The sequence below is a fragment of the Mesoplodon mirus genome, assembly GCF_964341445.2.
Source record: "Mesoplodon mirus genome assembly, contig: HAP1_SCAFFOLD_374, whole genome shotgun sequence".
NCBI lineage: Eukaryota > Metazoa > Chordata > Mammalia > Artiodactyla > Ziphiidae > Mesoplodon > Mesoplodon mirus.
This window is the reverse complement of record NW_028295577.1, coordinates 103,666-164,613: the sequence shown is the minus strand read 5'-3', so window position 1 is coordinate 164,613 and position 60,948 is coordinate 103,666. Positions and strand designations below refer to the sequence as shown.

Genomic DNA, 60,948 nt, shown 5'->3' with positions numbered 1-60,948 from the left:
GAAAATCTAGCCTTATTTGTTTTTTCGCACGAAGAATGATTAATAATGGACTGGTGACTGCCTATGTTTAAGACATGAGAACGCTCCTCAGAGCTGTCCCAGGATAACGAAGAGATATTCGATCCGTATTTTACCACTTTCATAAAGAATACTAAAACCCTCAAGGATCAGCTGAATCTACCCCCAAATTCAAAGACTAGTGGTTGGAGGCGATTCCGATGGAGCAAGTATTGGTATTAGCAAATATGAGATATCGGGTGATGTAACATGTATAATAAAAAGTATAGTTCGATTAACATGTCTAAGCCTAAGAAAGAGTCGCTATAGTTACTAGTCTTTAGCAAATTTTATTTATCGAAAGCACAAATTTAAGTACTAATAATAAAACCACTACTTTATTCTTCTATTATAAATACACCTGTTCTTCGTCATATTTCACTTGCAGTGTTCAAATGTGTAGTTCGTTTGCGAATTTCTCTTATTTTGAATGAATTCTTTTCTCAACGATGTTATATTCTAAAATTTTACATTGTTCTTAAACGTGTTCCTTTCTTTTTGTTATGTAGATTTTTACAGGCTGTCTTCCATGGCGGTTCATAGTAGAATAATAATATAAAAAAGACAAACCACGTGCATCAAGAGGTTTTGAGCCCAAATAGAGCGATTATCTGTTGATAGCGAAATTGAGAGCCTCTCTGTCGATCGTTTCAATGATTTTGCTTGCGGCTCATCATCGACATTCTGCATTCTGCATAGACTTTTCGCTTTCGGTACATCGTAGAAGGACTTATCGTTCCGTGTTTTTAACATCGATGCATTCTCGTTGTTGCTAACTTCACTACGCCTTTGTGCTCTATCGGCACTGCGAGACTTTCGTTCTTGTTTCAGTTTTTTTCTTCTCTCTTTTTCAACCACGATTCCTCTACGTTCCTGAGATTTGTCAATGTCAACTGCTACTTCACCACATTCCTTTCTGTTTTCGCCCTAAAAATTGCTTCCATCATTATTCACACATGTGAGCAGCAATAAGCCTACAATTTTATTTGGACGGTTCATTTTCGGGCATTGGAAGGGTAGTGGTTGAAGATGTTGTAAAACACATGCATAATAAGTGTAGTTTTCCACGCCTAGGGCCAGCCAACCCTCACAACCATCCGAAATCGGCAGATTGGTGCCAGATTTATTGGGACAAGCCTCCTTCGATCTACAAAGAATAGCGACTCCATTTGAATGAATATGTGAGAGAACTCTAGCACAGCTATCAAAATTTTCCAGCAATATGTGTAGATCTGTAAATGGATACAAGGTAAAGCAGTGCACATGGCCAATTCAATTACCCATTTCTATTCCAGAAGAAAACAAACGCACACGTTCCATAAGCTTGAAACGTTTGTCGTTGAACAATCCTTAGAGATACGCCACGCATTCGAAATTCATTAATTTTTTACTTTTTTTTTCATTTACTAAAATTGACCCAATACATATTTGGTCCAGAAAATAATTCGTTATGACCTTTTAATATACGAGGTATAGTATTGATTGCCTAACAAATAAATCTTGTACGAATTCGCCTCCACTGAATGAATGGCGGCTTGGTCACGTCGAATTGCTGGGTCGACTCGTGACCACATGTATTGCATGGCACTTTTATCCACTGCGCTTTTCCGCGCACTCTAACTTACCTCAACTTTCCTTCCCACCGTTTCTCCACACGATTTGGTAAGTTTTTCCACTTTGTACGGTTTGTTATCTGAATTTTTGGCGTTGATATGCACACATCGCTGCTCAAGAAAACGAAAAATCTCACACTCTGCTAACCTTCATATTACGACGATCTGTTATTCCAACGTATTTAGTATATTTTAAGCTTTGTTAAAATTAAAAAAGAGCTAATGAAGAAGTTTGCGATTATTCGGCACACATAGAAGAAAAAACATAACTAGCCTCGAAGAACAATTCTACTACCCTCTCTTGAACTTTTTTTCGCTTTTTCTTTTTCGTAGTCTTCCTTAAAATATCATCGTTATTTGATTTATTTTTTCTAGTTATTCGTCGTAAAGTCGAAAAGAAAAGATGTGATTTACAAATATGATGAGATAAACTCCATAATCGTTGTTGTGTCACCGACACGAAGAATTAATGTGTGACAAAGCAGAGAAGCTGTTATACCACTAAGGTTAAGTATTGTTAACCATTTATTTTTTGCATAGGTAGGTTATATGTTATTGCCTTCGCATTCGTATTCTCGTCCGATCGATACCTATCGTTTGTGCGCGCATCCGCAATGCTGTTACGGCTCGCTCAACCTATCACAGGTGTATTTTTGCTCTGCCTACTTTCAGTCTATGTTAATTTTGTAGCCTTTTTTCTAACTCACAAAACTTTATGCACTTTTTGGCATAGCAAAATGTTTGAAGTACAGACTTGGTAAGTTAGAGAATAGTTCTACGTAGTGGTTTTCTATTGTGGTTGTTAAAAATTGTAATTATGCATCAGAAAGAGAGACTTGTAAATTATGTAGTTAGGTACATAGAAAAGTACACATGCGATGTACACATGCGCACACACATTACATTTATGCACAATTGAAAAAAGCTTCAAAAATTTTTACTCACTCACCGACATCATATGATTCTACCTTCTACACCGCAACACCGCAAATAAACTAAACCTCACTCAGTGCTGTTGTATTATCATCGTCGTACTGAACAAACACCAACCAATTCATTCAAAAGTATGACATTATCAGGGCATTATCAAAGAATGTTTTGTAACAATTTTTTCCTCATTGGTATTACCAGCCCTTAATCAAAAGTATTTCCTAAGCAGAAGTGCTCGCATCTTACCTCTGGTGGTACGTTCTTCAACGAAAATGCGAATGCTGACAGAACCTAAATCTTTAAACTGTGGTCCGATATATATACATATAAACGTTTGTTCATGTGTACGTATTAAGGTATACCTACGTATTTTCATGTGAATATTTGGGCGTGTATATTTGCTTGTGTGTGTTTGTATTCTTCGTTCGTGTAAAGATACTCTAAAAATTTGAATTCATTTTTTAAATTAGCGACTCTTCAAAACATTCTCATCGAGAATGGCGTGTCATTGGTTTACTTGATATGATTTCAGTATATCGTTAATAGCGAATTAAATAAAGATTCAACACCAGCTGTTGAGGAGACTGGTCCGGCAGCATCGGATGAGCCAACTGGATCAATCACCGAGGTTCGTTCATATTTTAATCGTATGGTTTCGTAATGCTAGCGGAATAGCTGTGTAATATAAAATGATTCTATATACTGTACATCTAACTAGGTAAGCATTTACAAGTATTATACTGTATACATGTGTACCACTGCTGCTAGTATAAGTCGCAGCTCGTTATTTCCGTGCGTCGAACACAGAATTCAGATTGCGTCTACTTCGAACGTCGACAATAAAGAAAATAAGACAAAAGAGTCGGATGATAAAAGGAGCGAAGCTGTCGAAGATGCTGACGGTGAAATTAATTCACAATCAAAATCCTAATATTTCATATGCTCTTATTTAGAGACTATTAGCAAGCTCCAATCACTCCAGGTTAATATTGATCACATCACGCATCATTTGTTCTGGTTTTACTCTTGTCTTCAGTACTTTGATGACAATTTTAATCTGTCGTTTTGTCTTGTCGAAGATCTTATTCTTGTCTAAGTTGGATTCTGTAGTCCGTGAATGCACTGGAAATGTTGAAGTAGGTACTTTTTCTGACACTACCAATTCAGGGCGACAGATTGCTGATGGTGAAGTGAGAATCATCTTAGAAGAAATCATTGAAGCTACGACTATAAATACTGTATTTTCTAAGCTCTGAAGCTCAACATTTGCAATAATATCTTGTTTAATTGTTTGTTAAAAAAAAAGAATAAATCATTGAGAAGACTTGTACGAATGAAATTGTAATGTAGTTGAACACTCGGCTTCGTCAAAACGATTGTCTGAAAAAATGCTAGGTGTTCACATAACTTGCACCCTTTAAACGATTTTTCTTCACAAAATATTCAATAAAATGTTTCTCTAAAATGTGACGTTTACATTTTACATCATTTAAACATGATTGAAATCCGTATCGTTTACAATATACACTATATATATATATATATATACATATTACAATTATTGCAGTGTACAACCTCTACATTGACTACATCTAGTATTGACCTGTTTGGTACACATTAAAGTAGATTTTTTCGAACCTGTTATAACAGGCAACACAGCGTCTGTGTCATTCCGTTGTCTCGAAATTCTATCAGCCTTTTCAAGTACATGGCTAAGTGATAGCGTTAGGACACTAATAATTTCATAAATATTCAAGTACACTCGTATCTTGTGATGTCTGAGAAGTCCCTGGTAAATTCTGTTGGGAAGTTCGAAATGTAATCTAATCCTATGAAACCTGTCTTCCATATCGTTGAATGAATTATAGGAAACATGGAGGTGAGCCATAACCTTGAACGTTTATTTGTTAACAAAACTTGACAGCAAACGACGATGGATTGTTTAGACCTGATGATAATTCTAGTCTATAGTAAGCACATAATGAGTTATGATGGTTTATCCAAAACTCCCAATAATTTTCCGACAACTAAAGTACTTGAGCACCGCGAAGAGCTTGGAGACTTAAGAAAGTGACTTAGCTTTGTCGCTTTGAGGTTATAGAACAAGATTCTTCTCGAATACTACTTTTGGTGTACATTTGCTTCAAAATCCACATTCAAGGAATATGCAAAGAATGCCCAAATTCCTAAATTTTTTGACATCATAAAGTATACGAATATATACATATATATTAGAAAAGAATGCCTTTTTTGAAGAAAACAGTGGAATTCTACGATTTTTACTTTGGTCATTAAATTTCAGAAAATATGCAAATGCAGTGTATGGCAATGCTGTGTTAGGACTTTTATAAATTCCAATTTTATGACATGTTATGCAGACAGAAATCATTGGAATTAAATCCATCAATTAAGTGTGTTTGTTCTTAATTCAATGTTATCCTCAGTGTTGGTGATATTAATGCCTCAGGGATGCGCTATGCATTCGAGCTAATACATATTAGAGATGATTGAATGAGTATGACATTTAAACAATGACTTTCGTTGGGCAACTCACCTATCAAGTCAATGTTTTTATCCTCCCAAACATATCCACTACCAATTTTTGGAATCCGGAATGATGGAGGCCTCGGTTGCCGAGAACACGAGATCGAGCCAAAGGCAACGTGGCCAAGCACTGAAATGCACCCCTTTGGTAAAATTGCGAGGTCAAAATTTTTGCGTATTATTGAGTACCATTATTTAGCTCTATTCTTTTATTATACAATTAGAAAGTTTGTTTCTCCGCAATTAAAGTACAACTAGACGTCGTAATGATCTTATCGACATACGGGATGAGAATAACAGTGCTTGCAAACAGTTATGTCGATTGCCTAATTGTCATTTTACTTTCCACCGCTTTTAATTTTCATTTTCAATGTTATTGTGGTTGTTAATAGCAAATAAACGAGTTGATTGACATTAACACCGAATTTCATTATGGTTCCGCCGCTTATTCTCCTCTTTTCTGAGGAATTGCTGTAGCTGCTTCGTATTATCATTCATACAATTTCGAGCGAATGGAAAACCCTACATTTTCTGTCAACAATATTTTATATGGATATCAACAGGTAAATTTGAAAATTCACATGTATTTTGTAAGGATATTTGCGTTCTAACAGTAACACTTTAAGATGAATGATAAAAAAAACCGGTGTGCTCGAAATGACGAAGCTGAATTCGTGGACCAAAATTGCCAAGAAAAGAAAGTTAGAACTTCATTCACGAAAAATCAGGTTTATTATTTATTCACATAATTAGTTAGTAATGTATTAGGTTGTTCGGAGAATAATGTTGCTTTCGTAATGTCATTTTTCTTCTACAAAAGGATAGAGGATAAAGTGGTTGGCGTTGATCAATCCCTAATAGATGCACCATGCATTCGACTTCATCGGACATCGTAGAAGTGATTGAATGATGTCTGGCCTATACTATAACTTGGAGGTGCTGCGCGATGTGTCTACTCAGTGTTTTTTATATCCTCCCATACAATTCTGGTACCAGTTTGTTGAACCGGATGGATGGAAGGTTTGGTGAGCCCAGGGCGTGGGGATCGAATGAAGTGTGTATTGAAGGACACCTCTAACCACTGCTCTACACGTGCCCCTATCTTATCTCTCTCTATATCTTTTTCTTGTATATGTTTTAATTAATTTCATAATTAATTAATGCTGCCAATTATGTTTTTGACATATCTAAAACGTTAGAATTTCAGGTGTCAAAAGAAAAATTTCGACAAGTCTATTTCTACGATTTCAGACTGGGACATAGAGTAGCACAATTAACGCATGGGGTCAAGGAGCTGTTAACAAACGCACAGTGCAACGTTGGTTTCAAACTTTCACCGTGGAGAATCCCACTTCGAAGATGAGGAAGGGCACGTTAGACTGATAAACGTAACGATAATAACGGACACGTGTAGCGCAGTGGTTAGAGGCGCCCTGCAATGCAAAATGCATTCGATACCGCGCGGCGGGCTCACCAAGATTACTATCACTTCGGAGTCGGTAAATTGGTACCAGAATTGTATGGGAGGATAAAAATACTGCCTTGACACATCGGCTGGCCCCCGCAAGGCATTGTATAGGCCACATATGCATTCAATCACCTCTATGATGTCTAATGAAGTCGAATGCATGGCGCATCCCAAGGATTGATCAACGTCAACCACTTCATCCTTTATCCTTTAACATTAATAACAGTATTATGCTTCTTGCTAAGCACATTTCTACCATATATCGTTCGATACTGTGGAGAGGAATTTGCTTTTTTTTCTTTTTATAGGATTCAGAATAATTAAATTTATTCAAAAGTAGATTGTTGATTGTTTGTTATGGTTTTGGTAAATTCATTTGTTGATGACTGTTTGTATGTGTGGGCGAAAACCATTAGTGACAAGGAAAACACAAGCTGTTTGAATTGCAATAAATTGTTGTTGGCGCTCGTGTACAAGAAACACGTGACGACTTCTAAACGGGTGTATTCTTTTAGCATTTATCTGCGGCATTCTTAAGTGATTTTCCCTCTTTATTGTGATTATTTTCGAAAGCTTTCCTTCTTTTTTGTTCTAGCAACATGTTGAAAAAGGTTATATTTGCGCGTTTTAACAATGTTAATTAACAATCTTCTTAGCCTCATCCTTGTTACGGTATTTTTGAGTGCCTCCCATTCCAATGTTGTTGTCCATGGCAGACAAGAAGTTGTATCATGTTAACCAATTCTCTGTTAGTCAGTCGTCCAAACTTCAACTGATTCAGTTTCATTTCTATTTTGACGTTTTAAATCATCTAACATTTTCTTTTCTATTGAATCTGCTGTGTGTTAGTTACGCACTTAGATATCTAAGTATACCGTCCTCCCTTATTCCTAGATCTGCTGAACACATGGCTTTAGAAACTGCTTTATTCTACCTTTATTAATACCGTTTGTCGTGTATCAAAGTATGCAACCTTACGTCTAGCATTTCCGCTTCACTTATGCTGTATAAAAGTCCGAAGAGCTATGCTCGTAGAAATATCAATTTCCTTGGCGGAGTCTTGCAAACGATCCAATGGTAGCTGTCGCCAAAAATAGCGAAAATAAATTGTCTTATTTTCATCACCTCAAAAGAACTTATAATAAGGCAACTTTGGGTGGGATGAGCCAAACAAGGTCACTAAATCTCAGCATCATTCTAGCCATCTAGGGTCTGGTGATAGTATAAAGGCGTATTGTACATACGTCGCTACAACGCATACACACTTGCGTCTGAATCTTTGACTAACGATGTGATATTAGCTAAGAAGGTTAAGAACGGTATCACTAGATAGGCCGAGATTGGAATACCTCAGTGATTTATGATGCCGAAGAAAAAAGGTTTCTCGAAACCTCAAGCAGTTGAAGAGACTCTTTAAATCAACGTCTCCATGTCAGTGCTAATAAAGCCGATAATTTAAAAGCACAAGTCCGTCGGCAGAAGCACTCCGGTAGATACCCAAACGCGGAGATGCGCGAGCAACATGCCGATCTTGCAAAGTTCTTCAGAGAAGGGATAAAAGGAAGGACGAGAGAAGAGCATCATTACTGCGTTAAGATGCAAAAGTCAGAGAAACATAACGAAATCCCGCCCAGTTATAACCGATGGAAATTGCGCTTAAGAAATTTACATATAAACATAGAACGTTAGTATAAATTGTCTTTTTCAAGTCTGTCATATTCGGAACTCTTCAGCTCTGATTATCGAAATCTTATCCGCAGCTATCGAACAGCCGTGACTTTGAGCATGTATGTGTTTGGACAGCATAGTATTTAAGCAGTTCAGCTTGCTATTTAGCAGTTCTCTTCCTTGATGGGAAGATAGATGTGAATATAGCCCGTTCCTTAGATTTATTACGTTCCGAATTCTTATAATTTTGTCGGCGAGTGTAGCGCAGCGATTAGATGTGTCCTGAAATTCACACTGGATCGATCGATGGTTCGATTCAGCGCATCGTGCTCACCAATCCTTCCGTACCTCCGAGATCGGAAAATTGATAATGAGAGGGTAAAGGCATCGACTTGATACATAGGAAGACACCGCAGATCAGTGTATGGAGCAAATATGCATTCAATTACCTCTACGATGCTTGATGAAGTCGATTGTATGGCGCATTCTTCAGGGATTGATCGAGGCATACCACTTTATCTTCGCTTTATTAACTTATTATTGCAAGAAATTTTTTTATCAGGAATTATCGCGAGTACTATTGATCAGGAACTGTTCAATAGAAAACAATTCATAGTGGTTTTACATGATTTTGAAATGAATTCATCTGATATTATGATGCTACCGCTTGTAAGTTGCCGTTTAACCCAGCGGCTAGACTGACTTGGTGTGTTACATTATCATAAATCTTCAGCCTCTTATAATTATCGTATTTTTGGCGTCGACATCACTAATAATTCTTCTTACAATTTCCACTAAATTTTGGATTAAAAAGTTTTTGTTAAACCTACCTAGTTAGAAAAATGTAGTGTAAAGTATTTCCTGTTTACAAGCATCACTTTCTTTATCTGGAATGTGCTTCAAGCTTTCCTTTAGTGTGACGAAAGTTCTATTCCTCACTAGCTATGCTTGGAATCGATTTCGTCGATTTTATCCCTCATCTGAATCATCGTGGATAAGATTTGATGATGGAGTTCGTTGATCCGTTTTCATGTGAGGTTATCAATCTCGTTCTATATGGGCGTCAGTTAGACACTCTTCGGCAAAACGACACCGTCCACTCTTTCTGGAGTCTCAGTAAGGGAGCTGCTTGAAAAAGACGTGCGGTTCTTATTTTTAGACGGAATTTCTCATTTCATGAATGGTTACATAATAAACAGACGAATGCACAAAAAACGTACATGGCTAAGTTTCATGATTAGATCTTCTCTGTAAAAATGAGGTAGAAACCACTTTTTATAACTCGGTCACTGAAGCCGTGCCCATGGTTTCTTAGATTGTCTGTATTCAAAATGGTAAACATTCTTGCACTTCTAGGATCTACACTTTATGCCCTTTTTCAAGAATAGGTTCAAGGTAAGTATTTGTGTTCTCTTACCTACAGCAGTTCTTCTGTTATGTTTTCAAAGCCAAAATCAATCTTTTTCTTGACTTGATGAATCTATGGTTTCTGTTCATAATCATTAATATCACTCTGGGGTTTCCACACGACACGCGTTTCATTCAAAAGTTTAATAATTACCACTAATTAACAACAAAATAAGAAAATACAACAATGTTTGAAGTGTAGCTTTTAAAACAAGTTTTTGAAATGGAGAACATATATACAATTGAAGTTATATGAGAGCTTGCAAAGTATTTTGAAGAAGGTTCAGGAAGCATTTAGTAAAATGAAAGAACAATATATAGAATTTAATGACTAACTATGGCAAGGCATACTGATTTTCATGCCACTTCAGGTGTTATCTTTTACTACTGCTTGAGAGGACGATTCCTATGGCAAAAAGCGTCTATCATGTGTAAGGAGTACTGGGAATGGGAGCAATGGTTGAAGCATAAAAATCCGACACTACCAAAACGATGGACGTTGTTTAGTGAAAAAGCATTTAAACTTATGAAAAGGTAAGTTTGACTAAAAATGTCGACTTCCGGACTTCTATTTTTCTTTACTTTTTATCCAACTCTTGCGAACGAGTAGCATGAGCTACATAGTAATCGTGAAATATTACTAAGATCTAATTTAAGCGGCTAAAATCTGAGATAGTTGTAATTGCTCGTGCATTTGGTTTCCTGAGGACAAGTTCGGCACTTCCATGCTGCAACACATTCAAGAGTAAGCCTATTGTCTCATATTGCCGTTACACATAAAGAGTATGTTGCTGGTTTAGTGAGATCTCTTTCTTTTCCCGTTATAACATTATTAGGAATTTCTCAAGGTTTACAAGGTTTACAACTTAACGACTATGCTTCACAGGAAAATAGCTATTATTCTCAATAATTTATAACAGCTTGGTTTTTGGATGGAAATCTCAAACTCCTTTTCAATTTGGGCGATCATCTGTCCGAAGAAACTCTGTTGTACATCACAGTTTGACAATCAGGAGCGCTTTCATCCCGGTCGACAAGTAAATCATTGAGGACAAAACAAAAATGTTACATTTCTAGTGCTTAAAACTTGTATAGGAGTCTATTTTTATTATTCAGTTATTGAGCAGAAAAATTACTTGTTTAAATAATTTTCGAAGTCTTAAGATAGTCGTGGAAGAAGAGCATATTTATTTTAGAACGTTGACGGCACGAGGAAAAGACCGTTGGTCGGCTAAAGATATGAGGAAATTCATTTCAAAGGAGAAGCTTTTGAAGCCAGTTAAGGTAGAAGAATCTGCATGAAGACATTATCATTTCAATGGTTTAATTTTCACATTTCATAAACAGTTCTTAAATGCAATTTTTGATCACCCAACATTCATCGTGTTCTTTGTTTACTTCCTTTTTTTTCGTTAAGATTTCTGTAGCATTTCGTGCTATCACTATCACTTTCCTCCAACATTTCTTGTCTTGTGATGCTTATATGTACATAATTTGATTTTTTTTCGTAGACTTCTGAAGTTTTGACGAGCATTTTTTTTAAATCTTCCATCATAGCCTTTTCTATGTGAATAGATGAATTTTATTCAAATAAATATCGTAATTACTCGTGTCAATGGTGGCAAATGATGTAACGACTTTCATACTCAATCACACCATTAATCTCTAACTCAAGACAGCTATGCTTCAGTTTAACATGCAAGTTTTATCAAATCACTCTGCTTTCAAATTATTCTAGTTCATTTTAGAATGAAGCGGACGATGTGTTCGCATATAGACCGAGTGAGATCGTTAAGGTGAGCTCTTAAATGCAGATGGCGACTTAATCTTAGAAAGTCAGCAAGCATTACGGTATACTATCGATTTTTTATCTCTACCGTTCTTGACTAAGCAACTACAATCACTTTAGCAAAAAAAATACACCCTTACCTCTTGAGGGGTTAAGGATATAAGTGCGATACATCCATTTTCTAGTTCTTTGATTCAGTTTTACTTCCCTTGTTCAATATTTATCAATTTACAGAATCAAGATCAAAGAAAAGATAATGGGAAAAAGAAGAGAACACTGAACATTGGATCAGCGCCACATTGTCAGCAATAGCGGAAATTAGCGAGCAAGTGGTGTCAGCTGTGACGACTAATTCCGTCATATTGCTTGTATGTTTTTGCATGAAACCAACCAGAAATGTAATTAATAAAGTAATTTGAAACTGTGAGAAGTTATTCACTACAATCTTTGGCTTCATTATACTACAATAATATAAAGTATTGAAAAACATCATATCGATAGAATGTTCCATCGATATAAAGTCTATTAATATTGAAACAAAACTCCTCAGGCTCTAAGTCTACGTGAATAGAAGCGTCTTCGACGGGGATAAATAGTAAATTATTAGTTTATGTTTGTTTGTCGCTTTTGCGCAGTTGTTTCAATCAAATAAATTGTTCAATTATAGACTAAACAGTAGATGTAAAGCTTGCTTCGTTGGGTATCGTGCTATGATTTCGAACTCGTTTGAGGTAAATTCATGATTTAAAAAGTATTCACTCCAAGTTTTTGGAAGAACGTTTTCTCTTTCAAATTTTAGCATTATTATACATCATTATCTATATGATTAAATTTTTAAAAATATTTTTGTTACATTTCTCCTCGTTATTTCACAGATGAGATTCCACAAAACTGCAAGCCAGAGCTGAGTTATAAGAGGCGATACTGATCTCTTGGTGCCTGTAAAAATCAGATTTCACCCATTCTGTAAAAAAGGTGATATATACAAAACACTATGAAAAGAGTATAACATATGTAGTGTTTTCTCAACTGAGTTTCTCAAATATTTGTTAGCAATAACATTACTCATCTGCCGAAAGTTCGAAGACCACATACTCGTTAGCGAGGAAAATCCATAAAAAGCTTATGCTCATTGCTTGTGAGCTTACTTCCGAAACACACCAAATGAACGTAATGCCTGCTTGGACGAATATCATGGTAGTATTCTTTATTAGAATTTTGTTCTATCATTCCTATAAGTTTCAGCCTGTGTCACACCTTACATCATTATCAATGAGGAAGACTGAGTCAACTAATATGCATTTCTAAGAGCATCATCCTTATTGTTACTAGCCAAAAATTTGTGCAAGAAGCTTGATATCACTTAAAGTTATAAAGCTTAGGTAAGAAAGTTATAATTCCACAATTTCCAAGACCGACTGTCTTTTAACCTCGGCATTGTTTAATACTTCTTGATTCTTCTTCTTTGAACGAGCGCGAGGTTGTTAAGTTTATTATGAGGCTGACGTTTCGGCCGTGTCGCCTTCTTCAGAGCCTGGAAAGGTCGACTGACAGCGATCTACCAAGCCAAACACGTCAATATCTCAAACAGAGAAACTCAAAAACCAAATCCTAACCGCGTGAATAACATCGAATACTCACCACTTCTCTGCCTTCGACCAACCGCTAGGTTGTGTCTGCGGAAGAGGAATGAGGTACACTTCCTTCTAGAGTGCCCCTTTATCAGACTAGAAGATCAATCTGATATATTGTGCGAAATCACGTGTGATTAGGAGGCACTCTTCCTTGCGGTTCATATTTGGGTTTTTGAAGTTAATGCAAAATGCCTCAAGAACCCTGCGCGTCGATATGCTAGTTTCTTGCGCAAGAATATTAACCTTAACATCAAAATCCTCTCCGTTGTGTCTTTGTGTCCTATGCGTGCCTAGTGGAGTACTCGTTTTGCTTTTAAATTTTCCATCTAGGTGTTCTTCTATGCGGACACAAAGAGGTCTTCCCGTTTCGCCAATATATTCGTCTCCGCAAGTTTTGCAAGAAATCAGGTACACTGTACCTGAGATCATGCAATCACCGTCTCTGCCCTGAGGGCAAATGCAAAATAATATAATAAATAAATATAAATAAATAAAATAATGTAATACAAATACAAAATATTATACATTACATGTTTTACACATACATTACATGGACGATGCAAAATTTTTAATAACACCAGTTATTTATCTGTAAAAAGTGATCTACCAAAGTAGGAAAGTACTAGTAAGTTTTCTAAGGTGTGTGTACTTTTCATTTTAAGCTTATTTCACTTTAAAACATTCATCATGCCATCTCATTGTGTCATTGGCCTTTTATGTCAAGAAAGTGATTTGGATGTCCGATGGCAAATCTCCATTTTGCTGACGTATGACAATGTGACAATTCATTGTGACAGCTTTCTACCAGTACATCTCACATAAGAGATCCAAGAACAAAACCAAGTTCTTCAGAATTCACAAGTTATTCAGGATTTACTGAATTTTAGTGCAGATGTAGTGCATTCCATAATGATGTACTTTATGTACGAATTTCTAAATAAGAGAAGGCATTTGTACACCGATAGTGTTGGTATACAAGTATTCCTTTGGCTGAGGACTTACTGCATAGAAGGACCTATCTTATGGGCTGTACTATAATATCGCATATATCTATGTTCTCGAACAGTAAGGGTCTAAACCAGCAATAAAAATTGGTGGTAATAAGAATTAATAATTGTTTCCAAACAGAAAATCTTCTCACCCCTAATGTCTGAACAGTCTGAAGAAGAATTCTCAAAGAACTGCAATGATGCTGTTATGTATCCAAATTATTTCCAATAATTTCACTGTCGTGAAAAGAAACACAGTAAGTTAGAACATTTATCATTACTGATTTATTATTACATCATAGTGAAAAGCTGTCCTAAGGTAATGAACCTCAATGTCTAAACAAGGGAATATCTGCGTTTTCTCATTGGCCATAATCTGTAGTGTATATTCTCTTAAAAAGCAATACACTCTTGTCCCAAATTGAGCTGCTCTAAATGGAGGTTTTTTATAAATTATTAGTTGAGAGAACAGTTTTCGAAGAGCTATTCCGGACATACGATTTACGTCGAATTTTCTTTTCTAGTGATTTCAAGAAGTGCGGTAAGAAAACCTCTGGGAATCTTTCAAGGGGTGTATACCGATTTTGGTACACATGGCGTTTTTGTGTTAAGGAAGCGAACCGAAAAGCTATATTCTAGGCAGCAGAATCCATTCAATTTATTCATTAAATTTCATAGAGTACTATTAAAATTAGGAATTGATAACACATTAGAAGTGATACTGTTCAGCAAAAGAAAGGTATTGGTTCGATCATACACGAGGACCATTAAGCCTATCATCCCTCCGGAGTCGGGTCGGAGAATTGGTACCAGACTTGTTCAGGACCAATTGGCTTCTTCAAATCCGCATAACTGGCGACTACTTAAGGGTTGAACAACAATTGTTTAATTTTCAATTATGAAGTAGTATAAGTATCAATATCCTTCATATTTTTACCCAGATGTCTCTTTAGTAAATTCCAGAAGATTACACTTTCCTAACCATTTAACAACATAATAACCTTACTGGTTCAATGCGGCACCAGACCAACGAAGCCCTTAAACCTTGAATTTGGTTTGTAACATTGTTGTCGAGCAGTTCGTCTGTTAACAAATCGGAAGATTCAAATCGCTGCTCTCATGAAAACAATCTCAGGTGATAAAATAACGATGGATTGTAGACGATTTATTTATAAAGGTCATAATTTACTTTTAAAATGATATAATCCTGATCAAACACAACATGGCTACTCTGAAAAAAGGAACAGTTGGAATCTACTAATTCTACCAACGAGACACTTTTCTTTTGTTCGCATAGCATTTTGACGTCTTGAAATCGACGATTTTCCTGAAAACGTTTTCAGCAGCGGTCTAGTTGTTAAAGACTTCTTAGTAGTAGTAGCTTTCGAGATTCCTGCGAAAAAATGGTAATCGGTTAGCCAGAGATCCGATGTGAAATGATTCGTATGTGAGGGTTACGTAAATCTATTAGTCGAGAATCTACAGCGTTACAGGTACCAGATTTTGTCGAGGATTTTTGTACAAAATAATTGACTGTTTCTGGTTGCCCTTTTTAAAATGTGTGGCAAATTTGATCTAATTGTCCAAAGCCATATAACATGGATCTAAAAAGCGACAATGTTGCTAATTTCAAAACAATTTCCACGTAAATTAGTTCTTTTATTAAGGCTAGCAAACGGATAAAAAGAATCGCGAAGAAATACCTTTCTAATATGTATCCACCCTACACACATAAATTAGTTGGGCATTTTAGATTCTTTCGAGTTTTTTCTTCGTTTCATTAAACCACAATATTATTTGACATCGGTCTCATCCTATGCACACTTTGGTTTTTTTATGTTTTTTTTTTCATCGATATTTCCGTTTTCTTGCCAAGTACGATATATTGTTGTGGTTTTTGTTATTATTTGAAAAATAAAGGACAATCAATCAGTGCTGATCAGTCTCGCGCTATGCATTCGACTTCATCAAGCATTGTAGAGATTAATAAATGCATATATTTGCCAATAAAATGACTTTCGGTGGCCTACCGATCTATCACGTCAGTGTGCTTATCCTCTCAACCAAGTCTGGTACCAATATACCGATTCCAGCGGAATGGAAGGTTTAGTGTGCCTGGGTACGGGATCGAACCAAGGATTGTTGGAAAGCGTATTGCAGGCCACCTCTAACTACTACGCTACACGCGCACCATTAGTATTTAAATCAGGTGTATTGCAAATGCCATTTGAACACTTTCAACTATAGCAACACTCCACGAAAGTAGTGTATTGTAACCATTCAGGATTCTTTTTGAGATCAATTGAGAATTGTAGAACTATTTTATAATTTTCTGCGTTATTCGTTTCCATCTACACATGAGACTCAACCTATCTTTATTCATTTATTCACAGATAGGTCAGTGACTCCGTCATTGATTGCCAAATAAAATCATTACAAAATTCTTTCTGTTGAAAGCCACAAGCCATATGACGTCTTACTTTCAAAGGAAAGGATCCTAGATAGTCGATCTCGCGCACGCTCCTCCTCCTTAGGTTGCAAAAGAATTCTTCATCAGTACTGTCCGATACGCTTGTTGAGTGTTCTCTACAATTTTTACACGAAGATTACCCTCTTCTGCATATCGTGAACTTTGAGTCACAACAACAGCAATCAGGATTCCGTCATGAAACCTGTTGTATGGACCACATCCAGGCCGTATTCAGGACCATAAGAGTATGTCGACAGCATCATTTGCCTCTTGAATTCACTTTTTTCAAATATGACATTACATTAAACGCATTTCCAGCGTTGGAACGAAATGTATCACAAAAACACAGCTTTTATATCACCCTCTAACCATACATCGTGAAAGAGATCCAGAGATCGAAATAAGAAATTAGAAAATCTCTAGTTAAATATAAGATTTGATCCCATCTATTGCAGCGTTTGGTCAGGAACAGCTACTTTGTAAGTATATTCCTCGCAAAAAGTGTCTTCTGGTTGAAGGCTCCTCTCAAACGATGTTGAATAGCTCGACGCCAATGATTGCCTTAGGCGAACTAGCTGGGAGCAAACCTACAAATAATACAGCTATGAAAACCAGACATTGCGAAAAATTACCGACTCACATATATAGTAGACATCCTCAGCTTCTGATCGAAAAGTCGCACGTCCTCTTTGGTAATGGGATGGTCTTCAGGAGGGCAGAATGATAACTCTTCACCAAGAAAAGCATCCGTAAAACGAATCCCTTCACACAGATGTGAAATGTCTTTCAATTTCTCGAAACTAAAACTTCGTGAGCTATAAAAAATACAAGTAAGAAATATGTACAAAACTATTCTGAAATGACAGAGATACCTTTAAGAAAGTAAAAAATAGTGAAACGTAAGGATATGAAAACACCATATTCATGTCTCAAAAAAGAAGAATGAGGAGAAAGTAAATCAACCATCTTAGTCGTTGACGAGTGCGTTCTTCTCCCCAATATACCATCACTTGAAGCTCACTAGCTGTTCGCTGTTGCTACAACAAAACTACTTTAAATGGATCTAATAAGTTTCGAAACCAAAAGGGAGTACAGAAATACAGGTATGCAAAAATGCTTACTGCTGTTGACGCAGTAGAGACAATTGAGTTCATTGAAGATATGGGAGAATGGAGACGTATGGAAACCAGCTTAAAAAGGCAAAATAACTGTAGGCGATATTAAGCGCGTCAAAATTTTTCGAAAAGTTAGATGAGCGTTACGATAAATTTTTCTTCAGGATAAAATCATAATTATAAGTTTTAAGTGAATTTTGTTTACGACCACATATCTAAATGTGTTACTACAGAGGACATTTAAATGAAAATAAAAACAAGACGTAAGCAAAATAAATAACAGTGAATATCCTTTCCTTAGAGTCACCACGATCTATCACAATTCCAGGAGCTGGACGAATATCAGCAGGAATGTGTTCCAGAGCGCCAGATTCTGTAGTGCATAAAACGACTACACGGGAAAACGCTCGTCTAAAAGTTCAAGTTTTATAATGAATCATATAAGATATAATCACATACAATGCTCTTCCAATAGCTTCTGAATCAACAACGGTTGTTAGTAACAAACCGGTTTCCTGAGTTTGTCAACGAAAATGAGAAAGTTGATTCATGACAAGACTGTAAGATATAAGTTCCATTTCGTAAAATACGTAGGTCATCTCTGGCCTTCACTCTAACAACTGCAGCTCCACCCAGTCCTCGAACCGGCATCTTAAAAGAAATAATGCTTTATGTAGAAGTGTATTAAAAAAGTAGAAAGAAAAATTAAGAGTTTATTTCAGCTGAAAGTAACCATAAAAATGAAATTAACGCCATTGAAGTTACACAACAAAGATTTAAGAAAAGAAAAGAAACAATGAAACATTATCTATAAATAAAAGCTTATAAGAAAAAAAAGAATACCCTATAGTTCACTTGAGGTCCATCTCCTCCCTCCACCGCAATCAGAACATTTGTATAGAATCGAGCAATCTGAGACGGGGAAAATTCAATTCGAAGCGGAACAGTACGACGTGGATCCAGAAGTAAGATTTGGCTGTCCAAGAGCTGCAACCAATATAGTCGTTCTTCATTAGAGCATTGAATAGTGATAGGAAAGATTTTAGAAAATAACTAGTGTACAGTAAAAGGTGGTCCAGAATGACTGAGCTTCGCCCTTATTCGAAGAGAGGTATCTGTACGATTGGTAACATCAACGTTCGAAACAGCTGTATCTCCAATAGCTACGAAACCGAACGCTACTTCGAGTTGAGGGATATAAAGCACAGACCTAAATCTCAATTTTCAGAAAATAAAGCTGTCATAAAATTCTTATTGGTAAGTGAAAAAAAAACCTCCGCGTCGGATTAGAAGTCAGTTGTGAAAAGCATGGAACCATAGCGTTTGTAGATAAAGAGCCAGATGATCTTGCAGAGGAATGCGGTCGAGAGCTCAACTAAAGATATATTCGTCAACTTCATTCACTCGCACGTCATTAGGTTGTATGGGGCATACGAAAGAAGTGAATAACGACCAAAAACAGCTACGAGCCGCTCTCTGGGGAACTTAGCAAACCTATTAGTTGCCTTACCGACCTTTGAAGAGTATACGTGGACTTACTTCTTCAAGCTCTGAAGTGTCTCACCACTTCTTCCCAATCATAGAATCAACCAGTATACACAGAATCAAGAATGATTATGACTAATGTATGTTGTGTGCAAACCATCCAGCACAACAGATATAGGAATTATATTTTTGATCATAAAAAATACATAGTTGGTTTTGGCTTACATTTACTCACAAACAGCAATAGGACGCAACATATAGTACTATGCAGCTAACGGAGTGAAGTTTCATCATAGAGATATGCGTACAATTACCAAAATATGTATGAAAAACAGCTTGAATAGCTAATAAACAAGCAAACAACAGCACGGAAGTTGATGAGAGCGAACACAAAAATTTATACACAAATACTAATTGTTTACTTATTATACATAGAGTGCTTGCTAATTAGATCGTACTTGCCTAGCTTTCCCTTTATTGCTTTCGTTGCCTTATAACCCTAATCCAAGGATGGAAAATGGATTGTATACGGGGTTTGAATGCAACTTTACAATCATTCTTCTATTCATTATAAATGGCCCAGAAAGATATCAGAGAGACAGAATAAGATGCAAGAGAGCTTTAAGGTGAACATTGGGATGGCTGACAATAATGATTGTGGCTTAAGCCACCCAGTTGTAGTTGCAACTTCAAAAGATTTGTACGTTTGTATTTTATAGAATAACACACGCAAACGTCGCGATGCTCGAAAAGGATCACCACCAGGAACGAATATTGTAAGAGAAAGAGGAACTATTAAAATCATAAAAGCAAAAAAACCGCCTCACAACGCACCTCTCCCTCGCATGTAACCTTCCCTTGATTACAAGCAGCACCATGATCCATTTTCTAAAATGTATACATTAGGAAATAAAAAAAAGAAAATCAAAAAGAAACCGAGAAGGAAATAATATTCAAATGAATGTTGGCGGTACCATTCGCTTCGGAGTAGAGTCTTCACCATGTAAAGCATTTTGAGAGGTGAATTTTTAGCCAGATATATTTCCAGTTCGTCTTGATCTAATCTCTTTTTTAACCCACCTAAGACAACGTGTACAACGTCTAAATTTTTGTGTCAAGCCCATGGAACAACGTATAATTTCTCATCTCTCACGCAACGAATAATATGTGACTCATGATTTTCACTGTAGTTTCGCAATAGCCCGCCCCTTATTTGTGTATTCGGCTCTACAATTCGGCTTATCTATTTAGTTTTCCATGTTTCTATTGAAATACGTTGCTGTCGCCTTTGGCGGTCGATTTTGCAACACATGTAGTATATTTCTCCAATTTTATACAACATTTACAACTATCCACTTTAAAGAAAAGTATTTATCGCCTAGGAACCCTATAATAAACGAGGCTTGGCTCGATCTCGCGCTCCAAACAAACCGAACTCTCCATCCTTTGAGATCAGGAAAGTGGTTCCAAAAAAAAGCATTACCTGGAAACATCGGTAGGCCACGCAAGATCGTATAGGGCAAATATTTTACCTGTTCGAGGCTCAGCTTAATAGGTTGTAAATCCCAAAGTTATTGACCAACGCCAAAAACTCTACCCTCTTATAAATTCAGTACTACAACTATGATTCTTAAAAGAGATTTCAAATGAAAAACAACCAATTGCTGGTAATAACTGGATGTTCCACGGATTTCCACTCACTGAGGTTTTTCCTCACTGATGGATCTCGAGCCGGTTAGTCGTGAGGCTACGTGGCGCGTCCCCAGGTGGCGGATAGGGGGTCAAACGCGAACCAAAAGCGACCTTGTGCTTCCCAGAGCAGCAGGTGGATCAAAGGGATGAACACTCTTTTTCTGCTGCGCAGATCTGGCAGTGCAAATTGTATTCTACAAGTCAATTCGGCCAAAAGCCTGCAAGCAAGTGACTAGGAAGTACATGGGAGGCGGTTAGGAGTCCTGTCCACTCAACTGCAATGAACTCTGGGAAAGACTGGCAAGCTACTCATTAGTATATTCAGCCCCCATGGTTAGAGCCCGGCAAGCTACCCCATGGGTACAAAAGATGCCAAACAGAGTAAAATAAATGAGAGTCATTCCCCTGACCACGAAAGAGCCCCCGATAAGGCAGCGTTGGGTAGGACGAGTACGGAGAGGCTGCTACAATCTCAGGGCTATCTGGGCTACCTAAATGTGATAGGACTAAGGTGACGATCTGTACCTACAACGCAAGATCGCTTGCATCTGAGTCCGCTGTTGAGGACTTGCTGATGCAGGCCAGAAAGATCAGATACGACGACATCGGACTGGCTGAGACGAGGAGACATCATTCCTTTAACGCCGTTTATGATTCTGGAAAAGAACTCTTCCTTGGAACATGCGACAATAGAGGAGTTGGAGGCGTTGGTGTCCTCGTCAACACGAGTTTGGCCATGAACATCGAATCGTTTAAACAACTAACAACCCGAATCGGACGGTTAAGGTTGAAGAGATGTGGGCCTATGCCGGCTCTAATTATCTACGTCGTCTACGCAGCTACCTCAAGCTACGACGAAGATGAGGTCGAAGCGTTTTATATGGACTTGGAGAAGTTCTACAGAGAAGATCATACCTCCTTCCAAGTCATAATTGGCGACTTCAACGCTAAGATTGGACCGAACAGGGAGAGAGGCTATCCGAGTTTATCATGACGACCAAGACAATCCATGGTAACTCACAGTTCCAAAAGCCCCTCTCTCAACGCTGGACGTGGGAATCCCCCAATGGAGAGTACCATAGTGAAATAGACCACATCATAGTAAACCGAAGATTTTGCATAACCGATTTGGGTGTGCAAATGCACTGGCTCGTCTCTTCACAGGCTACCTGTCAGAATGCAAGGTTCCAAACAATGGAAGACCAGCAAAACCGTGTTGTTGTACAAAAAGGGAGACCTCCACGACATTGGCAACTATCGCCCAATCTGCCTGCTGTCCGTCGTAAATAAACTCTTTACTAGAGTCATTCTCAACAGGATGGACAGAACATTGGACGAGGTACAGCCATGCGAGGAAGCAGGGTTCCGAAAAGGATTCAGTACGATAGACCACATACACACAATAACGAGGCTCATCGAACTATCACGAGAGTATAAAAGACCGCTCTGTCTCACTTTCATCGACTTGAGGAAAGCCTTTGACTCCGTTGAGACAGAAGCGGTTATAGAAGCTCTGGGAAACCAGGGCGTCGCTACCCAAACACCACTCCTTCGTGAGCTATAGAAGAATTTCACGAATAGAATACCGTATCGCCATTTTACAACGCAATTAAAATGAACGTAAAGAGGGGTGTTCGACAAGGCGACACAATGTCGCCAAAACTTTTCACATCGAGCCTCGAAGACGTTATGCGAAAATTGGAATGGGACAATGAAAGAGTGAAAAATGATGGTCGGCAACTACACCATCTTCGCTTTGCTGATGATATCGTCCTTATAACATCAAACATCAGTCAGGCGGAACGAATGCTTGCCGACATTGACCGAGTATGTGGAAGTATTGGTCTTCGACTATACATGACGAAAACGGTATTCATGAAAACGGATCGGTCTCAAAGGCCCCATTTAAGCTCAACGGAACAAATATCTCCGAATGCAACAGTTATGTGTACCTAGAAGAACTCGAGAACTCAAATGATGAATGACGTAGCTCCATAGCTGAGCAGGAGGAAGAGAGCAGCTTAGGGAGCTTTTAAGAGCATCGAGGATGTAGTGAAGAGGATGAAGAACACTCGACTCCGTGCCCACATTTTTGAATCAACGATGCTTCCTGCATTAACATACGCATCAGAGACCTGATCGCTACGTAGGCAGGATGAAAGAACACTCAGCGAAAGGGCGATGCTAGGAGTGTCGCGTGTCACGCAAGTGAGAGAGGGAATACGAAGCTCGGACCTACGTCAACGATCGAAAATTAGAGACGCCGTCCTTTACGCCAAAATGTCAAAAATAAGGTGGGCCGGGCACGTGATGCGACGAAATGGCAACCGATGGACAAGAGCCGCCACGGATTGGATTCCTCGGGATGTCAAGCGCACAACAGGAAGACCACCGACCCGATTCTTCAGAGTTCTTTACAAACACGCTGAACGAATGGTATGATGCTCAACGTGTCCCTAGAGCGAGCAGAACCCTTTGGACCACTCTTGCACGCGACAGGGACAGATGGAGGAATTACTGGCGCCCGCTTGATTCAATCGAAGATCAACGGGAATACAGGTGATACAGTTGAACTGGATGTTAAATTGTATGTTCAAATAAACGCTTGTGTTATGTCGGCCGAAGAGAACTGAACTTTTTCGAATTGTTCAACGAGTGTAAAAAATACAATTCATAAGCCACCGAAACATCCAGTGTTTCTCATATGCGAAGAAAGTAAAGAGAAGTACATAGAAGGACAAAGATGACTTCAGTGGTGGAGCAATATGATGCATCACGACACTTGGATTATCGAGAACAGATTTTGCAATGGACTGCAGCTTCTGGGAGAATGAACAGAACTTTAAGAATTTTTGGAGTACTTCTAATATCTCGTTGTGAAAGTAAAGTGGCTTGGGCAGGCGACGAATCAGAATCGAGGGTACCAACATCTTTTGAAGAGATGAACATATTTATTAGACTGTGCCTTCACATAACAACTGTTAACACTATTAAGAGGAATTCCAAACTTCGCTTATGTATTCCATCCTCTTGAATCCCAAATCCCATCAAGAGATAAATTTGAAAATCTGTCTTACTTAGCTTACAATGAAAGTAGAACTGGAGACTTTTAAAATGTCTTCTAAACAATATGCGAATTGCTAACTTTGCTTCAGTAGAGAAAATTTCCTGTTTGAAAACCTCTCTAGGACGCTGGAAAGATTGCACAAGCTCAAAGAGTTTTCAAATTGGTGAGTAGAAGCTCCTTAGGTAAAGGATTAACTATTCGGCTTTGATTAGACCATGAAGGAAGTGGCATGTGGTCGATTCCATCAACCATCATAGGAATGATTGAATGCGTATTTGGCCTATACACTAGCCAAAGGTGGCCCAATGATGTTTCAAGTTAGTGCTTTTATCCTTCCAAACAAGTTTTAACCAACTCGTCATCCACGGAGAGATGAAGGCATGGTGACCTTAGATGAAGGGATCGAACCTTTGTTCGATACAGTGCATATTGCAAATTCGCCTCTAATCACTGCTCTACACCAGCCCCTCCTGAGGTTATATATATGTATATATACTATAAATATATAAATGTTATATGTATATATGTTTGTATATATGTTTGTTTGTATGTATATATACATATATACAAACTCCACAAGTATATATATAAATGGTATACCAAAAGGTTCAAAAGTTGATGGCAAAACGTTTAGGTTATACGAGTTGTTACGATAGAGTCGAGTATCTCTAATGTCTTCAATGATAAAACATATGGAATCATAATAATAAGCTGGTACTCTTAGTTTCCTTCTTCTTAGAACAGTTCCGTCGCGAAAAGAACTAACCCGTTTGCAAAAAAATTTTGCAAACTTTAATTTGTACAAAATAAGCTTCTCAGGCGACGCGTGATATAACGTCTGCATCGGGAAGCTGTATAGATTAAATATATGGAGAAGAGCAATAAAAAAGTAGTGGGTGGGCGAGCAAAATAAAGAGCTGAAAGGAAAATGAATCATGCTAAATAGAACGATAGCAAAATAAAGTCAAAGAACAACCGTCAATGTGGCAGAAACCTTTGAAACCATTTCATTGTCAGGAACAATTGTCTTATTCATATCTGTAGTTTTATCCTGAACAGAATATGTTAGCCTTGAAAATAAATCAGGAAGACAGCCTTTACAGAAACACTTGAAACTTAACCTACCAAAGCATTTTCTGCCACAGCGAATCCAGCCTAAACTACAAATATATTGCGCAATGTTATTGCGGCAACTATAAAAGACAGCTCCTACCATGATTCCACCACTGCTACATGATTTAGTGGAAGAGAGATTACGCGAGGTACACGGCAATGATGGTTTACTTAAATAGAGCAGTGTGAATGCACCTTTTTTTACTAATTAAGATATATGCACTGACATATATGAAACCGGAGGCGCAAAAAGGTGATTATGAGCTTTTCGTGCCTTCACTCGACTTTTTCTATGCTCTTCCAACACCTTCATTAACGATTCTGTGGAAGCACCAGAGGGTTGTTTCTGAAAAATTTTTCGTTTTAATTCTGGAAAGGTGTCCGACTAATAAGAAACATTTTCATAAACGGGTTAAAAGATTCGACATTAGAGATAATTCCACCGTTCTTCCAAGAACTCAAACACCGCGATCTCTTTTTTAACGAATAAATAACTGAGAAAAACTATGCTGTTTTTCATGCCAGGGTTATCAATGTTTCGCAAGAATTTACTAACCGAACTTATGTGTAATAGTCACTTTTAAATATACTTCTTGCTTAAGTTAAGACAATAAATACTCGTTTCAGAATTTTTGATTATCGAAGATACACTCTTCGTTAGGATCAAAGGTTTAAAACCTCTTGAATTGTCCTTATACTTAAATGAAGCGATCCCGTGGTTTCCGCAACAGAGTGCTCATCAAGTGTAGATGAAGCTAAAAAGAAAAAACAACTCTATACACATAAAAGGAACCCGAACTAAAGCCAATTTTTCCATGTAAATTACCTTCAGGCAGGATCAGAGATATACCATGGAATTCTTTAGCAAGATCATGATGTCGAGATGTAGCTTTGGCTATTAAGGCTAAAAAACATATGTATATATACACATATATGTATATATATGCATATATATATATGTATATACACATGTATGTACGTGTGCATACGTATATATATATATATATATATATATATATGTAAAAGAGTGAATATGCAGTGGATGGCTATAGAATTAATATGAAAATGCAGTAACACACAAATAGGAGTGCTCGTTTGTACGACTCCTGAAGATGAAACAGAAGGGTTTGTCGGTTCGTTGGTAACATACGATGAATCCAGAATCCGCTTGGGAGTACTCCAACTATGACTCAAATTAAGCTGAAATTTGAACGCCTCAGGAAGCTTAAAACATACAGTAACAGTTCCAAGAAAGTTCTTAATCACTTTTTGCATGTCTAATAGCATGTGATCGTAGTCTTTATTGGTAACATCACTCGTTATGTTTTCCTTGTTTACGATGTTCTGACAAAACATTTTAGTACTAACGGAAACCTGGAACAAGATATTCAATCGTTTAATAATGATAGAACGAAATACTTGTGATTATACCAACCGCGCCGTTGTTGCTTTCTGAAGGTGCTTCATTAGCAGCATTCAAGCATGTTCCGTCAGATTTCAGGCAACAATCACCATTATCCTGCAGTAATATAGTTGATGAAACGAATAACTGAGAAAGTTTTAAAAGACATACCGGCACTGGAAGGCCTTGGGAAAATCTAGCCTTATTTGTTTTTTCGCACGAAGAATGATTAATAATGCTTGGCTCCCAACTATTCTCCTTCTCGAAATTGCTCTGATTGAACCTTCAATACAGAGAAATAAAATGGTAAATAGATATAGACTTGTTGGAACAGTTTGCAAACCTTGGATCGTTTAAAATGAAGCGGCCATGATCGCGAAGAAATGATTCCTGCTCTCTTTGAATGATGTCAATTGGTTTTTCTAAAGTGAGACTTATCAGTTCTTTATATTGGATGACTAATAACACAAAACTAACGGTCTGAAATAAATTCGCTGCTTTTGACAGAAACCGCCCGAAAGGATGAACAATCATCGTTATTGAAGGTATTGCTATTCGACGGATGTCGACTTATTGATGACAGAATGGTTAATTGTAAAAGTATAGGAACCTATTTCATCTGCGTAAAGACATGAGTGTGGTTGAAAATAAAAAGTGGAGCTTAAGATTAGAAGTCTCATATACCAAAACAACAAATACTGATTAAGATTAAGAACTAAAGCGCAAACCACTATTTGGCATGTCTCCAATCTTCGATTCCTCCGGAATTGTGGAAAGGAAAGAATGAATCCTGTTAAATAGGTTATACATTCGAAGTTGTTTTAGCTAAAAACAATCTGTTGCGCAAAACACATACCTTTCGTCAACGGATTGTTGAACATTGTCATATTCATGCAATTCCTTTTCATCAACTAAATTAAAAAAAAAGTATTACACAATGACATCACGACATGGTAGATTGCAGAGGAAATTCTACGAGTACCTCGTTAATTAGTATACAACAATTCTAGTGCAAACTCACAGTTTGATTCACGATCTGAAAGCGGGGCATCGTCGAAACTCTGATCATCGAATCTGTCTTCCACTATCTCTTCATCATCCGCAATGCTAGACATTTTGGAAGTGTCTGAAGGTATTAAAGAGAACAACAAATAAAAAAATATATTTGGAATGCATACTGACTCTAGCAACGGTCATCCAGATTAAACGTTAAAAATCCACTAACATTAACGGAACAGTAAAACTCAAACACAATAGAGAAAGCATTAAGAAAATCGATATATTATTTCTGAGTAATCGATATGGAAATTTCAAAATGATAAATATGAATTTTTGAATTCCAAAAAACCTACGAGGAGCACCAAGTTGAGCGCGAGTATATTTACGAGGTAGAGAACTCATTTGAGACCACTGAGATGACGGTTTACTTTTATATCAGCGAAATCAAGAAAACAACACGTACATATCTTTTACACATCTATTCGTGAAATGAAAAACATGATAACCAGCTAGAAATGGATAGAAATCAACACGTCACTATAAAATCCCTATGACCGCCAGCAGGCAGTTTCCACCGCTTCTTAATTGTTGATTTGTGCTTAGGAAAGCATTCATTATGATTATGAATGTCAATAATAGTGTCTCCTACAGTTTATTTATTCGATATTGCGCGACGATTTAAAAAAAATATTGTAGATCTCGTCGAACTGTGCGAGAGAACTATAAAATGTTAAGAGTTCCGGCTTATTGCAACTGTCAAGCACTATATTCTATTGGAAAATGAAAATAAATAAGTTGCGAACTTCAATGTTATTCCACTATTTGAAAAATTAAGTATATTATGCAATTTGTTCAGTAATCATTATTAACACTTCCGTAACGAAACTGTATTTTCGATAACAGACTATAATTTCTTCATTAATAGTAAGGGAATTGGGAAATCTACATACCAATAAAAACAACTTTACTCTACCATTCCAAGTGTAATGTAAATCTATTACAAATGAAGCAAAACATTCCAAAAAAATGAAACCAAATCTAAATTTTTTCAAACTTTTCAAATAAGCGCGGTAGCCGCAAATACAAACGGAGCTACGAAAAATACGTCTATGCATTCTAGGGCGAAATATTGTGTTGTTGAATTGAACAGCTTTTGTATTGGAGATAAAGGCTTTCTCTCTGAAATGTGAAAAGAATATCATTGCCTTTAGAAAATAAGAATTTTAATTTGATGGGATATCTGTAGGCAAAAATCTATAGATTTCAATGGTTTTATTCCAAGTATTAAGGTTCAATACGAACCGACAATATATTAATTTAAAGTTAAAAGCGTTCATTATTTTCTCATTGAATGCACTGGATCAAATAAATCTCGAATGTAATGTGTTGAAAGTTAAAAGCAACCATTCAATCATCGTATGACTCCACATGACGACAGTATGACGCAGTGGTTAGAGGCGCCCTAAAATTCACGATTGATCCTTGGTTCGATTCCGGGCTTACTAAGTCGTCCATATCACTCTGGGATCGGAAAATTATTTAGACTCTTACATTTGTCAGATATCGTAAGTTTGTATAAATTGAATATGTATTCAACCATCTCAATGATGTCTGCTGAAGTCGAATGCATGGCGCATCGCCTCACGGATTGATCAACGACGATCCCTTTGATCCGTTATTTTATGTTTTATGACGTCACATAAGGACTTAAGTCATTGCATATTAACGCATGCCGAAAATCTGTACAACCCTCATTCGAGTGGTTTATAGAGGTTTTTTTCTTTGCACTCCTTAAAACTACTGGGAACTGGGGTTCGCATATTATTTGAAGAAGAACGACTATAAAAATACCCAGGGAAACATGCGTTTAAAGTAAACATCAATAAAATGCTCATTTTCTGTTAATATCTTTAGTACTTTAGTGCTTCGTAAATAACACTACCGAATAGTTTTTGCGCTTGATTAATTAATCTGCAGCTGTTAATAAGTAGGCAGCTAGGCTTTGAAATGACAGCCACCTGAGTCTTCTCCATAAGCAGCACAATCACGCGTGTTGTTTTTTTCAAATAATTGTCCTCGAATGAAGATTAGATCTGTGCTTGGAAATACACCTGCAAACATCTTGTAGAAATTCACAATTGCTTAGAAGTTAGGTAAATCTTAAAGGTTTAGAACATTAGGATTATGTCGAGTATTAAGTTGACATCACTGCAGTTTACAAGTTTCCCTACAGCCTCAATTCACCGCCATCTTCGTGGAATGATTCAAATCATCTGCAATCTGTAAATGAGCTTCTTTCATCAAAAATAACATGACAATAAATAAAAATATATAAATATTATATGACGAGAGAACCGGCTGATCAAGGAGATTTAGAGTAAAGACTGTTAGTAGACTGAACCGGAAAGAGGCTATTTCGATTATATCTCAGTTCTTCATTAGTAATCTGTTGCCTTTCATCATCTTTAGTAATAAAGTTTTTGTATTATCTCTAGCAAAGCAAAGGTGTTACGAAATATTGCTAAGAAATGATGAAAACTGAAGCAAGATATTAGTTCACCTAACACGGTTGGTGATTATTAAATATTAGCTATACACTATTTTTGCAGGAAAATATAACAGGTTAAAAAAACACTGGAAGTAGTCCAAAACAGGAAACAATGCTTCTGTTCAATTGTGAACATAAAGATCTGAATCCAATTCTACTTGAGAAACACAGTGGTTCTACCACTTCTTTCTATTATATGAAGTTGATGTAGAGAAAGTTGTACTCTAATATTCTTAGTTCTACAATACCCATACCATGTCCTAAAATCTCCTCTAAAATTCTGCTTTTGCATCCCGACGTCAAAAATGTGGGCTATTTCTTAGAAAGCCACATCTTAGCTCAGAGTAAGCTTTCTTAACCGTAATAAAAACCTTTAAAATTTACATATTTTTGCGAACGAGGCACATATCGGTTGCATAAAATTCTGCATTTTTGGAAGCGATGAAGTCATTGAATGCAGTTTAAGCCTTCGTTTGTTTCTGAAATTTTTACCGAACAGGAAGCTGTCGAGATGCTTGAAAAAGTCGTAGACGATAGATAAGAGATGCGGCAACTATGGTGAGTGAGGCAGGGTTTCGTGGCCCAGCTCCTTCGACCGTAGCAGGGGAATGACAGCGACTTTTATATTTTCCAAGGTAGAACTCGCCGTTACGATTTTTTTGAAACAAATGTCGCCCTGTGCATTCCTTGGCCTAATCCTCATTGCTGTTTTAAATACTCTATTCTGCAACAACGCCCGAGTTTGATCTCGTTTTCTCCTATTTTTTTCAAGCCGAATCCACACACAAATCCGTGGACCTTCGTAGATGGTGAATACGAGGAAACCAATAAGAGATGTGCTGGGACCCGCAGAACATCTGACGTCGGATAATGGAAGAACAACTTTGCTCCTGTTTTTCGCCCTAATCTTCGTCCATAATTCAAAATACTCCACGGAGATATGTGAAAAAATTCAACTCAGTTAATCCCAGACACATAGTTAGTGGCTAACTTATTAGAACTATGCCAAAAACGACTACGTTAGTAGATAGTGAAACGCTGAAGAGATGGATTTTTGGCTTCTGAATTGTCGGAATGATTTATATTTTTCAAATACAGGTAACCATACTCATGAATAAATCTATGAGTTTTTCTCAATGTGCATGGATTGTATTTTGCATGTCAACTGACCAGAAGGCTGAAATGAAGTGAGGTGGTAGAAATGGGACACCGTGTGAGGTAGATTCCAATAAATAAACCCGACTTGTAATAGGAGGAACTTGACAAGCTACACCTTTGTTAGGTCCTGCATTGCAATGACAAAGCTTGGCAAGCCTGCCGTGGATATCTTTTATCACAGATATTGAAAACAGAAAGCCTCATACAAAAAAATCATTGTGCTCCTGGTGCTCATGGGGTGTGGAGAACAGATTAGTCGACTGTGTCAGAGATGAGCATAAACGGTTTCAATCAATTGATAAACCACAAAACTGATTGTAAAGGTAATGCAGCAAAAAATTATAAAAGATTGAGGAAATATTTGGATTATTTAGAGTAGATTGCCCAATTTCGTAACGCGAAAAGTTCACGTTTTTTTTCACCATTTTTCTTAGTGATCTTGTTCTAATACTAACTTGTACTGATTCTGGGTGGGTACCTGTAGCGTAGTAGTTAGAGGTGCAATGGAATAAGCACTATCTGAGTGTTTGATCTGAGAGCCGATCTAATCAAGTCCTTCCTTCCTCTGGTAACGAGAAATTGGTGCCAGACTAGTCTGGGAGGATAAGGCCAGTGATTTCATACATTGCCAGGTAACCGGAACTCATTGCGTTCAATCACTTTTACAATGCCTGAAGTCGAATCCATGATGCATTGCTCAGAAAATCAACGAAAGTGACCAATGCCGAATGGTTTGTCCATTGTCCTTCATTGATTTGGACTACTGAGATAATGTCGTTTCAAAATTTGACTTTTTTAACTTTCAATTGAACAGTGACGCAAAATCGTTGAAACTGGTTGCATTGAACTGCATTTGGTCAGAGAATTGCTAATGATCAATGGTTACAACGTTCGTTTCGGAATGTTTATTGATGGAGAAAAGCAGCTTGAGGATTACAAGGATCGCAGCTACCCTTATGATGACCAAGAGAAAAGACACATGAAGAAAACCCTGAAACACATTTGTGCGAAATTACGCTCGAAGAATTTTGCGGCCACTGGTCATGGATGTTATTGAGCACATGAAATCATAACGCATAAAATCCTGGGAAAATTACTACGGCAAGAATTAGTGTGCAGAAGTCGCTATAATGTACTAAAAATTGGAATATAGGATGTTGATGAAAGATCGGTAAAGACGGTTTCTACTATGTAATTATAAGCAGCGCGAATTGCAAGTGGTAGTGTAGAAGGACATGTTGGAGTTGGACATGTTTACTAATTTAAAGTGGGAATTACGGATTACTGCCACTTCAAAATCCTGGACAACTTCATTCGCACTAAACATCAATTCAGAAGCGACCAAACAGGCCTTTGACGACTTCAGACTAAAAAATCTTATCTTCTGCATGGATGGAATGTCTAAACTTGTACAGTTAAAAAAAAAATTCAGTACTTATTAAGGCTTTCACTTTGGCCGATAAAGTTATTTTTTTTAACGATGTTGTAGTGGTGTTCAATTTTCTGCTCAAAATCGGATATTTATTGCTAAAATACGAACATGATCGGCGAAGTATCCGTTATTGAGGATAGGTTGAAAGAAAGCTAACGTTAAAAGTGCGAATAGTTCAGACCTTTGTGAGTAGATTTATTCTATTGGCTATCATTCTTTGACGAAAAAGTATACAGCGGAAAGAAGTGCTGGTAAGCAATATTTGTGTTAAATCTAGCTTCACATATACGGAATGCTGCTTTGGAACAGTTATAGGTGTATAGTAAAATAAAGCACGCTGAGAGAAAGGCAAAGGGAGGGGCACGGATGGTGTAATGGATAACTGGTGACCCCCCGGAAAGGGCAATCATCTGGTTGGAAGTTCGCACCGCCCCGAAGTTTTGCAAATATCTCAGTGTCTTAGCCGTTATTTCGATTGATAATAACACTACCGATTAACAGAAATAGGTAGTTAAAAATGAAATTCAAAATTATAGGTGTGTTTAAATCTAGGCAAATTATCATCTTTAAATTTTGACCCCAAATTAAGTAAAACACTAATCCAGCACAGTATCAAAATGGTGTCTTAATGGCATCTCTTAATGGGGTATATTTAAGGAAATATCAGCTTGAAAACTAAACTATATTTGGCACTCGACATGATTACTACATTAAATCCGAAGGCACTCGAAAAAGTCTCTTGCACGCTTTCTCGACGCTTTTCACCCGCTCGATGCTGATTTGTTCAAGTGTTGGATGGTCCAATTGTAGGTGAGGAAATCGAATGCTGTTTTCGGATGTTGACTGGTCATAGTGAATAGACATGTGTAGATAAAATGGTAAACCCTGAAATTTTCGATTTTCACAGTTTGAATCCATTGATACCAATGAATATGAACTGTATACTCCGTGTCGTCACTTTACTCTTTATATTCGTTTATGTAAAAATCACTCTTTTATATTCGATCACTTATTTTTAATTTCAAAAAGGAATATTACATTTTGGACAAATAAGCAATACTTAGAAAACTAAGTATAAAAAATAAGGTATATCCATTTACCACGTCGCATTTTAAAAAAAAAAAGAAGAGCAAGAGTAGAAAACGTGAAATATGTTAGTTTTTGTGACACTCTCCCTAGCTAAGATAAGTGCACGTTAAATGTAAGATGGCTTTAAAAAACAACCTTTTGAAGGATGCGAGTAATCCTAAATGCTTTATGCCAAGGATTAAAAGTCCGAATGACGACTGCAGAAATTTTCATGTGACACAAAGATTTTGATTTAAAAAATTAGTACATAAAGGAGACAACCAGATGATATTTTATTGATTCTGGTATAATAAAAAGTAGTTTCGCCTTTTATGGTCATTGTTTTTCCATGAGATAGCGATTTTTTACTATGGAATTATAGCTTTCTTACCTAAGCTTTATAACTTTAAGTGATATCAAGCTTCTTGCACAAATTTTTGGCTAGTAACAATAAGGATGATGATCTTAGAAATGCATATTAGTTGACTCAGTCTTCCTCATTGATAATGATGTAAGGTGTGACACAGGCTGAAACTTATAGGAATGATAGAACAAAATTCTAATAAAGAATACTACCATGATATTCGTCCAAGCAGGCATTACGTTCATTTCGTGTGTTTCGGAAGTAAGCTCACAAGCAACGAGCATAAGCTTTTTACGGATTTTCCTCGCTAACGAGTATGTGGTCTTCGAACTTTCGGCAGATGAGTAATGTTATTGCTAACAAATATTTGAGAAACTCAGTTGAGAAAACACTACATATGTTATACTCTTTTCATAGTGTTTTGTATATATCACCTTTTTTACAGAATGGGTGAAATCTGATTTTTACAGGCACCAAGAGATCAGTATCGCCTCTTATAACTCAGCTCTGGCTTGCAGTTTTGTGGAAGCTCATCTGTGAAATAACGAGGAGAAATGTAACAAAAATATTTTTAAAAATTTAATCATATAGATAATGATGTATAATAATGCTAAAATTTGAAAGAGAAAACGTTCTTCCAAAAACTTGGAGTGAATACTTTTTAAATCATGAATTTACCTCAAACGAGTTCGAAATCATAGCACGATACCCAACGAAGCAAGCTTTACATCTACTGTTTAGTCTATAATTGAACAATTTATTTGATTGAAACAACTGCGCAAAAGCAACAAACAAACATAAACTAATAATTTACTATTTATCCCCGTCGAAAACGCTTCTATTCACGTAGAATACTTTTTAAATCATGAATTTACCTCAAACGAGTTCGAAATCATAGCACGATACCCAACGAAGCAAGCTTTACATCTACTGTTTAGTCTATAATTGAACAATTTATTTGATTGAAACAACTGCGCAAAAGCAACAAACAAACATAAACTAATAATTTACTATTTATCCCCGTCGAAGACGCTTCTATTCACGTAGACTTAGAGCCTGAGGAGTTTTGTTTCAATATTAATACACTTTATATCGATGGAACATTCTATCGATATGCTGTTTTTCAATACTTTATATTATTGTAGTATAATGAAGCCAAAGATTGTAGTGAATAACTTCTCACAGTTTCAAATTACTTTATTAATTACATTTCTGGTTGGTTTCATGCAAAAACATACAAGCGATATGACGGAATTAGTCGTCACAGCTGACACCACTTGCTCGCTAATTTCCGCTATTGCTGACAATGTGGCGCTGATCCAATGTTCAGTGTTCTCTTCTTTTTCCCATTATCTTTTCTTTGATCTTGATTCTGTAAATTGGTAAATATTGAACAAGGGAAGTAAAACTGAATCAAAGAACTAGAAAATGGATGTATTGCACTTATATCCTCAACCCCTCAAGAGGTAGGGGTGTATTTTTTTTTGCTAAAGTGATTGTAGTTGCTTAGTCAAGAACGGTAGAGATAAAAAATCGATAGTATACCGTAATGCTTGCTGACTTTCTAAGATTATGTCGCCATCTGCATTTAAGAGCTCACCTTAACGATCTCACTCGGTCTACATGCGAACACATCGTCCGCTTCATTGTAAAATGAACTAGAATAATTTGAAAGCAGAGTGATTTGATAAAACTTGCATGTTAAACTGAAGCATAGCTGTCCTGAGTTAGAGATTAATGGAATTAGCGACTATGTGCAAATTTTTGTTAGCTGCATAGATAAAAAGAAAGATTGTGACCTTGTGATTGAGTATGAAAGTCGTTACATCATTTGCCACCATTGACACGAGTAATTACGAGATTTATTTGAATAAAATTCATCTATTCACATAGAAAAGGCTATGATGGAAGATTTAAAAAAAATGCTCGTCAAAACTTCAGAAGTCTACGAAAAAAAATCAAATTATGTACATGTAAGCATCACAAGACAAGAAATGTTGGAGGAAAGTGATAGTGATAGCACGAAATGCTATAGAAATCTTAACGAAAAGAAAGGAAGTAAACAAAGAACACGATGAATGTTGGGTGATCAAAAATTGCATTTAAGAACTGTTTATGAAATGTGAAAATTAAACCATTGAAATGATAATGTCTTCATGCAGATTCTTCTACCTTGACTGGCTTCAAAAGCTTCTCCTTTGAAATGAATTTCCTCATATCTTTAGCCGACCAACGGTCTTTTCCTCGTGCCGTCAACGTTCTAAAAGAAATATGCTCTTCTTCCACGACTATCTTAAGACTTCGAAAATTATTTAAACAAGTAATTTTTCTGCTCAATTACTGAATAATAAAAATAGACTCCTATACAAGTTTTAAGCACTAGAAATGTAACATTTTTGTTTTGTCCTCAATGATTTACTTGTCGACCGGGATGAAAGCGCTCCTGATTGTCAAACTGTGATGTACAACAGAGTTTCTTCCGACAGATGATCGCCCAAATTGAAAACGAGTTTGAGATTTACATCCAAAAACCAAGCTGTTATAAATTATTGAGAATAATAGCTATTTTCCTGTGAAGCATAGTCGTTAAGTTGTAAACCTTGAGAAATTCCTAGTAATGTTATAACGGGAAAAGAAAGAGATCTCACTAAACCACTAACTAATTTTACCGTGCGGATTGGCAGTGATAACGTTGATAAAGGTATGGTCATCTCTGTAGAGCTTTTTCCATGTCTATATAGTACTCTTCGACGTCGTCATAGTCGTGACTATATGTGAGTGCGTAGACGATGAAGAATGTCAACGCCGGTATAGGCGCCTCTTCAACCGTATTCGCCCAATTCGAGTTGCTAGTTGATCGAAAGAATCAATGTTTATGGTCATATTTGTGTCGACGGGGGCACCGACGCTGCCGACTTTCCTGTTTTCGCATGTTCTCGAAAGCGTTTCTCCAGTACAATAGACGGTGTCAAGTGGGCGGTATCATCTCATTTGGACCAGTCCGAAAACAACGACCTTGATCTTCTTAGCCTGCATCAACAGTTTCTCAGTGGAGAACCTAGATGCAACAGATCTTGTGTTACAACTATAAATTAACTATAACTGCTAAAAAAATTGGTAGGTCGTCTGTCCTTGTTAATGTTAGGCAGTAGTAACACATAACAGACCACAGTTAATTTCACGGATGCCGCAACTTGCTGGTTTTTCAACAATACACGATGGTTTTAGGGTTCAGAAAATGATATTATTGTGGAAAATACTTTCCTCTATTGCTCTAAGAGTATGAATTGTATGCATGCTACTATTTACACTATGTTATCAAGTATACAGCACAAAAATAGCACCTTTACAATTTTGGAGTGTTTACCAGTTTATGTTGAGCGCATTTTTGTATTTTCTATATCCCTCATTCCATATGACAACTATGGTTCATTATAGCGACTATTATTAAAATCACAATAGATTACCAGTCGAATTAAAGGTCGATGCACTTGCCCAAATATTTTTGGAAATAGTTAAGTATACAGAAAACATTTCAAGATCCATGCAGGCCATAAACGATAGGCGAGATTGATTATCGAATGATTATAAAAATTCCCGTAAAAAACTTCTGTGAACTGCTGAAGAGGCCTGCATCCGATTGGATTCAGATGGTCGATTAAGTGTTAATAATAAGGTGTTGACACATAACCAACCACTGTACTGAAATTATAACACACCACATCCATCCAGCGCTTCGCAGAGATTTTTTACCGCACTTCTTGTTGGGAGTCGATAACAAATCTGACCGAACCGCTATGTCTGCACGGATTATGAGAAGATGTTCTCTATCCTTAATAATTTACAAACAAAATCCTGTTGGAGATGGTCATTTTATGACGAGACAGTGTTGCTTTTAAAGAGGACGCCATAGAGAATGTGGGTCATAAAGAGACGCACTCAAGTGAATTACGAGACTCTGAAACACCTTTGAGCTATGTGGTCCATACCTTATCGGAACCGAACAACTTTTCGTAGAAAACTTCAAGACTTTTCTGCTCTCCATAAAATCAACTGCGATCATTTATGTGTTAAATATGCAATTTTCTCTATATTTCCACATAACCGCATTTTTACCAGCATTTACAAGCATTTTTCAGCTGTGTTGAGTCCACTTCTATATTTTTTATAGCCGCCCTTTACATATGATAACCATGTTCTATCATAGCGATACGAATTAAAATGTCAGTCAATTACCATTCAAATTACTAGTGGATGAAATCTTTCCAAAAAAAAAAAAACGGTTTTAATAAATGTGCAGAGTTATTAGGCGTTGAAAATAGCTCTTTACAAGTAATGATCGCTACCACAAATGTTTTGGACAAGGTATCGATTGAGCCCAAAAAGTACGATAAAAAAACTCTATGTAGCAAAATAAACGGTGAGAACAAGATTCAATGGATACAATGCAATTCCTCCACTTCGCCCTCTACGAATGTGCAGCATACAAGTTATCTCGAGCATTACGTGTCACGTCATTTAATCTTATGAGAAATAACTAGCTTAAACTCTTCGCGATCCACCCCTCCTTAAGACCTCAAAGCTACAATTATTTGGGATAGCTAATTATATGAAAGCGTGGGGAATCATTCATGCTTTTTGAGCGTTCTTAATTTCTTATGTTATTTTAAAGCCTTAAATTTTTTTAAATTTCATATGACAGTCTTTCTTATTAGCTCTCCAGAAACCACGCTTAATGCTTTTCTTTTGCTTTTTTCTTGTTGCGTATGATTGGTGGTTTTTTTCTTCTAATCAAAGACAAACGGGTTTTTATATTAAAGAATTTGTTTATCGTATAATATGTGGTTTATTGCAGATTATTTCTCAAGTATTTCACCAACGAAATTGTGTTATTCAAGCATGCAGGTGGCTATTTTAGTGTTTTCAAAATGGCGGATTTATTCAGTGTATTCAAATCGTTGTAGATAACTAGCTGAGCCTATACGAGACCTTTATGACACCGTTTCAACTTAGAGGCGGTTATTCCTCAAGGAAAGTCTACGCAATATTAAGGAACATTGAAGATATTGTGATGGACATACACTTCGTTGACATAAATAGGTGCGCTATGTTTCATATGCATTTCATGTAGTTACAGTTTTTCCAGTTTTCGGAAACAGAGGATATTTTTCTTATAACTAGAGAATGGAGATCTATTTTTCTTATAACTGGAGAATAGGGGTTGAGAACATAAAAGAAGAGACTTTTACTGGCAACACTTGAAAGTGTTTTACTGGTATCCACTTCTATCTTTTCATACCCACTAATTCCATACTATAAACATGATTCGTGATTGCGATTGAAATTGGAATACCTCTCAATTACCAGTCAAGTAGTTGGTCAATTATCTCGTTAATTGAGTTTTTTTTTTAAAAAATGGTTTATTTATTGCGAACTGTGTATGTTTTTTTAGAAAATGATCGCTTGTTGTTCAAGAAATCAAAAAAAATTCTTCACATTACTTACTTAACCACTCTGATCTCATATTACTTCATAAAGCACAAAAACTCAGTTTCAAATGGCAACTCCAAGAAGCCTGATGGCATCTACATCTATTTTTATGCTGAATTCGTCACTCTGGATAGCTTTAGCGGCACCTCTCGAATGAAAATAGTTTTGATATCGATGTATCCCCTCATCAAGGAAACTCAAGCTATTCTTCAATACTACGTAAATGAAATAATTTTGCTCATGTTTATGACTACTGAAGAGTGAGGTTGATGGTTTCTCATTCTACAAGTTTCCTCAAACAACTGATATTGGGACCAAATTCATTGCCTCTGCTTGTCCATATCTTCACGCATTTGGTTAATATTTAGCACTTAAAGCTAATTTCACTTCCGCTATTTATTTATTCTGCTGCATAGCTTTTGCTATCGAAAAATCATTTTTCGATCGAAGTTAACCACCTTATGGTAACATAACCAAATATCTTAACTATATGTACGTTTGTTAATAATACTATTGTATAGCTGTAATATTTTAAAGTTAATTCTACATAGTTGTGGTTGAATAACAATGTTTCTTCTTTTTTCCAGTAACAGACAAGTACGTGCTTACCAAACATTTAGTTGATTATCAAATGAACAGAAACGTCGCGTATCTTCGTCCTGGGAATGCGAACAACTAAATAAGTAATACTTTTTTTATTTTACATGACTCACATTACACATAATGGAGATTCCAAAACTTCTTGCATTCGACTCTTGCATTCATTGTTTGTTACGAAAATTCTTATGAATAGCAAAATTTCATTTTCTCACGTTTTAATTGCATATATCTTGCCACCTAGAGACCAATGCCAAAATCCATGTAGCGGTAGCATCCTTTTGACGCCTGCAGTAATATCTAACTCAAATACTGAAATCATTAGGATGGGACCGAATTTTGTTGGTTTCAGTAATACACCACCTATCATTGTAGTGTGTGACCCAATCTCTATCCATTGCGGTTCATCAACCAATGTCAATTATTAGGGTGTTGGAATCATGTGATGCAGAACATTTGTTCTATGCTAAAGCTTTTCCCATAAAAGTAATCCTTTCTGTTCACATAAAAGACAAGGGACTTCTAGAAAAGTTTCCATGATGCTTTTCCCGCCCTCCTTCTATCCACAATGATTCTGTAAACCGTTATGAAACTCTCACAACTAATCTATCAGTGCAGATATATTTCATTACATTTTTTTTCAGCAATGAAGGTGTAACTTGTGCAAATAGTTCACACCAATGGAGTCTCGCTGGTAAGATAAATGAAGGCAGTGTTATTGATGCCGAAATTTATGATGACTGCCAGAGGCACAAGCTTTGGTTCAATGCCGCACTGAAAAGAAGCTTTTTCTTTCAAACTAAATGGAAAGTATACTGGTTCACCAAATTTTCAAAGAGTTGTTCGTGCAATTCGTAAATTTGAATTCTTATTTTTCTTTGTCTTCATCCTCTTAATGTTAAACGAAAATTCAATGATGTAGTAGTTAATGTAGGAAACATCCAACATACTAGTATTTGTCTATATGTGGTGGTAAAAATTCTTTATAAAATTCCAGGCATAGCTCGAATTTCCATTTTATGTATATATTTGTGAGTGAATGCGTGCACTTAACAAAGTTCTATGTTCTTGACAGCTGATTAACACATTCGTAAAGACCTCTGTAGGGGTCATACGGGAGTCAATGGGAACCACATCTTTACATTAGGTCATTTCAGACGATACAAATGACTCCATACATCGAATGCAATTTCTTTTATCAGTCTATGTGTATTTATATTTTATTGCTTTATATTCGCCGATATACTGCAAAGCGCTACTTAAAAGTGAACAGTTGACTTATTCCGTTTCTCTTAATTGCTTGTTTATGTCGTTGGAATGCCACAAACACATCTATCTATGAAATATTAGTTCTACTTTGTGCTGTAATGAAGCTTTTCGTTTATCTGAACGATTTTAAACTGGATAGGAGCTGAACTTTTATGGGGCGAACAGGGATTCTAATAACGATTTCCAGTAGGTTTTAAGTCAGCTCTTCAACGACAGTGATTCTAAAGTTTTTGAAGCTTATGAGCATTGAGTTCTCTGTGTAGGGGTCCACGATGAATTTACGTCAGAGAATGAGTATAGAGATGAGGAGTTTCTCGGCATCTTATTATGAGTTTTGAAGCTAGTTATCAAATGTACATAGACCCTGAGGACATTGCTCTTCGTATCTTATATTAGGGCTTTAACTGTTAATTCTTCTTTTATTGAAATATGAACCTTTCTTCTTTCTTTTTTTAAAGAAATCCTAACTGGAGCAATGTGGTATTGTTGCTGTTGTTTTTCTTTTTGACACAAGATACAGCCTATGATCCCCCCATTAACTGTAGTCTCCATAAAATGTTGTGCTTTAAAATCTGAATTTATTAGTGATACTGTGCCAACAATGAAGAAATGTAAGTCTCCCAGCGTTGCTTCTTTAAAGTAAATAAGGCACAAAGATAAATGTAACAGTCGCCAATTAAGTAAAATGTTATCTCCTTTCCCCTATAACTATAACCCTAGCATAACCTGTCCCTTTCCTGTTCCAGGATAATGAAAGTACATCAGGCTTGGTAACCAATTCTGATTCGCTCAGTGATTGAAATTCAACAGCCCATAGAGATCCCCCTGCAACGTTCGAACACTAACACATTATTTTTTAACCAGTTATTTTAGCGGATTAAATTTTTATGATTTATTAAAATAATTCCTTTTCTGCTAAAATTCCTCCATTTCAACGCGAAAATTTCAGTTGTTTTCTTTTTAATTGCTTCTATTCCTATTACTTCACATATCAATAATAACATTGGTAAAGCGCATAAAGGCGTTCAAGCTTTCTAGGTACATATCAATAGTATTTCTTTGTCGTTATGAAATTCTTAATTCCTGGTTAAGTTGGTTACAACCTCTTATTTCTAAAGTGAAAGTTAAATCTACAAGTCGACATCGGAAATCATTTTTACTTTTTACCCGAACCTTTTCATAACAATTTTTCTTGCACTCCTCTGTGCAATTTGTCAATGGAAATTGTTAAAAAATGTTGGCATGTCTATCCTGATTTATCTCTGATATTCCAAGTTGCACAGTCAGTCGTAGAAAAAACTTTCGTCGATGATTCTGATGAGTTAGATGTATTCGAAAAGCCTTCACAAGCAAAACTAAATGTTTTACCAAATTTTCCCAGCTGCTACTATGTTTTGTGTATTCTTTTCTCAAAAGTAGTTGAAATTATGGATTTTACTTTCTCTCCATTTTAGGCACTCTTCTATTACTCTAGTTAAAAATTTCTTCAAATTGATTTGAAGTAATGTTGAATTTTAAATTCAACATTATAAATTAACCGCAGCTTCAGCTTAGCTTGGGTTTAAGGCCGATTTGGGCACCCAAGATCATCCCGATAACGGGTGAGTGCTGATAGCGTTGATAAAAGTAAAATAAAAAAAAAAAAAAAGCACGCTGAGAGAAAGGCAAAGCGAGGGGCACGGATGGTGTAATGGATAACTTGGTGACCCCCCGGAAAGGGCAATCATCGGGTTGGAAGTTCGCACCGCCCCCAAGTTTTGCAAATATCTCAGTGTCTTCTTAGCGGTTATTTTGATTTGAAGTAGTTTTTGACTTCGCTTCCCATAACGATGAGGATAAGTGCTAATAATGGAAAAGCTGACCTACTATCTCGAACCTCAAATTGACATTGATTTTACATCTAGAGTGCTAGTTATGAGGGCTTTATCTTATAACGATTTAAAACTCTTATGAAAGTTGGAGGATGGAAAGAATCCAGATGGTATATAAGAAGTGCTAATTGTAGGAGTTTTGCAAAAAAAAAGTTTAGTTACTTACGTGTTTACGACATAAAACACTGGTGAACAGTTAGCCATTTTACAGACAAATAGTTTTGATTACACCCAGTAAACAACTGCACTCTACAATTCGTCAAAGGGATTTTTAACATCTTCTCGTCCGTTGAAAGGTAGCTCTATTTTTTCAAGAAGCAGAGATCTCTCTACTGGCCGGTCTCCTCATTAACAACATAGAAAAGTTAGGAAAACATAAAAAATTGGACAAAAAAACTGCATAATTAACACAAATACAAGATCAAGACTGCATCCAAGTTGATCTATTTAAAGGCAGAAAAACTTAAAAATTTTTTTTTTGTATTTTGGTAGAGACATTGAGAAACAGCAGATGTAGCTGAATTACAGCGTATCGGACAGTTACACTATTTTAAATGTAAAATCGTATTGACCCACTAGGGTTAGTCTACCCATGAAGTGTCAACTTGAAAGAGGATTGTTCGAAAATCGGATCTCGAAATATTTGCAAATCCTGCAAAAACAACGAGTACATGCGTCATCGGTACAAAACTGAAATATATCATAAAATACGAAGTATACTTTAACATATACCTGTTCAACCACAACATATTTGAGCAAAATGTCAAGTGCGGCATCATTAACATTCACAACTACCACGTGTTTCAATTGGTCTAATTTTCTAGAACGTCAGTCACTATCTATTATAAAATAGATGGCGGAGCAAAGGTCGAAATTTCAAATATGTACTAAACGGGGCGCGTGTAGCGCAGTGGTTAGAGGTGTCCTGCAATACACAGTGGATTCGATCCCGCGTTCTGCGCACACCAAGCCCTCCATCCCTACTGTGTCGGCAAATTGGTGGCAGACATGTCTGGGAGGATAAAAACACTGAATTGACTTACCCCCGCAAATCATTGTATATGACACATATGCATTCAATCACCTCTAAGATTTATAATGAAGTCGAATACATGGCGTATCCCTCGGGGACTGATCAACGCCAACTATCCTTTTTATCCTTTATCTTTTTTTTTATACCTAAACGAGCACATAGCAAAAAATTTCTGCGGTAGACTCACAAGCTCTCTTCGCGGTGAGCCTTTTCTCATTACAGTGCTCACTTAGAACCAAGAGTTGATTGTATCACAGTGTCTACTACACATCATCTACACTCCTTAACTATAAATTAACATCAACATACATCATGAGTGTAGTGGAAGACACATATCTCAGCATGTGCTACATTCATATGCTTCCTTAGATTCTTTTTCCTACATCAAAGCATCCACGGATCTCCATTCACTGAGGTTTTTCCTCACGGATGGATCTCGAGCCGGCGGTCGCGAGGCTACGTGGCGCGTCCCCAGGTGGCGGATAGGGGGTGAAACGCGGACCAAAAGCGACCTTGTACTGTCCAGAGCCGCAGGTGGATTAAGGGGATGGACTCCCTTTTTCTGCTGCGCCGATTTCGCACATACCTTCTGTTGCTGTGTAGACATGTTCGTGCACGCGTGTGTGGATATGCTCTTGCAGTGCAGATTGTATTCTACAAGTAAATTCGGCTAAAAGCCTGCAAGCAAGTGACTGGGAAGTACATGTGAGGCGGTTAGTAGTCGCCTCCAACAAATAAGCTCAATGTCCACTCTACTAAACTCTGGGAAAGACTGGCAAGCTACTCATGAGTATATTTAGCCCCATGGTCAGAGCCCGGCAAGCTACTCCGTCGGTACAAAAAACGCCAAAAACAGTATAACAAATGGGCCTCATTCCCCTGACCCCGAAAGAGCCCCCGATACTGCAGCGTTGGGTAGGACGAGTACGGAGAGGCTGCTAAAATCTCAGGGCCATTCTAGGCTGCCTAAATGTGATAGGACTAAGGTGACGATCTGTACCTACAACGCAAGATCGCTTGCATCAGAGTCCGCTGTTGAGGACTTGCTGATGCAAGCCAGAAAAATCAGGTACGACGTCATCGGACTGGCTGAGACGAGGAGACATCGTTCCTTTAACGCCGTGCATGATTCCGGAGAAGAACTCTTCCTTGGAACATGCGACAATAGAGGAGATGGAGGCGTTGGTGTCCACGTCAACCCGAGTTTGGCCATGAACATCGAATCGTTTGAGCAACTAACAACCCGAATCGGACGGTTAAGGTTGAAGAGATGTGGGCCTATGCCAGCTTTGACTATCTTCGTCGTCTACGCACCAACTTCAAGCTACGACGAAGATGAGGTCGAAGCGTTTTATATGGACTTGGAAAAGTTCTACAGAGAAGATCATACTTTCTTCAAAGTCATAATTGGCGACTTCAACGCTAAGATTGGACCGAGAAGAATGTCTGAAGAACATCACATTGGGACCCACGGATTAGAATGGAACGAACAGGGAGAGAGGCTATCCGAGTTTATCATGACGACCAAGACAATCCATGGTAGCTCACAGTTCCAAAAGCCCCTCTCTCAACGCTGGACGTGGGAATCCCCCAATGGAGAGTACCATAATGAAATAGACCACATCATAGTAAACCGAAGGTTTTGCCTAACCGATGTCGCTGTTGTCCCCAAGTTCTACACCGGATCAGACCATCGCCTTCTTCGTGCAAAATTCTTTTTTTCGCGGAAAGGAGAGAAAGCCGCTATGTTCAAAAAACGAAATCCCAAAACTGCCGTTAATTGGGATTTATTCAAATCAATAGTCGGCCTATGGAAAGATTCTGTTACTGACAACATTGACGAAGAATACAATCGGCTTATTCAACATCTTCACGTTAGTGCTATAAGCGCCGAGTGTCCCAAAGTCACTAAGAGACGTCTCTCTCCAGAAACACTCGAGTTGATACGCCAACGTGGTATTGCGCGAGCCACAGGCAACCGACAACTCACGTCCGAACTCGCAAAACTGTGCAGAAAGGCAATAAAATAAGATCTCAAAGAGAGAAGAACTGCAGTGATGGTTGAAGCTGCTGAAGTTGGGAAGAACATTCGCAACGTTCGCCGGAGCTTTGCCAATTATAAAACTAAGATGATTGCACTCCGACGCCCAGACGGAACACTTACAGCTTCAAGAAGGGCAATGGAGAAAATCATCCACGACTACTACTCTGATCTTTTCGACAGCCACGTCCTCCTCCCTACATATGAAATCAAAGAGGACGAATATGTTGTTCCACCGGTTCTCCCTTCAGAAATCCAACATGCTATCTCATTTCTGAGAAGCCGCACAACACCCGGTCTAGACAGGATAAGACCTGAACATCTGAAGAACCTTCCGCCAGTTCTAATCAACACACTGGCTCGTCTCTTCACGCGCTACCTGTCGGAATGCAAGGTTCCAAATCAATGGAAGATCAGCAAGACCGTGTTGTTGTACAAAAAGGGAGACCTCCACGACATTGGTAATTATCGCCCAATCTGCCTGCTGTCCGTCGTCTATAAACTTTTCACTCGAGTCATCCTCAACAGGATTGATAGAACACTGGACGAGGTACAGCCATGCGAGCAAGCAGGGTTCCGAAAAGGATTCAGCACGATAGACCACATCCACACAATAACGAGGCTCATTGAAGTGTCACGAGAGTATAAAAGACCGCTCTGTCTAACTTTCATCGACTTGAAGAAAGCCTTTGACTCCGTTGAGACAGAAGCGGTGATTGAAGCTCTGGGAAACCAGGGCGTCGCTGCTCAGTACATCAAGATCTTTCGTGAGCTATATAAGGATTTCACAACTATCATATCACCATTCTACAACGAAATTAAAATTAACGTAAAGAGAGGTGTTCGACAAGGCGACACAATCTCGCCAAAACTGTTTACAACGACCCTCGAAGACGTTATGCGAAAATTGGAATGGGAGAATGAAGGAGTGAAAATCGACGGTCGGCAACTACACCATCTTCGCTTTGCTGATGACATCGTTCTTATAACATCAAACATCAGTCGGGCGGAACGAATGCTTGCCGAGTTCGACAAAGTGTGTGGAAATATTGGCCTTCGGCTAAATCTAACAAAAACGATGTTCATGAGGAACGGATGGGTATCTAATGCCCCATTTACGCTCAACGGAACAAATATCTCCGAATGCTCTAGTTATGTGTATCTAGGTCGAGAAATCAACATGATGAACGACTTAGCTCCAGAGCTGAGCAGGAGGAAGAGAGCGGCATGGGGAGCTTTTAAGAGCATCGAGGATGTAGTGAAGAGAATGAAGAACACTCGACTCCGTGCCCACCTTTTTGACTCAACGATTCTTCCTACCTTAACGTACGCATCAGAGACCTGGTGTCTACGTAAGCAGGATGAAAGAACACTCAGCGTTACTGAACGCGCAGTCGAAAGGGCGATGCTAGGACTGTCCCGTATCACACAAGTGAGAGAGGGAATACGAAGCTCCGACCTACGTCAACGATCGAAAATTAGAGACGCCGTTCTTCACGCCAAAAAGTCAAAAATAAGGTGGGCCGGGCACGTGATGCGATTGAATGACAACCGATGGACAAGAGCCGTAACGGATTGGATTCCTCGGGATGTCAAGCGCACAACAGGAAGACCACCGACCCGATGGTCAGAGTTCTTCACAAAAACGCTGAAGGAATGGTATGATGCTCAACGTGTCCCTGGAGCGAGCAGAACCCATTGGGCTACTCTTGCACGCGACAGGGACGGATGGAGACAGTACTGGCGCCCGCTCGATACACTCGAAGATCAACGGGAATCCAGGTGATCCAGGTGACATCAAAGCATGCGTGACGATGCTACTTTTTCGATAATCGCAAACAATTTTCGTTAATTGGAGTGCTTGTGGATAGAGATAAAAGACAAAACGCTCAACGTTGATGAATGCGCCATGCATTCGTCTTCATCACGCAGATGTGAATGAATGCATATGTGACCCATCCCATAACTTTCGGTGGCCTACCGAACAATCAAGCCAATGTTCAACTCATCAAGTCCTCTTCAAAGTGTTCTATCGATTCTTTATAAGCATTATTAAAAGTTCGATTTTTCAAAGCTCGTAATGGACGTATTGTAGCCGCAAACACAAACGATACACTTCGGTAAGCAATCGAGCTCGCTCACTAAATCGTCCCAGTTTTCGAAACAGGAGCCTCAGTACCAAAAGCAAAAACCAACCCAGTCGCAAGAACTCGCCACTGTACAAGTCCAGGATCTATTTAATAAGAGGACAATAGAACATGATATTTTTTTACTACATGAAAATGATGCAAAGCGAAAACACATGGAATAGCATCAAATGAAATTCTACGCGGTCGGAAGTATAACAATCTTTGATTTACTAAACACATCACTCTCATAACACGACGTTGACTGCGAAAAACGAAAGCCTTCAAACGTTGGATTTATGTAGAACTTTTTATGATGCTCAATATTATAGGCGACCTAACTCTTATCATGAGATAGCTGTTATTTTCGCCATGCTCTTACGCTTTTGTTTTCGGCTACGCGGTGGAAATATATAAATCGTTTTTACAGTTTCGCTAAGCAAGACAAGAGATGGACCCCTACACTGCAACGAAATTTGTCGTAGGCGAATTTCCAACCCGTGACTGCCCTATCTGCGGGGGTCACCAGTTATTCACCACACCCATCTGTGCGCTTTGCTTTGCCTTTCAGTATGTTTTACTTCTATCATTGCTATCACCATTCGCCGTCAACTTGATTACCTCTGATTGTGTTAATTGCCCAAATCGGTTTTAAACCCCAATTGAGCTGAAGCTGCAGTTAGCTTACAATGTTATTAACTTTGTCAATTCTTCTTCTCTCCTCTTCCGCAGACACAACCAAGCGGTTGGTCGGAGATCGAGAAGTGGCTCTGAAGAAGGCGATACGGCCGAAAGTCAGCCCAATAAGTAAAATTGTTTACCAACGTTGTGTTTGTTCAAGTATTAAACAATGCCGAGATTAAAGGATAGTCGGTCTTGGAAACTGTTATTAACTTTCTTTATTAACTGCGTAATTCTTTTTTTTAGAATTAGGGAATTAATAATGAAAGTTATTAATATTTTTTACTGTTTTTTTTTGTGTCACGATAGCGTCTATGCGCTCCAAACGCTTTACAAATATCGTTATTTATTTCTGACGCTTTTACGCTCTCTTACTTCTTGTCACACTATTTGAAATCTTTACTAATAGTAGTAAAATCCAGTTGTTGAGGTCTCTGAAAAACCACCCCCTAATTTTGCTATGCCTTCCCAATAGTCGGTCCTGGTATTAAGATAATCAAAAATTCGATTGAACTCCCACATGTTATCTATTCCCTCTCATAAAACCAGGATCATTGAAGGTATGCTTCAACACAATGTATGCTTTCTACTTCTATCGATCTCTCTTTATATTGACGTCTTATTTGTGTAAGTGCCTAACTAATTATGTTTAAGATTTACATTAATATAAGTCCCGTGTAGTAGCACACGAGAGAAGTATAACACCCCACTGGCCGCCTAAATAATCTCAAATCCGAGAACACGAAATAAATAGAATGGAACGAACAGAGCGGGAAACTATCAGAGTTTATCACTAAAGCCATTCATAGAAACTCGTAAACCCGGTGACGTACATTTCAACACTGGACGACTTATATCCTTCGTAATTCTCCCAATGGAGATTACTCTTTAAAAAAAGCGACATTTAAGCAGAAGATTTTACCAAATGGAAGCGACTGTTGTTCCCCAATTTCATACATGATGGGACAATGTCGCATCATTCACACAGACTCCTTTTTAGGACAGAAGGAGAAAAAGCTGAAAATATCAGGAAATGAAATCTTAAGATTATAAAAATCGGTGATGAATACGATCGGGTCATCGCAACGCGTTCAACAACCCGCAGAAATGTTTTAGCTTAAACATAAATCTAAAGATATATGAACTATCGGCAATTGGCTACCATTTCCTATGCTAGGGAAGATCTGCAGATTAGCGATAGAAGAAGATTTAACAGTATTGGAAAATTCAGCAATGCCAGTGGAACACTTTCCGATACTTCAGATCAAGCTAAACACTTCCGAAATTCTGACGGAAAACTTAACACATTCCAACAACTACCAGAAAAGGCCATCCGTAGATTTCTTTATATATATCTTTGACAGCCCTGTTCACTTGTGCACACATCAGCTCAGCAGGTATGGGCAGTGCTTTGCCCAGAAGTCCCACTTCATTCGTTGATGAAGAATCGCATTGCACTCGGTTCTAACAAGGTTGGACCCGAACAACTGCATCTGAGCGTTAAACAATTATTTCCCATTAAGATTGTTCAAGATTTTCGCACATTGTGTTCAACACGAGTGTTCACATAAATTCCACTCATATTGATTAGAATTGACGGAACGCTGGATGAATGGCAGTGATGAAGACCAGGCATGGTTTGGAAAAGAATTCGGTACAATAAATTACACCCATACGACAACAAACCTCGTTGAATTATAGCAAAAGCACAACATAACATTTGTGTAGGTTTCATTAAACACTCTTGATTCAATTGAGACAAAAGTGGTCATGAAAACTAGCCATTGCCAACGTATACGGGTTGTTTACTCAAACGCCCTCAATGCGATATATCACAAATGGCTACTAAAAATACAATTCCTAGAACCGAGTTTCTCTTAACCTCTGCATTGATTGATATCTATATACCTTTTCTTGAGCACACACGAGGTTGATAAAACAATATTTATTATATGATCGATAACGTTTTGGCGGTTCGCCTTCTTCATAGGCTGAAAAGGTCCAGGTCACAGCTCTCAGCCCAGCACCTACGCTAACAGGGAAAAGACTAACACTTACAGAGAAAAGACTCAAATCTAAATTTCAATCGCATACGGAACAGCTTTCTTAAATCCTCACCGTTCTTCGTGTGTTTTCTTCGTATTTTCCTTACTAATAAATAAGGGATTTTTTCGACTGGGTCGGTGAGGTTAGCGGAACGTCGGATACATAGTGAAAAATGCAGAGAACAGGCAGTTTCGAGCCCTTCTTTTTGATTCCATGATTCTTTTTGGCTTAACATGGCTTCGAAAACTTCGGCGTAACCAGGGTGAAATCTTGTGAGCGCGCTTTATAAGGGATGATGCAAGGAGTAACAAGGATTACGATAGCGTGATAGGTATTCTGAAGAATACACCTATTTCAGTTGGTAAAAAATCAGAAAAGCAGTTGTGTAAGATCTGCTCGTCGAAATTAAGGTAGGCCAGATATGTAACGGCACCGGCTAAACGGGAGCCGTTATTGGCTGTGTTCCTCGTGATATCAGTTGCACAAGAGAAAGACCACTAACCCGAGGGTTAGAAATCTCACGTAGAGAAGCCAAGAAGAGAAATTACGATGTTCTTCGAGTCTCTAGAGCGAGCAGCTTCCACCAGTATTCTCTTTTTACAGGTAGAAGTAACAACTCCACCGTAATCTGTTCGGATCACATAACAATGATCAACGGAGGGTGATACAGGTGAATCGATGTAAAAATAAATGTAAACTTACAAACAAAATTTAAGAGTGCATTATCTAACAATGTGAGTTGACGGGCAGTAAAACGACGATGTCAGGAAGATTAGAAGAACACAAATGAGAAGCAGAGACATTTTAAAGACCACTGTTGATAGCCATCGCGAGAAGGTTTAGCTGCGATTTCGCAGAAGTGCAACGATGTGTTGTACGCTGTATTGAAGAGTTGGCTTCATTTTCAATTCAGCTAGGAGCCATGGGTAGAGTAACATAGTTTTTAAACTTTATACTCAATCATGCTTAAGTTCTTACCAAATCATCAACTAAGAACAAAATCCTATAATAGTCTTATGTAGAATAATTGCATGTTTCCAGTAGTTATTCGCTCAACGGTTACAGGAAAGCCTTCCTTTCGACACCAACAACTTTTCAACAACGCCTAGGAAAAGTAATATAAGGTCGTCTAAACAATTTTTTGCTAGCTCAAACGCAAGAATTAAATTGCAAAGTACTGCAAAGGTGCTTTTTTTCTACAACCTTTCAATTTTCTTTTTTTCAATCTTAATGGCGTATTACCGTAGAAGCGACGGTTTCTAAAATCATGTCAAAATTTTTAGAAATCACCTTACAGTTCATGGGGAGCATGTAGCGCAGTGGTTAGGGATACTCTGCAATTTATACTCGGACGGATCGGAGGTTCGGTCCTTCGTCTTGGGCTTACTAAGCTATTAGTACCTTAGGAGTCGGCGAATTAGTAGATCAGACTTGTCTGGGAGGACAGAAATACTGACTTGATACAACGATAGGCCACTGCAAGTCAATCACTTCTATAATACTTGATGAAGTCGAAAAGTATGGCGCGTCCCTCAAGGATTGATCAACTCGAACAACTTTATCCTTTATGCTTTATTACAGTTCTTTACCTGCAACACAACCAATCTGCCTCATTTAACGGTAGTTCACGAGAGAAGGGAATATGATCAATATACCTATGGATCGCAGATCCCTATACTACTATAATAGTAATCTCGTTAATCCTGAGATAACTCAAGGAAGTACCAATAAATTCTTATGTTCCTCTTCGCGTATCGCAGCTATTTAATAATGAAGGATATGCGAAGACACGAATAATATCAGAATCCTAGTGTCGTGCCCTCTTCATTTCTTTCCTATATTTTTGGCCACCATGCAGCCATGGGTACTTCATAAAGCTAAATTAACCACAAAATATTAGAGGGATGAATAGTAATTGAATGCCACAAATTCAACGCACTTTATTCAACCATACTGAAAAGATATCGCCATGTGAAACAACAAAGGAATAACTTCTACTTCAATAGTTTGAATATGCAGGAGTCTTTTTGATGGATCAATTATGAGTAATGAATTGTCGGCAAGTCGGCTAATATCTGCTGGGAATGCCAATAGACAACATGGACCTTACCCCAAATCCTCCATGCCTAACAATAGCTGTCGGCATGGTTGGATTCCATACGAGACTGGTGTCGTGACCGTCTCCACCCATCCAAAGCTCAAGGTCAATAACTAGCCCAGAAGTAGCAAATGTATGGCTAATGAGTGGTCAACGGATCTCGTCTGTTTTGCTTCGCTTTTCCAATTCTTCCTAAACTCTCATTGTTAGTCAATGTTTGTAGGACTCTTCTGTTCTTCATAATGGCTAGTGAATCCATTTCAAGACGTTAATGTAGTCGCCAGTACAACTAACTAGTTACAATGGTTCTCTCTGTTGAACACATTACTGAATTATTTCATGTATGCACATTGTTGATGAGAATCCAGTTCTAAGCCAGTTCTCATCAACACACTGGCTCGTCTTTTCACACGCTACCTTTCAGAATGCAAGGTTCCAAATCAATGGAAGACCAGCAAAACCATGTTGTTGTACAAAAAAGGAGACCTCAACGACATTGGAAATTATCGCCCAATTTGCCTGCTGTCCGTCGTCTATAAACTATCTACTCGAGTCATCCTTAATAGGATTGACAGAACATTGGACGAGGTACAGCCATGCGAGCAAGCAGGGTATCGAAAAAGATTCAGCACGATAGGCTACATCCACACAATAACGAGGCTCACTGAAGTATCACAAGAGTACAAAAGACCGCTTTGTCTCACTTTAATCGACTTGAAAAAGGCCTTTGACTCCTTTGAGACAGAAGCGGTGACAGAAGCTCTGGAAAAGCAGGGCGTCGCTACTCAGTACATCAAGATCCTTCGTGAGCTGTATAAGGATTTCACAACTATCATATCAACATTCTACAACGAAATTAAAATTAACGTAACGAGAGGGGTTCGACAAGGCGACACAATATCGCCAAGACTTTTTACAACAACCCTAGAAGACATTATGCGAAAATTGGAATGGGACAATGAAGGAGTAAAATTGATGGTCGGGAACTACACCATCTTCGCTCTGCTGATAATATCGTCTTTATAACATCAAGCATCAGTCAGGCGGAACGAATGCTTGCCGCCTTTGACAGAGTATGTGGAAGTATTGGTCTTCGGCTAAACCTGACGAAAACGATGTTCGTGAGGAACGGATTGGTGTCGAATGCCCCATTTACGCTCAACGGAACGAATATCTCCGAATGCTGTAGTTATGTGTATATAGGTCGAGAAGTCAACGTGATGAATTACCTAGTCCCAGAGCTGAGCAGGAGGAAAAGAGCGGCATGGGGAGCTTTTAAGAGCATCGATGATGTAGTGAAGAGGATGAAGAACACGCGACTCCGTGCCCACCTTTCTGACTCGACGATTCTTCTTGCGTTAACGTACACATCAGAAACCTGGCCACTACGTAAGCAGGATGAAAGAACACTCAGCGTTACTGAACGCGCAGTCGAAAGGGCGATAGTAGGAGTGTCCCGTCTAACGCAAAGTGAGAGAGGGAATATGGAACTCGGACTACGTCAGCGATCGAAGATTAGAGACGCCGTTCTTTAAGCCAGAATGTCAAAAACAAGGTGGACCGGGCACGTGATGCGACTCAATGACAACCGATGAACAAGAGCCATCACCGATTGGATTCCTCGGGATGTCAAGCGCACAACAGGAAAACCACCGACCCGATGGTGAGAGTTCTTCACAAAAACTCTTAAGGAATGGTATGATACTCAATGCGTCCCTAGAGCGAGCAGAACACATTGGGCCACTCTTGCATGCGACACTGACGGATGGAGACAATACTGGCGCCCGCTCGATACACGCGAAGATCAACGGGAATCGAGGTAATCTACGTAATGTGCACTGTTAACCTTATCTTTTCTGTTCTCCACATCGCAAAACGTTGACGTTGGTGCAACTAGGTAATTATATTGCTTCTCTCTGTTGAACATATTACTGAGTGTCTCATTCTATGTACATTCATGATCTCATTCTTTCGTGATTATTTTTTGTGTACCATGTATATAAAGGTTTAATTACCCATGTTTGAGGCAGGGCCGTAAAGACAACAAAATCAAAAAAGCTTCCATGGCGACTGACGAGCAAATCAGTAATTCAAGAGCTATCCTATCATCAAATGGAGCAGAAAGGCACCAAAAACTAAAACAATAAACTAGTCGGTGTGTCACTTAACACTACCACTCAATCACCAATTCAATTTGCTGCAATTTGCTTCGGATGAAAAGAGACGGTTACGATACTGACCTCGCGTGGAATCCAACCATGTTGACAGCTGTTGTTAGGCTTAGAGGAGGATATGGGGTAAGGTCGACGTTGTCTATTGGCATTCCTTGCAGATATTAGTCGACTTGCCAACAAAATCGTTGTTAGCTTTACAGTAATATTGTGGATGTAGTGTGCGCGAAAAGTGCAACTTCCTATTCAACCAGCTGTCACAAAATTTTATCAAAATCATCAGCTGATTTAGGACATAAAAAGTATTTATCAAAGTTTGGCCTCACCCGCACGCTATGTAATATTTTTTGCTGCTTAACTCACAAGCATATTTGAAACTCGCTCTGCGCCAATACGAAAATTATATATTCATCACTGAGAACTGATAGGACACAACATTTCTTCGAATAGAATTATATTTTATCAAATGAGCAGATAGCAAAACATCTCGGCTCAGACTATACTTGAGGTAATTCTTTTGCCTCTGAAGGCTTGAAGATCATTTCATATAAATGTTTTTGAAGAAATATCCCTTATGACCACTGAGAGCTTTCCTTAGGAGCTTCGAAAGGAGACTCATTCATGAATTCGGAAACAAGCTACATAAATGTTTGGAACGAAAAGAAACACTAGTAAGAATTAGCAAAAACTAGACTACAACTACAATCATAATACCTTTAAAAAAGGACGAAACTAAGAATCCTTAAATTAATGTGAATAACAAATCCTGCCTTTTTGAAGACAAGCGTGACATGAATCAATGCAATAGATGCAAAAGTAAATGTGACCTTGATTTGTCCACTTCAATGAGAATGATTTTATTATAAAACACTAAAAAGTCAGTGCACAAAGCACTTCATTGCAAAGGCACATGAATCAATAAACTGGAGTTTCATCCTAATAAGATCAGTTAACATCGTTATTTTACGTTTACAGTTTCAATGTGCATCCCTTAAAAATCATATCGTCACTGGGAAACATATTTATATCGAATATAGCTACCCATAAGAAATAAGGAACTCGTAAGTAAAAATATCACCTCGTCAACTAAGCGAATAACTACCGTCCTTCTCTGTTAGCTTGAACGAATCTAACTTTCATAAAAGCAAAGCAGTCTTAAAACATTTTACATTTAGATTACATATTGCGTTACTCACAGATAAAAATAAAAGCGGATCTTCTTGTCAGCTGCCTGTACGACCTGATGACCGTAAACAAGAAAGGTCTTTTTCTTCTTCTCATTAGGACCTAAATTTTCACTTATGAAGAGCATTTGAAGACGTAATGTACTATACAATAACATAATTTTAAAATATAAATAAATAGATACATATATGTACATATATATTGCAGAAATAAAAGAAAAGCGCAAAATATGGTGGAAAATTAATTTTTGGGAAAAAATGGATACTAGGCAGACCATTCCTCTACCTAAAAAAATATGATCTTTAAAATTTTTGGCATTAACAGAAATACAATGTTCTTTTCATAAGAACATATATTAGGATCTTTTAAAATTGTGAAAACACAAATGCCAAGCTTCGTTTTCTCAACGGCAAACTTCATACAGCTTGATCATCCTTGTAGCAGGAAAAAAATGATAAAGCTCTCAGCCTAAAATTATAAAAGACCATCTAAATTTAGAGAATCTAGAACATCTCTGCAAAAATCTCCAATCACAAACAAAATCGCTAAGAGATTGATGACGATATTTCTCCTTAGCTTACGCATGGTATCCTCGATGACGTGAGAGGCATTCTTTATTATACAAATTTCTTAAGGAATGATAAAAACAACTTTCAACCAGACTATTCAGTTAGATCTCGGTCTACATAAGGAAGGTTTGTGTACGATTCCATACAACTTTTTTACCCAACATTTAAAACAAAACAGTACATAATTCGAAATGTTAATAAAGTTGAACTTAAAGAGAGAATACATTATCAATTTTTACATACCTTCATGGCCCAAATAACTATTTCATACAATCGGTAAGGCAATACGGTTCGCTTGTGAGCCTTGGAATGCCTGCAGTACTTTTCTTTGAAAGTTGTTATAAGCTCATTCTGATGTTCATCAATCGCAGTAATAACATATTAGGTAAGTTAAGAGCAGAGAACGCTAAATTTAAAAGAAAGGCAAAAGTAATGAGACAACGAATGAATGAAAATTTCAAATCAATGAAAATTTCATAATGAAATGAAATATCCATTAGTTATTCTAAAGAACAAGAAAGAAGTGACTAAACATGCGGTTAGTACATTGACGACGACACCTAATTCCAGGTCTATTAGCAATTTTCTATTTCTCAAAACAGAGCATTATTTTATTGTCAATGGAAAACTTTAGAAATAGCTAACATGAGTGGATTATAGAAAAACCCTTTCTCTACTGCAGGATTTTTAAAGAATAAACAAAAGAATAAACAAAAACAACGATGACTATAAATCTGACATGTTCACAGGAGGAAAGAATGCTCTATTTTACAATTCTGCAGTTAAAATGCTCTATTCAATAAAATATAAGCAATTATTAAAGGATTCTTGAATTGTTCACCTATTGTAGTTCACTATTAGCTGCCGACCATTGAAACAGGAGGGAGAGTTCTAGGGACTTCTTTGTCCCTGGAGGGATTCGACCGAAGCGCAGTGATGGTCAACCGTCATCACCCACCACTGCTGTTCTCTCTTGTGCCCAAGATCAAAGCATAAGTTATTTTAAACAGTTATAAAAAATAAATCAAAATGAACCATAAAATATTTTGTAAGTGACAGCTATTTGGTTTAATTTCAGAACTCGCCCGAGACAAATGACCTGTGGGAGGACCGCCCAGATAGATGAACGAAGGTTTGTTTTAAACTTTTACAATTATTCTGCAAAGTTTCCAGGAAAAAATTAATTGAAATTAAATTAACTAATTAAAACCATCGTTTATCTCTCAACTAAAAACCGATCTGCCAACATGTCCCGTGCTATACTTGCTTATTAAAACTCATAAGCTGGTATCCACTGATGAATTGTGGTCAACAAATCCATTAACGTTTAAGGTTAGACCAATTATCAGTTGTGTAAACGGGCCAACGGACAGAATAACATGGTTTATAAACCTGATAGTCGTCCAGTTACTGAAACATTTGCTAACTCATCTCACGAACACCCGAATGTTTCTGGACCATCTACGTTACGAGCGTCCTAACAGCGCCTACGTCATGGAGTCATTCGATGTTCGATTATACGAACGTATCGAATGACTCCGCAATGCAAGCCGTTTTCGAACCTCTTTCTAAACACCAAAAAGAAACTAACATGTATGGCTTGTCGATTGAGCAGATCATGACCCTCTTAAAATAGTGTTTGAACTGGTCAATCTTTAGATGATCCGGTAAATATTGCCCACAAAAGAGAGGGTTGGCAATGGGACAGCGACTGGCACCTAGTCTCGCTATTGCGTCTATGTCTAAAATAGAAGCCCCGGTAATTAATCTTGGGCCGATACTCTACTGTAGATATATTGATGATTGTTTTGTCATCTTCTCCACACAAGAGGAGATGAACAAATATTTTGAATTGTTAAATGAACAGTCAGAGTACATTAAGTTCACCCGAGAGACACCTAAAGAGGGCTGGCTTCCATTTTTAAACTTTCAGGTTAGCTTACATCATAACAGCTATGCTACGAAGTGGTACCGTAAGCCAAGTAATAAAAACATACTAGTTCATTATCTCTCATCTCATCCTTCACACACAAAAAGAGCACTACAAGAGACATGTTTCGTACGGCCTCCGGTGTGTGTACGGGAGGAGAACAGAGAGAAGATTCACTCGACTTGGCACGGAAAATAGCCATTTCCAACGGTTACAATATCGTAGCTTCTCGGTATAAGTTTAGAGGAAAGGCGATGAGCTCTAACGATGGGTCTAGCGATAATAAAATTCCGTTGCAAATACCCTTCATTTCGAACGAATTAAGCATAGCTATAAAAAGATGCTTAAGAAGGGTGGGCTTAGAGAAATCAGTGGTAGTTATAGAAATAACACCGAATAATCTACGTCGCCAATTGATTCGAAACCGCTTGTACGACCGTCTATGTACAACGCATAAATGTACGATTTGCCCTCAGGTCAGAGACGGTGATTGCATGATCTCGGGTACAGTGTACCTGATTTCTTGCAAAATTTGCGGGGACGAATATATTGGCGAAACGGGAATACCTCTTTGTGTCCGCATAAAAGAACACCTAGATGGTTAATTTAAAAGCAAGGCGAACACTCCACTAGGCACGCATAGGACACAAGGACACAACGGACAGGATTTTGATGTTAAGGTTAATATTCTCGCGCAGAAAGCTAGCATGTCGGCGCGCAGGGTTCATGAGGCGTTTTGGACTAATTTCAAGAACCCAAACATGAACCGCAAGGAAGAGTGCCTCCTAATCACACGTGATCTCGCACAGTATATAAGACTGATCTTCTAGTCTGATAAAGGGGCACTCCGGAAGGAAGTATACCTCACTCCTCTTCCGCAGACACAACCAAACGGTTGGTCGGAGGCAGAGAAGTGGTGAGTATTTGACGTTGTTTATGTGGTTGGAACTTGGTTTTTGAGTTTCTCTGTTTAAGTTGTTGGCGTGTTTGGCTTGGTAGATCGTTGTCAATCGACCTTTCCAGGCTCTGAAGAAGGCGATACGGCCGAAACGTCAGCCCAATAATAAAATTGCTTACAAACCTCGTGTTTGTTCAAAGAAGAAAAATTAAGAAGTATTCTGCAAAGCTTCTTATATTCGTCTTTTTGTAACTAAGCACTATCGCATTTGAAATACCTTATGGTAACCGTTTTTCATGTATACATACGTTAACTTTTATTACATTCAATGCTGGTAAAAACGTTAGCAACTTCGCCGTCACTGAAGAGTTTTACGCAGCCTGAAAATTGAACCGGATTTCAGGCAGGAACGTTTTGCGAAATCGAGAAGGAAACAAAAACAAAAGAGGTTGCGTTTATAGTTTGGTTTTTATAGTTTTTTAGAAGAATGGTGCTGTGCAGGTCCACACGATGATGTTTTCTCTAAATTTATCTTTCTGATACTGTTTTTCCTTTATTTTGAATAAATTCTGGTTTACTATGTTCGTAAAGCATTATTGTAGATTATTGGGTGACAAAGAAAATAGAAGACAGCGATAATCATGGGCGCGGTATGGCCTCTGAAAGAGCAAATTGATCAAAATTATGATGCCGATCTATGTTCTCACTTATTTAACACAACAAGAGTTCTTCCACCTCTATGCTGTGCAGGTGAAACATGGGCTAGCACTTCAGCCGTATTGAAGAAACCACGCATAACAAAGACTGCACTCGTGCGACGTCTTCGGAAGCTGAGCTGGGACACAGATGAGTAAGCGGGTTACGTTCTCAGGTTACCACCCAATTCGATATTTATGTGATTGATTTTAGGTTTTTTTTAGTTTATTTCGCA

The 60,948-nt window shown here is 37.8% G+C and overlaps 1 protein-coding gene and 1 long non-coding RNA gene across 2 annotated transcripts in view; one reads left to right on the top strand and one right to left on the bottom strand.

Moving 5' to 3' along the window:
• Window positions 1-594: 594 nt before the first annotated feature.
• LOC309797371 (uncharacterized protein) lies at window positions 595-27,648 on the bottom strand (the record flags this gene model as incomplete). The annotated part of the gene is made up of 6 exons (XM_082645948.1): window positions 27,465-27,648; window positions 27,300-27,354; window positions 27,172-27,233; window positions 26,787-26,865; window positions 26,477-26,726; window positions 595-984 (listed from the first exon to the last, which is right to left on the bottom strand). The coding sequence occupies exons 1-6, from the start codon at window positions 27,556-27,558 to the stop codon at window positions 595-597; spliced, it is 930 nt and encodes a 309-aa protein (XP_082502074.1). The 5' UTR covers window positions 27,559-27,648.
• A 32,523-nt stretch (window positions 27,649-60,171) lies between these two features.
• LOC309797369 overlaps window positions 60,172-60,948 on the top strand; it is a 958-nt gene continuing 181 nt past the window's right edge. Inside the window, exons 1-3 of the long non-coding RNA XR_014292617.1 lie at window positions 60,172-60,300; window positions 60,421-60,465; window positions 60,620-60,867. This is a non-coding gene — a long non-coding RNA (uncharacterized lncRNA). The remainder of the gene's footprint in view (window positions 60,301-60,420; window positions 60,466-60,619; window positions 60,868-60,948) is intronic.